This window comes from Periplaneta americana, chromosome 14 (assembly GCF_040183065.1).
Source record: "Periplaneta americana isolate PAMFEO1 chromosome 14, P.americana_PAMFEO1_priV1, whole genome shotgun sequence".
Classification (NCBI taxonomy): Eukaryota; Metazoa; Arthropoda; class Insecta; order Blattodea; family Blattidae; genus Periplaneta; species Periplaneta americana.
This window is the reverse complement of record NC_091130.1, coordinates 144,132,852-144,204,940: the sequence shown is the minus strand read 5'-3', so window position 1 is coordinate 144,204,940 and position 72,089 is coordinate 144,132,852. Positions and strand designations below refer to the sequence as shown.

Sequence of the window (72,089 nt, the reverse complement as noted above, 5' to 3'; positions counted from 1 at the left end):
CCAAATTTAGTAAGTAGACTATTTAAAAGTTTCGATTAGTTTGTGATTAACAGTAAAGTCAGATAGTTCGTTAGTTAAATAGTAATTAGTCCATTAGTTACATAATTAATTATGCTAGTACGAAGTAGTTAAGGTAATTAGTTACTAAACACTGTTACTAAAAAAAAATTCGTTTACAGCGGCGTGAAGATATTGAACCTTCAATAAAACATTTTAGGGAAAAAAAACTTTCCATATAATAATTATAATAATAATAATAATAATAATAATAATAATAATAATAATAATAATAAAAATAATAAATGTTACCTTTTTTGCCAATGCCATGTTTAATTGAAATAAAGAAAATGTTTGTAAGAAACTATCACCAGTCTATTAGTGCTTCAATACACACTGAAGAATCACATCACAGACAACTTCGATTGTGGGTATACACAGTAAAGAAATTAAACAATTAATATACAATATTTATATACACTTCAATTAAAAAAATAGTAAACCTAGAATAACGCTTCAAATCTTTTCACAATGGCGTAAAATTTAGATTAAAAATCGGCATTTCAACAGGGATACCAACTCACTTCATAATAAGATACTACAAAATAGTCGAGAAGTCGCCAAATGTTTATATTATCAATGTAAATGGGATTATTTTGCTACTGAGTGTGTTAAAAACTACTAAATCCCTAACTCCGAAGTAAAAGTAAATAAATAAATATATTAGCAACACAAATGCCATAAATTATAGCCTTAGTAACACAGAATAAAAACTAGACCAAGCGGGAAAACAGCTGATGTAGTCACACACTATCTTACCAGTTAAGGTACGATCACACGTCGCTACTTTTGCTGCGCAACTTTTGTACTGCAGCTGCAAAAGTTGCGTGTCGTCTCCACACGTCGCGCTGCACGCTACTTTTCGTGCTGCGCAACCCGAGTGCTGCAAAAGTTGCAACTGGAGGTTGCGAGTCTGTTCACACACAAGGCGCTACTTTTGCAGCCGCAGTCATGCTGCAGGTTTCCATCTCCGTGTTGACTTCTCAATATACATTTTGTGGTTATGTTCGCATTATTAAGAAACTCATGCGAAAGCTTACTTATCTATTATTTGCTTTTCTGTCGTATCTAGTATTCAGAAATTGACATTATTTTGACTATAAAGCTTTTAAAACCGCCTATATACTTAAATGATAACCAACAGCATATTCACGTAATCAATGTTGGCAACCCTCCTGTTTGAAACTACGCTACGGAAAATTTAAAAAATGAATTATGTCGTCAGCAATTATGCTCAGACTGTGTTGTGTATTTAATAACTGTTACAAATAATTTATTTTCATCACATTTAACATTAAAATATATCCAAACAATAAAAGTATCATTGGCACATTTGGGTGGCAACACTGGTTGCAACCGCAGCAAGGTTTCAACAAAACCGATATCAAAAATGCTGCGGCTGCAACCCTGAGAACCCTGTTCACACTTCGCTACTTCTAAGCTGCGCGCAGCATGGAAAAGTAGCGGGCAGCAGGTTCGGCAGCCGCTATTTTTCGGGTTGCACCGTTGTTCACACGTCGCAGTACGAGAGTTGCGCAGTTTTTTGTACTGCAGCGCTCCAAAAGAAGCGACGTGTGACCGTACCTTTATTGTTGAAGAACTGTGTATGAATGACAATGTATAAATCCGCGATTACAAAATAATCCGCTTATATATTTAATAATTACAAGCATGTAATTAGTTTTGATTGATGTTTGGTTTGCGAAAACTCATATTTGGTATCGTAATGACACAAAAACTGTATTAAGTAAACTGGTAAGAAATATTTATACATTTTTTTATGGTTCCCATGCTCTGCCTCTCTCATTTCGTCGTTGAGTTTGTGACATTGTGGTTGTGATTTATAGCATCGGAAGCCTGCCTGTCTTAGATAGTTGAGATAAAGGTAAATATTTAAGAACTGTTGAGTGTTTTCGTTATTAAACAGCTATAAATTCTTTGTGGTATAATTGTATATAATAATCACACTGCGACAATAATTATTTTTTGAGTTTACGTGTGTTGAATTTGATCGCACCAAACTGCGAAGTTCATCCATTGCCGTGACAGAACTTAGATAGGCTACGATTGTCCAAAATCCTGTTAAAGTTTTACAATTTGTCCATAATACTATTTATTCTAATTGTTTAGTAATTGTAATTTGTAATGTATTAATATGAAAATATCATTGACTGGAAATTAACTATCGATGTTTAGAAATTAGCTTCCGATCCTCCGCGTCACTTTGTGAACCCCGTCGCACTGCTAGCTAATTCCGGTTAGTTACAACAGGTTTTCGTTGGCGTCCTTTTCGTCGTTGAGTTCGTTACATTGTGGTACAGCACCTAAATCCTGCCTGTCTTCTGATAATTTAGATAAGGTAAACATTTAGGGATTGTCGTTATCAATTAGTTATACATTTCTGTGTCAATTAGAAATAATAATTACATTGCGGGAATAGTAATTATTTTCTGAATTTATTGTAGATTTCGATCATATCAAACTGCATAGTTCATCCATTGCCGTGTTATCAGGTGGCACGTCTAAATTTCCGTTAATGTTTTAAAATTTATACGTAACACTAATTCTTGTTGTGTAATAATTGTATTTTGTAAAGTTGTATATTTAATATGAAGATATCATTAGTTGGAAATTAATTGCAGATATTTAGAAATTAGCTTCCTGTCCTCCACGTCACTTTGTGAACCCCGTCGCACTGTTAGCTAATTCCGGTTATTTACAACAGGTTTTCGTTGGCGTCCATTTCGTTGTTGAGTTCGTTACATTGTGGTACAGCACCGAAATCCCGCCTGTCTTCTAATAATTTTGATAAGGTAAACATTTAGGAATTATTGTACATTTTCGTTATCAATTAGCTAGTCATTTCTGTGCAAATTATAAATAATAATCACATTGCGAGAATATTATGTTCTGAATTTATTGTAGATTTCGATCACATCAAACTTCGTAGTTCATCCATTATTGTAATATCAGGAAGCGTGTCTAAATTGCTGTTAAAGTTCTAAAATTTGTACGTAACACTAATTATTATTGTGTAATAATTGTATTTTGTAAAGTTGTATTTTTAATATGAAGATATTAGTTGGAAATTAACTACCGATATTTAGAAATTAGCTTCCTGTCCTCCGCGTTACTTTGTGAACCCCGTCGCACTGCTAGCTAATTCCGGTTAGTTACAACCGGTTTTCGTTGGCGTCCATTTCGTTGTTGAGTTCGTTACATTGTGGTACAGCACCAAAATCCTGCCTGTCTTCTGATAATTTAGATAAGGTAAACATTTAGGAATTATTGTACATTGTCGTAATCAATTAGCTATAAATTTCTGTGCAAATTAAAAAATAATAATATAAGTTATTACATTGCGGGAATATATTTTTTTTCTGAATTTATTGTACGATGAATTCGGTCACACCAAACTGCGAAGTTCATTATCGTAATATCAGGTATCGTGTCTAAATTCCTGTTAGTTCTAAAATTTGTACGCAATACTAATTATTATTGTGTAATAATTGCATTTTGTAAAGTTGTATTTTTAATATGAAGATATCATTAGTTGGAAATTAACTACATATATGTATTTAGAAATTAGCTTCCGGTCCTCCGCGTTATTTTGTGAACCCGTCGCACTGCTAGCTAATTCCGGTTAGTTACAACAGGTTTTTCGTTGGCGTCCATTTCGTCGTTGAGTTCGTTACATTGTGGTATAGCAGCCGAATCCTGCCTGTCTTCTGATAATTTAGATAAGGTAAACATTTAGGAATTATTGTACATTGTCGTAATCAATTAGCTATAAATTTCTGTGCAAATTAAAAAATAATAATATAAGTTATTACATTGCGGGAATATATTTTTTTTCTGAATTTATTGTACGATGAATTCGGTCACACCAAACTGCGAAGTTCATTATCGTAATATCAGGTATCGTGTCTAAATTCCTGTTAGTTCTAAAATTTGTACGCAATACTAATTATTATTGTGTAATAATTGCATTTTGTAAAGTTGTATTTTTAATATGAAGATATCATTAGTTGGAAATTAACTACATATATGTATTTAGAAATTAGCTTCCGGTCCTCCGCGTTATTTTGTGAACCCGTCGCACTGCTAGCTAATTCCGGTTAGTTACAACAGGTTTTTCGTTGGCGTCCATTTCGTCGTTGAGTTCGTTACATTGTGGTATGGCAGCCGAATCCTGCCTGTCTTCTGATAATTTAGATAAGGTAAACATTTAGGAATTATTGTACATTGTCGTTATCAATTAGCTATACATTTATTTGTCAATTATAAATAATAATTACATTGTGAGAATAATTATTTTCTGAATTTATTGTATGTTGAATTCAATCACACCAAACTGCGAAGTTCATCCATTATCGGAATATCAGGTATTGTGTCTAAATTCCTGTTAAAGTTAAAAAATTCATACATAACACTAATTCCTGTTGTGTAATTGGTTAATTGTATATTGTAAAATTGTATTTTTAGTATGAAAATATCATTAGTTCGGAATAAACTATTTAAAAATTCATTTCCGGTCCTTGTGAGTTACTATGAGAACCCCGTTGCGCAACTAGTTAATTCTAATTCGATGTTTGTTGGGAACTTAGTTACATATCCAGGATTATTTTAGCGAATTATTCTTGTTAAATCAAGTTTATTTTCCGTAACTCGCACAACCTATTCTAAGAACATGTAGGCCAGATAAAATCATATGTAGTTCTGACTTTCATAAAAATTGCGTAATATACGATACGCCATCTTCCACATTCGATTTTATCAAGGTAGTGTCATTTCGTCTCGTTTCTCTTATCTATACTCTAACCACGACGTAAATACCAGATCACTTATCTGTGGCACGCTAAGTATACCTCTTCATAGAACATCTTGTTATTCATCATCTTTTACAATATCCACCTCGCGTCAATGGAATTCCTTGTCACAAAGTATTAGGGGCTGCAAGACAATAAACACCTTTAAGAACAGCTTAAAAGAGAACCTTCTTAGCATTTCACTCCAATCATACTGATTTAAACTATCACTGACTACATTGTTACTTTTTTCTTTAGACATCATCCTGATTGTGCTGTATTTTAATTGTCTCGTAATAATCTCTTTCTATTACCTAATATTATTTGAAATATATTAACATTCTATGTATTTTAGTTTAATTCTGCTACACAGTTTATTTCAGTGTTTAATTAATAGTTCATAGTATTTTGTTGTTTAATTTGTAAATAACTTTTGTATACATGTAACTCTCATCTAAATCAAATTGTTGGATTCTTTGTAAGTTCATGCATATGTATATACACTTTTTGCTGGTTGAGTGGAAGAGAAGGCCTTACGGCCTTAACTCTGCCAGCTAAAATAAATCATTATTATTATTATTATTATTATTATTATTATTATTATTATTATTATTATTATTATAGCAGCCCAACACATATGGTAATTACTAATTACTCATTTTGTGTAATAATTACTATCTGCAAGCAATTTTGCATAATACGTTGTTTATATATAGTTTAAATAGTATCTCATTATACTGATAATGTTACAGTTGTAGGAAGTAGTCCCAAACTCTTACAACATAATTTGTGGCGTCAAGAATACGAGGATTTTTCGTCGGCCATTTCTTCTTAATTTCAAAGCATATAAACAAGTCGTAATGTCTGCCTGTCTTAAAACTTATTTAAGCCTGTGGATATACTGCATTTATTTAATTTGTTTTGAATTCTAAAAAAATCATGAATGCTCCAAAACGCGTATTTTAATGTTTTGTAGCAATATTCTGTAAGTTAATGGTATATTCGCGCCTGTGGGAAGCATAGAAATTAATTCACCGCAAATATTAACTTCAATTTAGCTTTTTTACCTTATTAGTCGTAATAATAGCTCATTCTACAGGTATTTTTTTGCTCCAAAGTTGAGTTTTAATAATATTGAATTTTCGTAACTGGTCAGTTTCTACAGGATCAGGGAATAATATCTTGGTATCAGTCAGTTCCTGAACAGTTTCATATTTCTAACGCAGTCACGAAAGGAAATCATCAGCTGTTCACCGTGGAATGTATTTGGGGTCTACCAGAATCCAGTTATACTACTGGGTTCAAAAAGTTCCCGGAATTTTACTACCATTTTTCGTATTAATATATAACAAGGGGTATTATACATTTGTTTTGTTGGTAACATTCATGATGTCGTTTCCTTAAAGTTTGTTGATAATGGCGATTGTTGGTTTTGAGTTGTAGGCAATTGTTTATCATAGTGTTTTGTTTGTTCGTCGCATTTTGTGATTATGTCCACAGAGCAACGTACAAACATCAAGTTCTGTGTTTTGTTACACAAAACTCCTGCAGAGACATTAAGATTGTTGGAAGAAGCATATGGCGAAGCAGCAATGAAAAAAACTCAAGTGTATGCCTGGCATAAACGCTTTTCTGGTGGCCGCGATACGTACGCAGCGGCCGACCAACAACTGCAACAAATGAAGCAATCGCTCAGCGTGTGCGTAATGTTGTGAGGGACGACCGACGTAAAACCATAAAAGAGATAGCAGCAGAGGTCGGAATATAGTCGGAAGTGTACACAATGTTCTTCACAAGCATCTCAACATGCATTACGTGTCTCAGAAGTTAGTTCCGAAAATGTTGTCGGCAGAACAGAAAGAAACAAGAATGACTCTTGCTGGGGACATGATCAGTATGGCTGATGAAGATGGTGATTTCTTAAACAAAATTATTGCTGGTGATGAAATTTGGTGCTACTTGTACGACCCAGTCCCTAAACGACAGTCATCTGAGTGGAAATCGAAAACATCTCCTCGGAAGCAAAATTTCCTAGGGACAATTCCAAAGGCAAAGTTATGTTGGAAGTTTTCTTCGACTCTCAGGGTCTCATCCACCATGAGTTCATTCCAGAAGGTCGTACTGTAACGAAAGAATTGCACGTAGAAATCCTCCGTCGCCTCCGGGACGCAGTGAGAAGGAAACGTCCAGAAAAGTGGGTAGAAAACAGCTGGTTCCTTATGCATGACAATGCACCTGCTCATCGCGCAATTATTGTAAAGAATTTTCTTGCCAGGTACAACATAACTGCTATGGATCACCCACCATACTCTCCTGATCTCTCACCACCTGATTACTTTCTGTTTCCCCGTCTGAAAAGTCATCTGAAAGGACGGAGATTCAATGCTGAAGAGGTTATCGCAAACGCTACGAGAGCACTAAGACGGGTTTCACAAAATGGCTTCCAGGCCTGCTTCCAGGAACTCTACACGCGTTGGCAAAAGTGTGTTGTTGCGGAAGGCAACTATTTTGAAGGGAATGCTGTACAATAGTGTTTAAGGTACGTTGTTTCTATGATACTAGCAAATTCCGGGAACTTTTTGAACCTAGTATGTATAATATCGCACATTATTCATATAATATTCTTTCTAAAGTGAATTTTAACATTAGTGTACTTGTATAATTATCTCGAAAAATGTATAATTTATTTTGATGATAGTAGAGCTGAATTTTTCATATGTATTCGAAGCAATTTAGCCTAGCTATTTTATCCGCAATATCATTACCAGAAACATTACAGTGTCTTGGTATCTTCTGCACCGAGACCCCAAGTTTTACATTTCGGTTAAATGAACGCTGAGATAGGCTAGTTCCCTTCTCACTTCGTTTGCACACCTTCAGCTCTTTCCTATTTAATATCAACGTAACTATGACGACATTACGAAAGTTTCATGCTAGTGTAAACTCAGGTTATGTCTTGCATTTACGAATCTGTGACAGGTTAGGTTAGGCTATTATACCCTGCATTTACGAATGTCTGCAGGATTTTTATCTAGTGATACTGTCAGCGTACTAGTAATGGCCGACATGGAAACGAAGTTACAATATAGGAATTTTGTGTCTATTTTTTATTATTATTTGTTGTGCTTCACTGTATTCCAGTGATATTTGCATTAATACAAATTTTACGTTCATCACATTACATCATATCGAGTGTTTTATGTCTCTACGTACGTTTTCTTCACTAGAAATCACAAAGAAGTTATTCATTCATTCGTTCATTCATTCATTCATTCATTTATTTTATTCCATAGATCTTACATAAGCAATGAAGCTTTTAAGATGTGGAACAAGTCAAAATTTTACAATATTACAATTACAATTTTTACAAATTTTTATAGCTTTACAATTTAGTAATTTTCTACAATTTTTACAATTTTGTGCAATTTTTTTACAATATTTTGGCGAGATATAGTGAGATGAGGTGAGGTCCGAGGATTCGCCAAAATATTACCCGACATTTGCCTTTTGGTTGGAGAAAACCTCGGAAAAACCCAACCAGGTAATCAAATCAAAGGGGGAGGGTAATCAAATCAGAGCGTTTAATACCGAGGACTCGCCATAGACCATCCGGCTTCAGTCCCTGAATTACTAAATAAATAATACTGTAAGCATGAAATACGAATTTTGAGTCTATGAGGATCAAAATCTTCTTTTTCACTACATTACTCAAGACGAATAGTGTCTGTTGCCAAAGTTCTGGAACAACTTTATGTTTAACTTGCTGTGACATGTTATTTTTCTTTAAATTATCAAATTTGATAGTCTGAGGCTGATTTTTCATCTTTTGTTGTTACAAATCTATCTTTATATATCAGTGGTGTACAGTCTTTATGTAGCTCATTTATAATTTCTGTGTTCGTTGCCCTGAATAACTTAAACATAAATTTCTTTGTTAATTTTTCACGGAATGTTTAACATTTAATCTTTGCACAATCCGATAATATGGAGGGCGCCTTTAAACAATCATTTCTCAATATCAATTTGATCATTAATATCTCATGATATTTCCCAGACTTCCCAGTCGTATCGACAGTAAAACATGACATGCTTGTCAATATCAAAGCTCGTTATTAGAGCTAATTGAAAAAAAAAGAAAAACGAATATAAATTTATTATGTCAAATGAATAACCAATTAAATTTTGTATCTAAGCTACTTGTCAATATCAAAGCTCGTTATTAGAGCTAATAAAAAAAAAGAAAAACGAATATAAATTTATTATGTCAAACAAATGAATAACCAATTAAATTTTGTATCTAAGCTACGGAGTACGTCCTTATATAACGTAAAAAATTGTCATCTTTATGTTTGTGAATTAGGCGAGACACTTTCCTAGAACAGTTCAATTTAATTAGAGCTATAATAAATAATACGTTATGAGTCCCATCAGGATTACTCGATTAAAATATCAATTATTGGACCTGTGTTCCAATGCATTAATTCTCTGGCCTTTTTTCTAAGATCACTACATTTTGCTCTTACGTTACATCCATTTGGTAACATTAATTTTTAGCATATCTGAAAGTTTTCTTGGTAATACGAACTTGTATTGAACAGATCATCTACCTATTAGTTACTAACAACTAACATTTTCTTCTTCCTTCCTGGTGTGGGTTTATTGTAGTTTCTCTCACCTTTCGTAGCTTTCTTTGCATGGCCGGCACATACTAACATAATGATCTGTTTAACTCACGTTGCTATGTTACCGAACTTTCAGACTAATATTTTCTAAAGAATTTCTTATGTCAATTATTATACTATTTAGCAATACATTCACTTTATAAAAACGATTTTAAGCGTGATATAATGCATACATGGATTCTTTGCTTCTAAATGCATTGGACACAATGTTTCTCTAAAAATTTTGAACGTAACATATGTAGAACAACTACACCATCAAAATCTTATAACTGCTTCCAAATTACTCCATTTCATTTTTTTATTTCATTTATTTAATACAATACACTTGAGCTACATTAGGCATTGCAGCCCGAAAGAGCAGAAGCTCGTGCTCGGGCGCAGTTCAGATCAGTTATACAAAATATATCACAAAATTAAGAGAGTTCATTGAGCACAATAACATTAATAAATGGTAAAATGCATACAGCATGTAATAATATGGTCTATATACAAATAGAAAATACAAAAGTACATGAATATTAGAGCATCAATTTTTAACTCAATTAGCTTAAACAATTAAATAATTAATCTGATTTGTTTCTTAAATCTATGTGTATTCATTGCACTTAGCTCAGGGTAAGCCCTAATTAATGTATTATAAATTTTGGGACCAAAATTTATGCTGTGTTTTAATCCAGCAGTTGTGTGGCATTTGGGAGTATTTAGAAAGAAACTGTAGTTTTGTCTCGTATGGTATTCATGAGGATCAAATTTAAATTTATTGTGGTTTTTATGGAAGTAAATCAGCAATGTTTGTTTATAAATTTATTCTAGATTTGATACACCAAATTCCTGAAAAATTAATTTTGTTGGGTAATCAAAGGTTTATAGCAGACAAATTTTGATAATTCTTTTTTGGAGCAAATTTAAAGGATGGAGAGTCGATTTTGCCATTCCTCCCCAACCTAATATACCATACTGAATTATTGATTGAAACAGAGCTAAGTACACAGTACGCAGAACATAAACAGGTAAATAAGAGCGTAGAATGGAAAATTTGTGGATTGTTTTACGCAATGTTACACAGGAAGGAGATATGCTTGTCCCATTTTAAATGTTGGTCAATAATAGTGCCTAAATATTTAACTTGTGGGGATATATTCAAAGCGTTACATAAGCAAGTAGGAGGTTACAATCATGTATTCCGTATTTTAAATATAAGAGCACGAACTATTCATTCTGAAATTGTTATCATTGTTTCAAGAACCACCAGCAAAACCACTACTATACCAAAATCTTTTCCTCCTCTTCTTCATTACCCTCTTTCCCAATCTCTTTTGTTATTCTTGATAGTATGCTTTGTTGTCCATTTTGTAATTTTATTTAGTAATTTTGTCTTCATTTTTATCTCTCTAATCTTATGGTTTTGTTATGGCGTTCTCTCAGCGGCATGGCATGAAAACTCATGAACACGATGAAGAAAAGTTATGTAAAATTTGTATTTCTACAAATGTTTAATTAGAAGTAATGTTTCTCATCATTGTTTACGAATTACTTCAAAACCTACTCCAGTCACACATGGATTCCCAGTTACACATAAAGGGAAGAAACTCTTCAAGCATTTCCAGCAGAATCATCAATACAACAAAGTCACCTGTTCTCTTTCTTCATTGTTCATTGATATTAATCTTCTTTTGACGTATATTTCGTAATTTTATTCTTCTTCTTTACATTCTTCTTCGTATTTTCCTTAGTTTATGTTTTTATAATCCTGTAGTCATTATTTTGTAAGATCTCCTTTGCGACTTCCTTGGTTGTTAAGCAGTGTTCAACGGCTTGGTATGAAAACTCAACACGAAGAAAAATTATTTAAAAATATATTTTATTAATCTGTTCATAGAAATAATATAGGCCTATCTGCTCTGTGATCATTTGCGACTAACTCCATTGCTATTTTGCGGTATTCTTGTTACAATATGATAAAAATACTCGTAAATACAACATATCAGAAATTTATAGATAACTTTGTAGTTATAACATTTTCAAATTAAAAGTAACATTCTGATCATCTTTTACGAACTCTTTAAAATTTATTCACTTGATTTTTCATTTTATGTTTCTTCACAGTACATGGTAATAGCTATCTATGAAAGTATTAAATTTTCAGTCATTTATTTACATGTAATTAGGTGAATTTGTGGCGAAGTTAAATATGATATCAAATAAGAAAGATATCGTTCAATGAATTTGACTTTTACAAAATACGCACATACACAGTCATATATTTCGTACTGTATTTTGCTATTTCACGTAATACCGTAATTCAAGGCTCAGAGTCAACCAAATTATTATTATTATTATCATTACTGTTAATGTATTAACAATAAACAGCTATGGTTTACAAGAGAAGTTATTCAGCGATCTAACAGTATCTTTCAGAAGGAGAGGTCAGTCTTCCTATACGAGATAGAAGTCTTGATAACAGGATGAACATATCAGATTCATTATGTAACAACACACTAACTGATATCTCTCTTTATTGAAATAAATCTCTGTTAAACACATTCCCCAAAGAAGGGTCAATGCCGAACATTCAAACAACCGGAATGAACCACTCTCATTTAAACAAAGGATTGACGCCAATCCTTCGAGCAACTGGCTAATACCAGAACTGGTTGACGCCAACCGTTAGAAAACCTGGCTAACGTTCCTCTTGCTTAAATAGAGCGGGTGAGACCGAACGTTTAGAAACCTGGCTGAATCCACTTCTTGTAAGAGGATCGACAGCAGACATTTGAACAATAAAATGTCTTCACACTTCATTCGCAACTCGCACACGACGCTAACTGATATTAATACACTATATGTGAGGGGAAAATTATTATTATTATTATTATTATTATTATTATTATTATTATTATTATTACAACCTAAAAGCAAAAGAGATGTAGGACGTCTTAGAAAGAGGTGGAATTACTCAATGTGAAGACGGAACCGGCTTTAAAGCCTAAATCATGAAATGAATATGTGATATTATTATTATTATTATTATAATATTATTATTATTATTATTATTATATTAGAACATCCTAAAAAATAATATTGAACTGAGAAGCCTGTATAATAATTCAGATGATATAATAGTGGCACTTGTGAAAAGTCGAAAACTGCGATGACTAGGTCATATTTAACGTTGAGATCAAATAAATCTCCTCTGAAGAGTAATAGAGAAGAATACAAGATGGAAAAAGTCATTCTCTAGGGAAAGAGGTAGCCCTGATATTAGTCATTTTACTTCTGTCGTCATAAGTATTCTTTAACAGTAATTGAAAATTAAACAACTTCTTGATTATGGATTAACAACAATATTGAAGATCAACAGATTGCTAGAAGAGACAGATAATTTATACAATTCAGGCAGCGAGGCATGTTACTTCAAACTCAGACAGATTGGCTAACCAAGAGAATTAATTAGAATAATTGTTAGGCAGCTCAGACAGCAGACACATCAGTTGAAGAAGTCGTAGTTCACTCGTATAGACAGGCGTATTAGGAAATTCCGGACAGACACGCGTGTGAATTAGGGCAGGAAGGAAAGATAGACAGGCATGTTGGTTAGATCAGATAAGCAAACGTGTTAATTAAAACTAGCATTGTTAGACAACTCTAACAGGCAGATGAATTAATTAAAGTCGTATTGGTTAAATCGGAGTATTAGGAAATTCGGTCAGACAAGCGTGTGAATTGGAGGAGGTAGGAAAGACAGGCAGGCGTATTGGTTAGTTGAGATAGACAAACGTGTTTAATTAAAACTAGCATTGCTGGGTAGCTCGGACAGGCAGATGTATTAATTTAAATAGTCGTTTTGGTGAAATCTGCGTAGGCCTATTAGGAAATTCGATCAGACAAGCGTGTGAATTGAAGGAGGTAGAAAAGACAGGCAGGCGTATTTGTTAGATGAGAGAGATAAACGTGTTAATTAAAACTAGCATTGTTACGTAGGTCGGACAGGCAGATGTATTAATTTAAAAAGTCTTATTACGAAATTCGGTCAGACAAGCGTGTGAATTGGAGAAGGTAGGAAGGACAGGCAGGCATATTGGTTAGATGAGATAGACAAACGTGTTTAATTAAAACTAGCATTGTTAGGTAGCTCGGACAGACAGATGTATCAGTTGAAAAAGTCGTATTAGTTACCTGGTACAGACAAATGTATTAAGAAAATCCGGAAAGACACACGTGTGAATTGGAGCTGGCAGAAAATACAGGCAGGCGTGTTGGACGAAATAATCTGGCGTGTTAGGTAAGAAAGAGTATACAAATTTGCTTAATTTCGGCGTTATTTCGTACAAAACACATAAATTTGACGTTATTTCACATTTAAAAACTGAACTTTTACTCTCATCGCGCAAAATACATTAGGCCTACTCGTTATTCCTAAAGAGACTTCAGCTCTACGTATATCATGAAGGGTATCTTAAAGTTTTTTTGTATATTCTAACAAAACTTACAGTTTTCTATCGGCACTAACGTGTTATGCAGAGAAATTTGTATAGTCTCCCGTCCTGTATGTGAATAATATAAAACCTATAGGTACCATTAAATATTCAAGGCTATTTTACTTTATATTTAAAAATAAAGTCACCCACAATCCAGCTTCAATATTAAAGTCAAAATTTTGTATTGATGTAAGGTTTTAATATTAAATTAAAAATTTTGTATATGCGTATCAATCTTTGAGCACTTAGAATTAAAATTACTTGAAAGTTAAAATTTCTCTCAAAAAACATTAATTTTGGATAAATACGTGCTAAAAATAACATTTTGCGAGTATAAACTTATGATATTTTGACCTGGAAGGACTTGAAACGTAACACTTCAGCTTTTATCAGCTGAAAACCCATATTTCGCGGTTAGCGAACACTATATACCTCTATAGGTGAAGCAAAATCCGTGTTGAATGCGAAAAAAAAAAGTGTGGTAGTAAATGAAGCAAAGTGTTAGATGAATTGAAACACTAAAACGGTGAGCGATAAATGTACGAAAAAAAATATAAATTGATTAAGTGAAAATGTATGTTTGTAAGTATGTTAAAGGAAGCGAATAGGTGAAACGAAAAGTGAATTTTATAAAGAAGAAAGTAAGTATACTATTTAAATCTAATAAATAAAATCAAGTGTTTGAAAAATGTATCTATGTTAGGTAAGTGAAACAAGCGTGTGTGTTAGGTGAAAGAAGAAGATGCGTTATATAGCTAGATAACAGGCAGGCGTATTGTGATTTTCATCCGCGTCGCGTGTGCAAATATTGTGTTAATGTGCCTACCATTTGGATTAATGGATTTATACCCGAGGATTACCATTTGGATTAATGGATTACTGGAGCCGAATGAAGAGAAGATTTCAAGCCATCGGACTGGAATAAGGCCAGTGGTGAAGTTTTTGTTCCATGATAGCACTTTTAATCTCTATTTCATTTTTTCACAGGTACAGTTTATATAACAAGTGTTAGGTGTATGTGTCTATTGTTTTGCATATGTCTGTGTTTTTCTCCACAGGAACAGGTTAAGTACATTAGTGTTAAGCACTTGTCTGTAGTGTTGTGTCTATTTGTGTCTTTTCTCCACAGGAACAGGTTAAGTACATTATTGTTAAGTGTTTGTGTCTATATTGTTGTGTATATTTGTGTCTTTTCTCCACAGGATAACACTAATTTCTCAGTATAACCAATGCGTGATGAAGAGAGCATAGAGTTTCTAAATTCTTTTTGGCAAGCTCTCTCAGGGACAGTTAGGGTTAGGTAAACAGACAATACAAATGTCACATCTAAACAGGATAGTTATAATATCACGCTAACTAAATTATACATGTTGGGAATTTATTTTAGAGAATGATAGGCTTTATAGAGATTTGATGCATTTCTAATGCTGACTTTCTATGCTTTTTAAATAATCGAAATGTAGCTTTTACATCCTTTGAAATTTCAACGAAGTTTTCTTTTTTAAATATCGATGAATTATACGTAAAAGAAAATGATTTCAGTTCCAGAAGAAGAGAGGAAAGTTCAAAGTAAGTATCGCAGACAGTTGAATGTTTACTTCTTAATTTGTTTTCATGTTTTGCAGTGTTATAATTATGTGTTTTTGTTTGTTTTCTTTTCTTTTCAGGTCCCGCTCTGCAGAGTTTAACTTATAAACTATAAGCTGCCAAACTTATGTAGGTTGTACACTGTAACCCACCGAAAAATGTTTTTATACTTTTTTATTATGTCTCATCTTAATTTTAATAATATGAAATAGTACATTGTGTTTAGGGTGGATAATACTAGACCATATTATTGAATGCATCTTAATCTTAAGCTCTTGGGAACAGCAGCTAACGTGCAGGAAATCGACTCCCGGAAAGGATTCTTCTTGCTAGCTCTGCCCTTGTGACATACTTTCTTTTTCCATAATTAACAAGGAGAGGACACGCTCTGTATATCACCGAATTAAATCAGATTTTGTGACATGAAAGTACAAGACACACTGTTTAAAGTCATACCTGGTATGGGTGGCGAATGACCTCTCGTTTTGAAAATATTGGCAATTGTTTATGACATACTTCCGTTAGGTGCCTAATAGGGAAGCATTAGATTGTGTAACGGCGTAGCTCATGTGGTTGGATGTTGAGTTGTCATCCACGCAACTCGAGTTCGAAACCTAATGCCTTCTCACATTTTAAAGCTTGATATTATTATTATTATTATTATTATTATTATTATTATTATTATTATTATTATTATTATTATCATTATCATTATTATTATCATCACTACTACCACTATTATTATTATTATTATTATCATTATTTTAATTCACTTTCAGTTGTCAGCTCCTATATTCAAAGCCATGTTGAAATATGCGTGGTATGCATCAAAATTGATGAACGAGAAGTGTTTGTGTATGTGAAGGATATCTGTTTCGCAGCAGAAGTGCTTAAAAATGTGTGTGACTGTGGCCAACCTTCTTTCATTTGCTGTGCATAGTGCAGGAAATATGTATGTTTTGTGTGTTTTTATGACATCATAATGAATCGGGTACAAATGAAATGGAATAGCTGCTACACAAATAGAACAAACACCAATGACACATCTTACCTTCCTACGCGAGCAGTATTTCATTGTTTATCCTTTACAATAATTTGTTTAAAACATGATGAAGCATTCAATACATTGAGAAATATGATATATGTAAATAGATAACTGTGATCACAATATTAATCATTATTAAAAGAAAAAAAAATATAGGACCAGTTAAGATTCGAACTCAGGTTGTCTGGATAACAACTCAGCATCCAACCATATGGGCTATGCTGTTACACAGTCTAATGCTTCCCTATTGAGCACCTAACGGAAGTATGTCATAAACAATAGCCAATATTTCCAAAACGAGGGGTCATTGGCCACCCATACCAGGTATGACTTTAAACAGTACTTCTTGTACTTTCATGTCACACAATCTTATTCCATTCGGTGATATACAGAGTGTGTCCTCTCCTTGTAAGTGCATATCACAAAGCTCTTTAAAAGAAAATCCACCAAATCCCGTCTGTCATCTAATTTCAAGTGAATTACTCTCACTTGTTATGAGCGATCCTATGGGCTATTGGTTGATATCCCGTTACTGTTCAGATAAGTTTCTCAATCTTCCACTTACATCCACTCTTAAAAAATACAGGGGTTTCCAAACTTTTTTGGAGGGGAGAACTATTACAACTATAAGAAAATACTAATGAATCTTTGTGTCTAGTCGAAGAGTTTTACTGTACTATCTACATGTTGGGCAGCTTATTTTTTATGCTCTGTGTCCTGTGCCTCATCGTGGCGAGCGGGTGAAACAAAGAATGATGCATGCCCCAAAATGATTAGTAATATCAAAACAGTCCTTACAAATGTTGGTTATTTAATTTGCTCTTTAAGCGAAACATATAGAAATCATGCTGTGATGCATATAATTTCTTAAACTATAAAAACAAATGAGGATGGATCTGTTAGACATTTGGATTTCCTATGCATTAAACTTCAAGTCTTTTATGCAGTATGTCATTCACTGAGGAACGAGAAATATTTATCAGTTATCACTCTGGGTAAAGACTTTCTAGGTCTCGGAACAAATGAGTACGATAATTCGACATCAGTATATAGACAGTTATTAAAGCTTTTCCTTTTCTTCACGCTACAAATTCCTTTAACTGATGTGCCCAATGTAGAATTCTGTAAAAGAATAAGGATTATCAACAGTAATCTCACTAGAGGTTTTGATTTATCTAGAGAAAATTAAAACTCGAGTGGGATTTAATTGACTATTACACGATTAGAAGAAAGTATATAAAGATTAGAAGTAACGAATTACTCCAATACAATAAAATATTAATTGACTTACGAAAATACAAAACTGTCTTCAATTTTTACCATCTCAACATTGTAAATATTGCGCAAATAGATGACAGTAGTGTGTTATGAATAGCTGTTTTCTTATCAGTTGTGCCAACTATGGAATCTTCATTGAACTCTGTGGACGGTTACAGGTCAAGAAGGCTTTGTTGATTGTTTCATTTTTATTAAAACAGTTGCATTCCACTTCAATCATCCCGATCCCAGTAATCAACGTCACTTGACAGATGATTTTCAATAAATCTTAGTATTAAACAATCTCTGATACGTGACTATTCATGATATCATATAGCAGAAGCTCTAACATAACCTAAATAATATAAACAAGTGTTAGAAAAGTTTTAATTAGGGATGACGAAATAAACAAGAAACATTTTAATTAACGATGATGTAATAAAAATAAACATGAATAATTTTAAAAGAAACAATTATTGAAAGTAGGTACAATTTTCAAATTTGAATGTTTCAGTGGTTGGTGATTCAGTTGATGTTATACTGGACGTGTGCGTAAAAGAAGTGGACTCGTTGATGTACATGGTGTATCCCTCACTTATTCAGGATTTCCGAATGGTGCTCTTTATTTATTTGTAAATAGGGTTTCAGGGAAGATGCATAGGGATGGCCAGTGATCTTTATTAATTCTTATTCTTGAATGCCAATGTGAATCATATTTGAAAGTGCTGTGCATCGACTGGAGTGGTTTGTAATTTTCTGCTTTTTGACGTCCAGACCAGTGCAGTTTGAAATGTTGGCAAACAAAGAAACAAATGCTAGGGTAGTGATAAAAATAAACAAATGCTAGGGACGCGATAAGATTAAACAAATGCTAGGGACGCGATAAAATTGTGCGATAAGCAGCCATGATTGGTTGAAAGACGCCCTTTCGTACCGTTTTATTGGTCAAAAGTAGTGTGACGTAGTAAAAGTGTAATAGTCAATATAAATCTCTGAGAATCTTCATTGTAAGCTGGTGGTAATATTGGCCACACGTATTTCAATAGTTTAAATCTGTTTCCAATAAATACACAAACAAATCAACATTTAATATCTCTTAGTGCAAGCATCCTTCTTTGGCTAAAACAGGATAAAATGATCTATTACTAATACTACATTCAGCTATGTATTCATCTATCCATTTCCCAGTTATCTTCTTTTCTTTCCTTCCTTCCTACACACAAATATACCTACTTGCTCTCTTACCTACTTTTCCACCTAAGGAGTTTGTACAAGCCAGTGGTTATTCATAGTAAGTAATTTAGTAAATTTAACTTTTGTTTCCTAAGGTGTTAATTTTCTTTCCTGTATTTTTTCTAGAAATATTCTCCTTACAATATTCTGTGCAAGAGTCAACAAGAGAAACCGGTACGAGGAACAATGATTCATTAAAAAATAGGCACGTATGAAGTACGTATAATTACTTAAACCTTCTCTAGTTTTATTATTATAATAAATGATCGAAAGAATTTTAGTTTTGTTTAGTGCAGAAATTTAGTACGAACAAATGTTAGATTGTAAAATTATTTTGCAGAACGAAAAGTTACATTTTTTCGGATCAAATTTCAGCATATTTTAAGAAGAAACTAAAATTCTTTCAATCATTTATTACTATAATACACTGTTCTCTTAAATTGACTGAGCATATTGGGAATTAAATCAATGAAATAGCTTTCCCAAAACACCCTATGAATCAAGCACTGCAGATACAAGATGACAAGCGAGCTAAATATGTACCTTGTCTTCCATACCTCAGTGAAAAATATAGCATCTCGCTTTACAACTGGGATGTTACAGGCTTACTATTTGGAGCGAGGGGTTGTTTACCAAAATTTACATCTAATATCCTCAAATCCTTTAAAATTCCCTTTTATGAGGTTCAGAAGATTGTAATGGAAATTCTGAAGGCCTCTCTTCAAATTCTACACTATCATCTATATGTTGACACTTAAATTTTTGTTTTAATGTACAAATCGAATCATTATTTTGCTCGTTTCATTTCCCTTTATCTTTTATGTTTGTCAATTCCGGATCCCAGTGGTCAACCTCACTTGAGGACGGATGATTTGAAATAAATCTTAGTAGTTCACATAAACATATTTAATCTCGAAAAAGGAAACAAAACGAGCAAAATTTTATTAAACTCTTTTTGTTTGAAATATCTCAAAGAATAAACCCCTGAAATTAATGGCATTACATACGGTTCGCCCTGTAAAGTAGGCCTTTCCTAAAGAACACACTAATGACTGACTCATTTCCATTAATTCATTTAACGACGCTGTATCAACTACTTTTCTTATGCAGATGACACAGTTTTACTTTTTGGTGGAAAAACCTAGTATGATTCATATAATAATTAAAATAATGGACTTGAATTAATAAAAAAATGGTTTGACATAAAATATCTTTCTTTCAACGAAAATAAAACCATAATTATTCCATTCTCATTATCTGAAAAATGTAACGAACCTCCTACATCTATATTAAGTATTAAATTACATAATTCTGATTGCTGTCTTATACAGTGTAAATGTCCGATTATTAAAGAGTTCTCTGAAGTTAAGTATTTAGGCATAATTTTCGATAATAATTTAAAATGGAACCAACACATTAATTGCCTTTGTAATAAATTACGTAAAATAGTATATTATTTTGTTTTATTGAGGAATTACTTGTCAATAAGTTTATTACGCACAATATATTTAACTTTATTTCAACCTGTAATTATGTACAGAATTATAGGATGGGGTAGCTCATTTAAATCCAATTTTAATCAACTTTATTTATTACAGAAGAAAATAATTAAAATATGTCTTCATAAACCTATTGATTTTCCATCTCAAAATTTGTTTATAGACTTTAATGTACTTAACGTAAGACAAATTTATTATATTGTATTAATAAAATTCATGCATAAAAATCTAAATAATTTTGAATTGTATTCTCATAGTTATGAAACAAAAGGTATGAATTCTTTAAGATTGTTTGAACCAAAATACAACACTGTTACAGTATTTAATCATAGTAGTAATTTAGGCCCAAGAATATATAACAAATGTATATTTAAATATCCTAATCTTGTCAATTCTAATAGTTCTAGTATTAAATTTAAAAAGTTATGTATGGATTTTATAAAAATTGAAAAATTGTAAATTTAAATTTATATACTATAATTGCATAGTAGACATAAGACAAATTGTATTGTATAATTATTAATTTCAATTCAGGAATCCGCCCCTGAGCACGAGTTCTATTCTTTCAGGGGCGAGCTGAAGTTTTTCTTTATATATTATATTTTATGTTAAAATTATTAGCAAAATAATAAATAAATAAATTTGGTGTCGATTAAATTGGTGAAAGCGACATGATCCAGAAGATTCACCAGGAATTACCTGTCATTTGCTTTACAGTTGGAGAAATTTCTGAAAAAACCAATGTAGGTAATCAGGTCAACTGCAAATCGAACCCACGCTCGAACACAGCATCTGATCAACAGGAAAGCGCTCTATCGCCTGAGCTATGCCGATATTACCAAAGTACAAATTCAAATATTATTTTAAAAGGATTTTTTTAACTAAGAAGTAGGTCAGTGACACATTGAAATGGATGAATGCCTTTATTAATACAAGTTTCACTACATATTATACTGATTAAACACAGGAAGAAACGTTGCCATGGTAATGCTTAAGATGAACGGCTAGGCTTGATAGCACTGCCATGTGGTGTCGATGATGTCCACACACTCGCTGATGGCTTTGTCTTGAACGTTGTTGGTGCACCCAGTGAAGTTACCAACCCGTGATGGAACCTGCCTCCTGTAGTCTGCCATCACGCTCAGAATGGCGGCCATCAGCTTGTCCCTTCCGTCGAAGACCTGCACACCCACTGTGTTCAGACAGTCTGCCATGCCGTCGCTGTTGTTCTGGTTGGTGTTGACACAGTCTGTGACGTTGCCATCAGCAACACCCAATCGCTCTTGAGCCAAGGCGACCAAATTGTCGAGAGTCTGGTAGTACGGCTGCAGATCTGCAGACGCGTTCTGCAGGCATACCTGGATTCCTGGTCCTAACAACCAACAATTGAGGTTTTAGTTCGTCGGGAGAAACAAAGTTTGTACAAAATGACCAGGGAATAATTTCTTAAATGTCCATCAATCTGGCCCATTAACACACAAACCACAAGTTTTTAAGGCGATGAGCTACTGAAATTTCTAAAATCCACAATTTTTTTTAGCTAGAATGTAGACATTTTTACTGAATGTGCATATCGATATACTCACATGGGGGCAGATAAAATTTCTTCCATCATCTTAATAATGTCAAAACTAGTGCTTGTACAGATAGTGGGAACTCGAGCTCAATTACGAGGGCCATAAAAGTTTCCCTGGGGCCGTTTACAGAAAGAAACCTAGTTCAAGCCGTTTCCAAGTTATAATTTTTTTTTTGTTTTATATAAAAGTCGTTTTTAAGGGAGCCTTAAATTATAAATAATATCAAAGTTTGACTGGATAACGCTGAAGATTCTTGGTTTTTATTAAAAAGTAGTTTTTCTACTGTACTTTCAGGTCAAACAGTAAAATGTGTACGTTCGGATAAAACTTAAGACCTGTAGCTCATTAACTGTTTTGAATGGGTGACACCTCTGGAGTAACGGTTAGCGCGTCTAGCCGCGAAACCAGGTGGCCCGGGTTCGATTCCCGTTCGGGGCAAGTTACCTGGTTGAGGTTTTTTCCGAGGTTTACCCTCAACCGAATATAAGCAAATGCTGGGTAACTTTCGGTGTTGGACCCCGGACTCATTTCACCGGCATTATCACCTTAATCTCATTCAGACGCTAAATAGCCTAAGATGTTGATAAAGCGTCGTAAAATAATCTACTAAAATAAAAATAAAAAATTGAATGGGTGTCCTTAAACTTTTTGCCGACCCTGTACCTCACAAGACGAAATTTTGTCCCGCAGAAGTTCTTTTTATACCACTAAATCTACTGACATGAGCCTGTTCCATTTAAACACACTTAAATGTCATCTATCTGGGCCGTGAACGAACCCGCACCCTACCGACTGCGCCATCCAGGCAGACAAAAATAATGACAATAATGTTAAACACAGAGGAAATTACCGGCTTCCTGGAGGATGGTTTGGTATTTGGGGTCGTTCTTGTTTGTGCAGGACGATCCATCCACGCCTGCTGCAGGAGTCTTGAAAGCGATGGCCATTTTAGTTTCGGTAATAAGAGCCAGTAGTCCCTCAGGGTCTGAACTCTGAATCTTCATACTCTGGAGCAAGTTGTTTGCATCTTGTTTTGCATTGCCAGCCATTCGTTTGAAGTTGTTGGCCAGTTTGGAAATCTTGCCATATGCGTGTTGCACCATGTCGTCAATGGAGGCGATAGGCTCGCCCGGGGCATATCCGAACTGAGTGGCAGAAGACAGGCCCTGTGGGCGTGCATATGAGTACAAGAACGAGTGAGTCCCACGAATATAGGCACATTTTTAGCACAGGTTAACGATTTACTTAAATAGAATAGGCTATTTAACTTGCTATACAACATTTTCCGAATTGCATGAAATAAAAAGTATCTGTAAATGACACAAAGTTTCCCTATTTACATATGCGACAGAAATAAAACTAAATTATAATAGTACATTATGCAACGAGCCTATAATGATAGTAATTAAGAAGCGAGTTAAGATTTTTATAAAACGAGCGCAAGCGAGTTTCATAATTTTCATACGAGCTTCTTAATTACCATTATAGGCGAGTTTCATACTACTTTTTATGCTCGACCATATTTCTAACTTGAAATTATTCAGATGTATATATTTTATTTGTATCTGACAAGATCGGAAGTGACCTTGTTCTATGTCGTGAATTATGAGATGTGCGCAAACGCGAAAATATTGATTTTTTCCGAGGAACAATAATGTCATTGACCTTGTGTAATCCCGTTAAACTTGGTATAACCTTGATTATTGAATTCGACATTGAAAAACGCGATGACAGATTTATTTGAATATTATTTACAATTAACGCTAATTATTATAGTAACAGAACATAGCCTTCTGCGACAGTATTGGATTTCCAGCATCAGTGACTTTTCGCTAATTCTGTTTCGATTGCATATCCGAGAATAATCGATACTTGCGGTTTTATAACGGTACAAAGCTGACTCGTTATTAGCTGAACACCTGTAAGCTGAGTTGATATTGGCTGAAAACACCTGAACTTTAATGAGTAGGTATGCTTTAATGACATGCATTAAAGGACTGCTACCAGGTGTATAATTACTACATTTCGGCATGACCGAGCATAAATTAATTAAAAGTCTTCCAAGTTATCCACGCTCTTATAAAATAACATCACTTTTCAAGTGACAAACATTGTCACTAGCGGTTACTGTTCAACGCGCAATAATAGAGAGTTTTCCCAATCTCTTGGTTCGCTAAACGGTTAACGCTATGTTGACGTCAGTAGTTACGTATTTGGTGACGTACGTTCACGTTCGTGAAACTTCGGAAAGAATCGTAAGGGATCTGTACAAGTTTTCCTTCTACGTAAGGTTATATTATACGATATTTCTAGCTCCGTTAAACTTTTATCATATCTTAGTTCCTATGACAATCAATCGCGCTGTGAGTTTTTTTTTAATTGATAGCACAATGTCTAAGGAAAGCATAGAGAAAAAATAGAAATGATTTTTTTTTGAAAAGTAAGAAAAAATCCTAACTTTGATGAGATCTATTCAGAACAGTCCTTTACACCTTCGAAAGTTGGTAAGCGGCAAACTTTTTTTACCTTTCACCTTAAATGCGTGATTAAAGCGATAGAAATGTTGAGAAACAACGGAAATTACTTTTAAAAGTGGTCGCTACTCAAAATATTTATTGGTTTCCGAGTTATGGATGTAGCACATACCCTATGAACAAGCTCGTGTTCCTATAAGTTACTATTTTGTACTAAAAGAACCTTAACAGATATTCAATAAAATTACAAAACTAATACAATTATTACAAAACAGAGATAAATACGAAGACCGTTTCTTTTATATGACGTCATCCCATTTTCGGCCAATGAAGTGTAATGAAATTTTGAACTTCAACCAATCACAATCCTAAATCGCGATAATTTCTGCAGCTGGAATTTACCTATCAATTTATGCATGATCGTTCTTTTGTTTAGTCAGTACCGCCAACTGTTTCCACGTAAATCAATGAGCATGAATCCATTGTATCAAATAAAGAGCGAAATCTTACTTCCCTATCTACATCTTCATCTCCTAATTCCATTGCCATTGTATCTAAAGAAAATGACACTCCTTCATAACAATATTGTTCATTTAATTAATGTATTAATCAGGTTATTTTTAATTAGACTATAAAAATGTTTAAATTAAATTATGATTTCAGCAGACAATGAAGACGTATTTCTGTTATAATAACAAAAGAAAAGCGCAGTACATGTAATTAACATTTTAAAAACCTGTATTTCGCTTTTTTCAATTGGCATTACTGAATAACATTAATTTTTCTTATTGCAGTAATCGTTATTCATCTATTTCGACTTCACAATGTGTGACTAGGTTAAGTATTCATAAATATACAATTATTTACATTTTGTAAGCGAAATTTAGGGATATATTATTTACATTTTTATTTTATTCATGAAATAGTACTATAGATAAAATTAGAGAATCAAGTTAAGAACAGAATTTAAGTTGGAATGAATAAGTATATTGAAATTAAGAAAAAGGGATGTGGATACTAAAAATATTTGCTTAATTTCGTACTTAAATTTATTAAAATCAAAATTACCTAGGTAAGGATTTTTTATCAAAATGGAGTTGAATAACTCTGGCTATGATTTAGACTAGTGGTTGAATAACATTTAGGTCCAGCTGAAGGACATACGAAATCTATTCTGCTAGAATAAAGATGTTCTTCTATATATTTTCGACGATTTTTTGTAATTATACTTCAATAAGGTATATACTGTATTTATATAGTTGTTCAATTTGGAAAACATTAAACTCGGAATGAATGAATGAATTTTTTTTTAAATCAATTTACTTGTTTAAGCAAATTTTAACCCATTTGTTCCCAAGACACTTTCAATGATTGGAATATAAACATTTCAGAATTGATATTAACCCATTTATGCCCAAATTATTTTTTATTAAAAATGTTGGTGTTTCTTATATATTCCTACTTATTGACACATAGAAACAAAATAAGACGATTATTGGTCCTCTCAAATCATTTACGCCGTAAATAATGCATGTTCCCATTTGGGAACAGTGGGAGTAAAGGGCTTAATTATCCGTTTTTGAAGCAACATCAGCGGAGAAAGTGTAAATTTTGTTTCTCCTCCGCATCCGATTATACCATACTGGATGACAGATTAAACCAAACCTAAATAAACTAATAGCAGAATATTTTTAGTAATATAAGAGCGAAGAATTGCAAACTTATAAATTGTTTTACGAAATAGGCCTAATTCTAATAATAAAAATTTTACAAAGCAGTAAACACGTGTTTAATTAGAAAAGTTTACAGTACTGGCAATCATAAACGTTTAATAAATCGTAACCTTACATCATATTTATTCCATATTCTAGATACGATCCTTTCCATCAAGACTGATTTCCTCCAAATCTCATACTTACGAATTGCAATAGGGCAATAGAAATGATGAATTTGGTTGCCATGGTTTCAATGTTTCTTCCTGCGTTCTCTGGAAGGTGATGTGTGTCTGAATGTGTGACTGTCGGTGTTTTTATATTTCTGCTTTTGCAGAAAACTATGAAATGCAAATAACTGAAACCACTGCAACCTGAGTCAATAAACCTACACGCAGCCAGTGGGCTGGAGTTATTACTCGATAAGTTGCATGATTTATTGGTTGTACAGGTGTTGCTTACCAGTTCAATCAAGGATTGTTCCGCATCTGTCGCGTGGGATTCCATCGCAGAGATATTTTACTAGTATTTGCACAAGAACAAGAAAATTCTGAATTCACCTAATTAAATTTTAATAAAATTTTATCAATATAATTTTTAATTAAAAAGAATATACATAGTGTTAAAAAGTATGGAATATTACTAATGACTTAAAATTTAATTTTACAAAAATAAGTTTTATGAAAAAAAAACTGTTGAAGATAAACCATACAATATTATACCAGTGTCCGAAAAACATTAGTTATATAGTCATACAGGGTGTGACAGTAAATTCTAATTTTTTTAAATAACATTCTATTTTAAGATGTACAGTAGCGGCAAAAAAACCGGACCGACCCTTGTAGCTGATTTCAGAGCCTTGTTCACAGTGACAGCACGATAGACTGGTAACTAATACATTCGTGGTTCGAATCCTGCCTGGGAAGGAAACTTTTTTTGTTCTTTATTCTAATTTATTCCCAATACTTTTCGATTGCAGCGATATTTTACTACTTAATTAACTTATTATTCCCAGAACATGAATTTTACCAGCTTATTTTCTAATGGCTTTCGAAATGGGCTACGTCAGCAGTCGAAACTACAACAATTTCAATAGATTACTCGCTATCTTGTGAATGCGGGCGTGGCATGCGCAGTGGCTCATTTCGGGGACTTTGATTATTCCGTCGGTCCGGTTTTTTTTTTGCCACTACTCTACATATTCCGAATTTCCATTAAATTTTACGTATGAATGCGTAGAAATTTTAGTCATTCACCCGTTTCATGTCTTTTAATTATTTATTAAACTTATTTCATGGACTTCAAGCTTGAGACAAATAAGTACGTGAAATCATGTTAAGTAGGCCATAAAACTAAATAAAACACTATCACTAACCAAACTTTACAACAGATGCTCAAAACGAGAATCATTCACAGTCTACCACGAAAACAGTCGCCTAAAAGCAGTGGCATATGCAGAATTTAGTGAAGAGAAGGATTCATTATTAAAATTGTTTACAATTTACATTATCGGGTTTCTAAATTTTGTGTAGACCTATTTTTATTACTATTATCATCATCATCATCATCATCATCATCGTCCTTGCAGGTATTAGGCCTAATGGCCTGTTAGGGTCTCCGTCCATCTTTTCAGGGGGCGTCCCAAAGATCGTCTTCCATGTGGTATATAGCGGAGAATTTGTCTTGGGACTCTGGAACGGTCCATTCTATTGACATGGTTAAGCCATTTTTGTCTATAGTGGTTGAGATATTCATAAATAGGTGTAATTTTCAATTCTTTTGTAACTGTTCATTCCTTTTGTGGTCAAGCAAGCTGTAGCTGACAGTCCTCCTTAGAAATCTCATTTCCGCAGTTGTTAGGCGTTGAACATCTGAGTTTCGGACAGTCCAGGCCTCACTACCATACATGAATGAGGACAGGTCTTGCTAGACCTTTATATGCTTTTAACCTGATATGTTTTTGGGTTTTCGTGGTTGTGAAAACCTGGTTGATGGTTCTTAAGGCTCCATTAAAGTGTTGAATATTTTCAGATATATCAGTAACAGATAAATATGTCAAATTATAACTATTATTATTATTATTATTATTATTATATTACGGTATATTTGTTAATATTATACTACGTTCTAATATAATATATTCATGAACATCCTTATAAAATCTTTGCAACGTAATTTTTTCATAGCCATCCAATTTTTAACAAACAAGTTAAATTTCATATTGTGTCGGCTTCATTTTATTAAAATGTCTGTACTAGGTGGTAGATCTCTCTATACTAAAGATAGCATTGTTATAATTCGAACATGTCGCAGCATCAAGCACAGGGATTATATTGAAGGAGGATGTCGATGTAGATTTTGTTAATCTGACAGCGAGAAATTATAAAGGGAAAAAATTATGTGTAAAAAAACTCTTCTCACAGCCCTTTTGCCATGCGATGTGTACAAGACTATTAACGCGATTTATTCGAAATCTGTGTTATTTTCCATGCAAATACCACTGTAACATGGCCATACATAGCTTACTCTATCATCCTACAAGAGATAAAAATCCAATTTTGAGCTTAATCATAATTTCAAATTACAAAAGACCAATTTTTTTTTTCGAAAACCGCTCTTCAGGGAACAAAAAACCGCTCTTCAGGGAACAAAATATCATTCGACTTTGTCATAATTCGAGATATATCCCAGAAGGATTGTAAAAGGATACCTTCCACCCTGTACATACATATACAAGAGTGGGTAATTTTAAAGTTACAAGTAATTTCATTTTACAATTCATATGTTACAAAATAAACTGTAATTTTAATTGAATCGGTCATTTCAGAAAGGTCATGAGTCAAGAAACTGAAATTTTATAGGAGAAAGAAAAAACTACCTACAGCATAAACTACCTAATTTTTAATTCTCATACGACTGTCAATGATTAAAGCGTTATCGAGGAAAATATTGCATTATAAATTTTTCATTAAAAATGTTTTGTTTGGCATAAAACAGATTTTCAAAATCAGTGATTCATGACTTTTTTGCAATGAACGTTCACATTTTACCAATTAATAAGATATATTTTTAGTAAATGTTCTAAATACATAAATTATTTAATGCACCAATATACCATGAATGAGAACATTTTTATGCGTACTATTTTCATATTATACAGAGTGATTCACAAGGATTTACTGTCCTTTACGGAGGTTATTTCTGAAGACATTTCGAACAAAAAAAAATTTAATATAATAATAGTTTCTATTCTCAATATTTTCAGAGTTACACTAATTTAAAGTTGTTTGTAAAATACGTTTTTTCTTAACTCTGTAAATATTGAGAATAGGACCCATGCTTATGATATTTTTTATACATCTTGATTACACAACGTTTAACACTGTATCACTTCGGAATATGTATGATAAGAACTTTGTGTTAAATACACTCAGGGACAAAAAAAAAACCGGACACTTTAATATTTGCTGGTATTTTGCAAAACGTTATCTTCTCATACAATATTATGGTAGCCATCTGTTGTTATGGAGACGTGTATACATTGTTTTTTGTTTTATAAGCAACCCATTACAACCAAATATTCCAATTTTGCTTTCGGAGTCTCAGCTATAACAATTTTGTCTCAACCATTTTATGCTTCATTATCGTTATCATTCGTTATTTCTTTATTTTTACATTTTCTGAGTTTAAGTGGGGTTGTAACATTTGTCTTAAAACAGGATGCGACCTGAAGATGTGGCTCGAGCTGTAGCCCTTTACGATGATGGACGCAGTGTACGTTACATTGCAAATGTTATGAATATGGCTAGAAGCACAACCCATGATGCCATAAAACGGTATAGAGAGACCCTAGAATATACCAGAAGACCAGGTTCGGATCGTCCAAGAGCTACAAATCCAAATGAAGACAGGTATATGGTATTGAGAGTTCTTAGGGAGCGCAACCTGCCAGCTACTAGTGTAGCCCAGCAATTTGTTAACATGCATGGACGCCCAATTTCGGCCAAAACAGTTAGAAGGAGGTTGAAAGCAAGTGGACTGATATCATGTAGACCTGCAACTGGTCCCAGACTTCTCAGGATGCATCGAGTTGAACGACTGCGTTTTGCAAATGATCACAGTGATTGGAGAAATGGACAGTGGAGCTGTGTTCTGTTCACCGATGAGTCCCGTTTCAATCTGTGCTCACCTGATGGACGTGAAAGAGTTTGGAGGAGGGGAGAACGATTTTCACAGTGTTGCATTTCCGAAAATGTGCCGTATGGAGGTGGTGGAGTGATGGTTTGGGCAGGAGTATGTACGAATGCTCGTACAGAGTTGGTTTTTGTTGAAAATGGAAGACTAACAGCTGATAGGTATATAAATGAATGTTTGGCTGATCATGTTGTGCCATTTGGCCAATTTGTAGGCGATAATTTTGTTTTAATGCATGATAATGCACGGCTGCATATTGCCCATGCGGTCGGAGATTATCTCCAAGAAGTGGGAATCCATGTTCTTCCATGGTCAGCAAGGAGTCCAGACATGAACCCAATTGAACACGTGTGGCACATGCTGGGACGGCGTGTTAAGAATAGACGACCGAGACCAGAATCGTTACAAGAGTTGAGGCGAGCACTTGGCGAAGAATGGGAACTTATTCCTCAAGAAGACATTGCTAACCAAATTGAGAGCATGCCAAGACGTATGGATGCAGTTATTCAAGCCAGAGGGGGTAATACCCGTTACTGAAAAGAGTTTTTAATGTTTAAGGCACGATAAAATGAAAAAAAAAACAGTTAGACCAAACGATGCCATAGTTATACGCCCTTTGTAATTTTTTGTAAATTTTCTCATCAGAGATTTTTATTTATTTTTTCAAATGTTGTCGTATAAGGTGCTAAATGGAACATTATTTTGTTTAAATGGGTTTTGTTTCATTTTTAAATAATTGGCAACATAATACAAGCAAATATAGAAGTGTCCGGTTTTTTTTTTGTCCCTGAGTGTATTATTGACGTATCTTGTTAAAGTGTTTCGACCTATTTTCGGTCATCTTCGGAACTGGTCGTTGTTGGTCTTGGCGCCTCTTGTTTCCTATGTGGGTGCGTTCGTAGTGTAGAGTCAAAGAGTGTATGTGTTTCGAAATTGAGTTGTGTGTTGAGAATATCGTTGGGGTGTGTTTTCGTGTGTCTGTATATTTTATATTGTTCTAGTGTGTTGAGTTTCTGGAAATGACATGGAAATACTGCACATCCAACCAAAAAGCCAGACCCGTGACCTCTCTGCAAGAAGTGGAAATTTCAAGCTTCGATTTCAGCACTGTTTGAAAGTTTATTCATGATCTTCTTACATAGACTGGTCGGGCTACCCCTACATCACAATGTTCATTGCATAACTCATTTTCGTAAAAAAGTTGACTCATGACCTTTTTGCAATGACCGATTCAATTATAAATAACAATACAATCTAAGCTTATAATTTGATAGCCATTCATATTTTTATAGGTCAAGTTATTTTTATGAAGAACAAATACGTGTTTAAACAATTTATATTCACTTTTGGAAGTGCTAAAGGTTTTTGAAGTTATTTGAATCCACATGTTCACGTATTTTTCTATATTTTTTCATGAGACACTACATCGTTCATAAATTCTGCCATTTTTTCAGACTTAACTTTAAACTGAACACAAATCAACTAATACTCAGAACTGAGCCTGCTACAAACTATACTCAGAATAACATGAGAAAGAACTTATAAATATGAGAATATACTAGCTTTTATTCTTACCAAATATGAGTATATACTGTATATTTTGTATAAAATGAACACTTGAGTATAATCTACTATGCTTGCATGACATAACTAGAGGCCGGATGTTTGACAAAATGCCTTTTTTTTACTGGGTGGAAGTAAATCATTATTTGCATAGATATAAATGTGATTTGGAGTAAATCAAAGTGATAGGGCCAATTTTTATTTTGCCTTTTTAAGACGTTTCTTACTAATAAATGCCTCGTTTGTCATTTTAAAGCAATATTTCTTGTTTATTTGCAATTTTCTAATTAATTGTAATGTGTATGAAATTTAAAAATTTGAAATTAAAATATTTACTAACAATAGTAAATAAAAGTAATTTATTTCGGTTCTTAATCTGCTAATAATCGTGCTTTAATACTATTGGTGTAATATGAATAATGTACGAAATGGAACTATAAAAATTGGAGATTTATCCTTCGAAGAGGTGGAAAAATTCAAATATCTTGGAGCAACAGTAACAAATCTAAATGACACTCGGGAGGAAATTAAACTCAGAATAAATATGGGAAATGCCTGTTATTATTCGGTTGAGAAGCTTTTGTCATCTAGTCTTCTGTCAAAAAGTCTGAAAGTTAGAATTTATAAAACAGTTATATTACCGGTTCTTCTGTATGGTTGTGAAACTTGGACTCTCACTTTGAGAGAGGAACAGAGATTAAGGGTGTTTGAGAATAAGGTTCTTAGGAAAATATTTGGGCCTAAGAGGGATGAAGTTACAGGAGAATGGAGAAAGTTACACAACGCAGAGCTGCACGCATTGTATACTTCACCTGACATAATAAGGAACATAAATTCCAGACGTTTGAGATGGGCAGGACATGTAGCACGTATGGGCGAATCCAGAAATGCATATAGAGTGTTAGTTGGGAGGCCGGAGGGAAAAAGACCTTTGGGGAGGCCGAGACGTAGATGGGAAGATAATATTAAAATGGATTTGAGGGAGGTGGGATATGATGGTAGAGACTGGATTAATGTTGCTCAGGATAGGGACCAATGGCGGGCTTATGTGAGGGCGGCAATGAACCTACGGGTTCCTTAAAAGCCAGTAAGTAAGTAAGTAATATGAATAATGATCGACAATCCACAGTTACAAATATAAGATTGCCATGTCTTCACGATACCAACAATCAGCTTTATATAATTTCAAATATTAAGCTCGTTCTCATAGAAGTTGTCACGTAGCATTTCCAATTATTTGCTTTCATATTTTCAAATCTTACTGTTACAATTTTGTGCTACACGTGTTTATTATTGTAGGAGGAAGAAATTTGAGTGAGGAACAGTCAGTTATTGTCGGGTTATAGAAGGTATAAGATCGGTTAGGTAGAATACCTGAATTCAGTAAACCATTGAAAAGTAAACTTCATGCTTACGTTAATGAATTTGGTGTCCATGTGTTTTAAACCGTTGGAACAGTTTTGTTATGTAAGGTTTGTGGAAAGACAGTTAAGGGGAGGCAGAGGTGAATATTTCAAAATCCACAAAATTTATCCGATTTGTTTGAAATTGATGATGGATACTACGTATGTTATTAGTAATGGACATACCAAGTTTCAACTTTCTAAGTACAATAGCTCTGTAAATATTAATAATTTTATAAAATTTTATATCGTTTGATATAAAATGCTCCATGCACCATATTGTAAGAAATTTTCAATATTTATTTTTATTTATATGTTCAGAGAAGGTATATAAATTTATTTATTTATTTATTTAATAATAACATATACATAAAAACGTTACATTAAAATACCCCGAAAGAGCAAAGCTCGTGTTCGGGGACAGTTCCGTTACATAGATATACATACTTTGTAGACAAAATACTTGAGAAAAAAGCTCACATAAAGATGATAATAAAATTAGTAAATAATAATACTAGTAATAACTGAGTGAAAAAAGAGACGATGTTTAGATTGATGGATTAATATTAAATTATTATTAGTAGTATAATTAGTGCAGGTCATGTTGATACAGTAACCGAGATAAAATAGAAAAATACACTTAGGATAGAAATAAACTTGTTTTACAATACATGGTACATAATATATATATACAGGGAAGTCTGTCATATAAATTTTTTAATTCTGGATCTGAAAATTTCATTGCTTAAAGTAGTCAATTCTGGATGAAATTTTATTATCGAATTATATAGACGTGGACCATAATTTGTACTGCGTAGTAAAGCAGCAGATGTGAAACATTTAGGTTCAACTAATTTAAGAATTTCATTTCGTCTCGTATTTTGAGCATGTGGCTGAGCTACAAATTTCATTCTATTTTTATGATAGAATTTCATTAGAGTAAATAATGATAAGTATTACTTTATTATGGGAAAAATATAGTAATACAGTTATCTTCGTTTTAATTTCATACTTTTAAGGGCACAAAATCAAAAACTAACATCGGAATATCAAAATAAAGATAATAAAAATGGAAGAAACCAAATTTTCATTTTTTCTTCAGTTTTGTTCGAAAATTTCACCTCTGCCTCCCCTTAATCACGAAAAAAAAGTATTTTATAAGTCAACATGTGTCACCTACGAAGTAAATATGTGAGGTATGTTGATATAATTTAAATTTATTGCTGAAATATATTATGCCTTTTTAAAATTTGTGCCTTTTTTAAAGATTATTGTGCCTTTTTTTTACGTTTTTACTTCCTACGTATTTTAACTGTTATAAATATCTAAACATCCAGGCTCTAGTTATGTGTATGTAGTCAAAAATGAGTAGGTACTCAAAAGTTGTTATTCTTACCAACAAGAGCATTTACTAAAATAAAATCTAGTATATACTATGTACTCATTTTTATTCTTATCACCCACTGTTATTGTCCAGTTTTGAAAATCAAATATATGTTTCAAATAGGTCTAGATGATCCTGAAGCTATACTCAACTTCCTGTATTCAACTCTCTAATTGAGAGTAATCGTATGCAGAGACATGTGCTGGTAAATATTTTTGACGTGCTCCTCGTATGAGTTATTGCGACCCTGTAATGTAGTAGCGACATTTAAGCGCTGTTTACTCAGATCGCTGGTGGGTGCGTGTCTCCGCTGTGGTATATAAATCCGTGATGCTACGACTGAGATACATCACAGACACAGAGCAACGGATATCCCGCTTCCACCATGTCCTCCACGGCTGCTATCATCGCCTTCCTGGCTATTTGCCTCTTCCAGGTAAGCTTAACATCAGTGGTTCGAGACCTACTTCAGATTCCGACGAGTTCAAGTATACTTTGTGGCGAACTAAAAAAAAAATTGGCGATCACCATAAGTAAAGATGAAAATTAATATACAGTGTGTTCATTTCTAAACTTTCAAGTCCAATTTGAATAATTTTAGATGTACACAATTTTGAAAATACCAATCTTCAAACACGTCATTTTAAAGGGAATGATAAACACAATTATGTCCATCAAAATAGTAATAATAATCGTTTCTGAGATAGTCAGAAAAGTATTTAATGAATAACAATAATAAGATTACAGAAGTTAAAAATGAATACAAGCTCCTTATAAAACTGACAATGAAAACAGAATTACACCAGTAGTTTATGGTTTACTGATAGATATCAAAAGATTCTACACACGCGATATGGTCTACGGGGCAGGACCTATGAAAACACTGTTTTCTTTTGTTTTTGTACCTGTAAATATTTTAAATATCTAGGAAAGTTCAGGATAATAGACAGGGTTTGGAATTGAGCGGGTTACATCAGCTTCTTGTCTATGCGGATGACGTGAATATGTTAGGAGAAAATCCACAAATGATTAGGGAAAACACGGCCACGGCCAATAGGCCACAATGACATCAACTTCGTCGACTTAACAGGGAAATTCAATTAATTAATTTATTTATTTATTTATTCATTCATTCTGGTGTAGTTAAGGCCATCTCTTTCACACCACCAGAAATACAAATACAATAACAGAAATAAAAAGGAATAAAAACACTATAAACAAAGTAAAGTCACACAAAAATATACACAGGTTGCAGTCAAAAACTTTAAATGAGTGATTAAGTATAATTAATTGTATCCTAACTAATTAACATAAACAAGAAACTTGCGATTTTAATCTAGAGTAAGAAACAAATCAATACTTCTAGCATTACCTAAAAAGCATTAAACAAGACAAAATTTTCCAATTTAATTTTGAATTGTGATAAAGTCCGGCAGTCCCTGACGTCATTAGGTAACGAATTCCAGAGGCGAGGTATTTCTACAGTATAGGAAGATGAGTATAAAGACGTTCTATGATGAGGGATAGAAAGAAGTGCTTGATGCCGGTTTCGAAAAGTTGTAAGAAATTGAAAGCCCGATAACAGATAATTCGGAGTAGAAGTATGCATGATTCTAAATAGAAGAGAGAGTGAATGTATTGTTCTTCGTTCCTTCAGACGCACCCATGAAAGTAACTGGAGTATTGCAGATGAATCGTATGCACACATTATGAACACGTTGTAGTCTCTCAGCTAAGAGTGAACTTACATTAGTTAGCAAGGAATCGCAATAATCAAAATGGGGCATTACAAGCGTCTGAATAAGATTATTTTTTAGACTAAGTGGTAGAAATTCTTTCATATGAAACAAGGAGTGAAGTTGAGAAAATATTTTTTTGCAATTGTGTGTTACTTGATTGTTCCAATTTAGATCGCCATCCATAAAAATGCCAAGATTTTTAACTGTTTCACTGTATTTAACAATAATCCCATTCAATGTCTTCTTGTTCAAGAGACAAACTAATACAAGTTTTTAAAAACGGGCATAATTAAAACAATTTAAATACTAAGTATTACAGATTATTAAATCAGTAAAATCATATCTGGTTAGGTTCGGCAAACAAACCTATGACGTTATGAACGTAAAAATAAATGCCAGAATTCAAAATTGATTAAGAGATAGCTATATTAATTTGTAATTATTTATTTGATTTTGGTATAATGTCATTACCGTATATATTTTGTTACATTAACTCTGTTCAGTTAGCTGTCATTGAAACTGATAACTGGGTACGTGGTTCATTGCAGAATATCGCAGGCACTCAGTTTGGGTACGCTCCCGGAGAAGCTATCACCTCTGATCAAGATATGGTCGATCACGCAAATGGTAAGATACAGAAGCTGGGAAACAATTTCAAGCGAATGGCAGGCAACGCAGTAAAGGACGGACAGAATCTCATCCAGTCTCTGCAGAACGAGTTGAAAAACCAGAGCATAGATGGAGACGTGCAGGCAATGGTGGACCAAGCTAAACCCGTGGACGTCTCCTCATGTGTCTCCAACGCTAGAAGTAAATATCGTTCATTTTTACTGTCCTTCCTATGAGAGAAAGAAAACGCATTACTTCTTCCTCTTCGTCTCATTTTAATGTCACCCATCATCGTCTTCTACAACATTGATTTAATATTTATCATTATATTAGTCATCAAAATTATTTTCTTTAGACTATCTCATCATACAAATCTATCTGCATACTCGACCTAACTACATAAATGACGCCATAACTAAAGTTAATGATGACTTGAATTCTATATCCATATGGTCGAAAACGCACGGACTTAATTTAAATGCAAGTAAATCGCAGGCAATCTTAATAGAACATCAAAGATCGAAGTGTGACAAACAAAATTTGCCACCGATAATTGTAAATAATACTACTATTCCATACAGTACGACTGTGAAGAACCTTGGTATTTATATGGATTGTCACCTGGAATGGAATGAACAAGTGAATCACACTTCCAAAAAAATATTTTCCATTATTCACTCATTAAAGCGACTGAAGCACTTTCTTCCTGATAAATTAAAATTAATCCTTGTACAAACACTCGTGAAGCCACACTTTGACTACTGCGATATTATATTAAGTAACCTAAATGCAAATTTGAGCAGCAGGCTACAACGTGTGCATAATGCGTGCGTCCGTTATATTTGTAATATTCGTAAGTATGATCATGTTTCCCCGTCTTTCCAAACTCTGTCTTGGCTAAGGCTAAGCGATCGACGAGCCCTGCATTCTCTTGTTCTCTTATTTCAAATTCTGCGCACCGCTACCCCAATATATTTGGCTTCTCGTTTTCAAAATTTATCCGCATATCATCAGCTAAGTACAAGATCTCAGCATAACAATTTACTCATTATACCCTACCACAAGACATCTTTATATTCTTCATCCTATACAGTTTTAGTTGCTAGAAATTGGAACTCGCTTCCGAGTGATATAAGGGGTTGTTGGACAATAGCTTCATTTAGGTCAAAATTACATAAATTCTTACTTAACAGATGAATTGCTGATTAATATTTGTTACTTATAATGAAACTAACATCTGTCCATTCTTATTATTATTATCTTTAATTTCTCTAAATACATTTACAAAACCTCTAATGGCAATTACATTAATATTCTCATTATAGAAATAGAAATATATATATTCTCCCTGTAACATAGTCCTAGTAAGCTTATATTAAATTAATTTTCATCATTTTACTAGCTATCTCAAATATTAAATTAATTATAATTCATTGAATTAAATTAGCTCATAAATTAAGTTACTACTTTACCTTATAGATTTATCTAAATTTAAATAAATGTGTAGTGAAGATTATTGCTGGAGAACCTTTTAAGTGTAGTGAAAATATTTGTAATTTAAATTTATGTATTGTATTGATTAAGGCTGGTTGAGTGGAAGAGAAGGCCTTATGGCCTTAACTCTGCCAGCGAAAATAAAACATTATTATTATCTATTTCGTAATAACCTTCACTATCAAAGCCTATCTACCTTCTTTTCTATATAAATCATTTTATATTTTCATTTATTACTCGGCCCCGCGTTTCGGAATGCGCGCTGGTTCGAGTCCTCATGGGGGAAGAAATTTTCTCATGAAATTTCGACCAGTTTATGGGACCGGTGCCCACCCAGCATCGTGATGCACTTGGGGAGCTACGATAGGTAGCGAAATCCGGTTGCGAAAGCCAGCTATAACGGCTGGGGAGGAACATCGTGCTAACCACACGATACCTCTATTCTGGTTGGATGATCGTCCACCTCTGATTCGGAATGTGGATGTGAGGCCAGCAGCCGGCTGGTCGGTCTGGGCCCTTCATGGGCTGTAGCGCCACGGATTAAGTTTTTTCATTATTATTTATTACTGGAATTCTTAAAAAAAAAACAAACAAAAAAACTGCAAGCATTTATAGCGGATAGTCTATAGAGTTGAATAATTTCAAGGAAAACATTTTTCCCTTGCAATTTTTCAAGCCTACTTCACAGGAAGCTTTACTTGAAAAACTAGTCTACGTTACTGTAGTTACGTTAACAGAAAACCACAATTCGAAGTCACACAGAGTTTGTGTGCACTCGATGTGGGTCTCTGGCGTCATGTCAGCTCATTCGAGTTGTGCGGATATAAAAAGAAAAATTGACACTGTGTCGGGTGGAGTTCCTGGGTAGCTCAGTTGGTAGAGCACTGGTACGTTCAACCAGAGGTCCCGGGATTGATACCCGGCCTCGGAACAATTTTTCTCTTGAAATTATTCAAGTCTGCTTCAAAGGGAGCTTTACCTCAAATAGTAGACTTGCAGTCTATAGAGTTATTTTTCATGAAATTAGTCTTTTTTTACTTTCACTTATAAATTATAGTTAAAATAAATGCATGAAGACATTTTTCTCATTAGTTTCGAAAAATGTTTTTAGAGTTACACCATGAGGTACGCAAAGGGTAATAAAAAATAGTCCACACCTGTGGAGTGACGATTAGCACGTCTGGCTGGGAAACCAGGTGGCCCGGGTTCGAATCCCGGTCGGGGCAAGTTACCTGGTTGAGGCTCTCTCCGCGGTTTCCCCCTCAATCCAATATGAGCAAATGCTGGGTAATTATCGATTCTGAACCCCAGATTCATTTCACCGACATTATCACCATTTCATTCAGACGCTAAATAACCTGAGATGTTGATACAGCGTCGTAAAATAACCTACTAATTAAAAAATAAACATAGGGAAACAAAAGACACATAGTACGTAAAGACTTATTTATTTATTCAATTATTCATTTATTTACTAGTTTAGTATTTGTTACCCATTTACTCGTCACCTCATTTATTTATTTATTTATTTATTTATTCAACTTATTCACTTATTATTTATTCACTTATTTATTCAACTTATTCACTTATTTATTATTTATTTATTTATTCAACTTATTCACTTATTATTTATTCACTTATTTATTTATTCAATTTATTCATTTATTTATTATTTATTCATTTATTTATTATTTATTCATCTATTTATTATTTATTCATTTATTTACTATTTCTTCATGTATTTATTATTTCTTCATGTATTTATTATTTCTTCATGTATTTATTATTTCTTCATGTATTTATTATTTCTTCATTTATTTATTATTTCTTCATTTATTTATTATTTCTTCATTTATTTATTATTTCTTCATTTATTTATTATTTATTCACTTATTTATTTATTCAACTTATTCACTTATTTATTATGTATTCACTTATTTATTCAATTTATTCACTTATTCATTTATTTATTCAATTTATTCGTATATTGAATTTAATTACTTATGTATTTACTCAATATATTTATATATTTATGTACTCACTAATGTATTTATTTATTTTATGTTTACTAATTAATTGATTCATTTATTTAAATATAAGGGAGACATGAATTTCGAGGTTTTTATAGTCTAATACCAGCTTAATGATATCTTGGAGCAACAGTAACAAATATAAATGATACTCGGGAGGAAATTAAACGCAGGAGAAATATGGGAAATGCCTGTTATTATTCGGTTGAGAAGCTTTTGTCGTCTAGTCTGCTGTCAAAAAATCTGAAAGTTAGAATTTATAGAACAGTTATATTACCGGTTGTTCTGTATGGCTGTGAAACTTGGACTCTCACTTTGAGAGAGGAACAGAGATTAAGGGTGTTTGAGAATAAGGTTCTTAGGAAAATATTTGGGGCTAAGAGGGATGAAGTTACAGGAGAATGGAGAAAGTTACACAACGCAGAGCTGCACGCATTGTATTCTTCACCTGACATAATTAGGAACATTAAATCCAGACGTTTGAGATGGGCTGGACATGTAGCACGTATGGGCGATTCCAGAAATGCATATAGAGTGTTAGTTGGGAGGCCGGAGGGAAAAAGACCTTTGGGGAGGCCGAGACGTAGGTGGGAAGATAATATTAAAATGGATTTGAGGGAGGTGGGATATGATGGTAGAGACTGGATTAATCTTGCTCAGGATAGGGACCAATGGCGGGCTTATGTGAGGGCGGCAATGAACCTCCGGGTTCCTTAAAAGCCAGTAAGTAAGTAATACCAGCTTAATGAAGTACATAAAGGTTTACGTTCTTAGGTGGAGTAATTTAATGTTAGTGAATTATTTATTTTTCTTGTAACTTTTGGAAATCATTCTCAATATGCCAGCCGCAATAGTAGGAATATTGTGCTTTTAATTAAGCAATTTCCGAGAGAGAAATATTGTCGATATTTTTAGTATCAATTTGTATTAACAAAATAATAATATCAACTACAATCGATTAATTTTAATCGATTAGTTTATTCGATTAAATATTTTTGATCGATTAATCTTGAAACAGAAATTGATCGATTAAGTCCCACAACACTAATATTAACTGAATTGACATTTACAGCTGACGCATTCAACGCCTGCGTCTCTAATGCTAATACAACCTTGGCGCCGTACTACCAACACCTCCAGCAAATGGTAGCCGCTTCGCAGAGTCTTCTGCCTGTTGCCTTCGGAAATGTCAGCGACTGTCAGAAGAACAGCGCAGGCTCTGACGCCCTGGCGACTTGCTTGCAGGCAGTTGGGGCCCAGGTCTTCGATGGAAGGGACAAGCTCATGGCTGCCATTTTAGCGGAGATGGCTCAGTTCAGGTCTAATGCTCCAGGAATCACGAATGACTTCAGATCATGCGTAAAGACAGCAAAGAAAAACATACTAGGTCAAGTACAGCAGTGCATTGACCAGAAAGAGAAGGACGCTGTGTCGCAAGTGTTTAACTTTGGAAAACCCTGTCTGCTGTCATGTATCATTCAGAAAATATTTTTCAAATGAAGTAACGCAATAAACTTTTCTGCAGCATGAAACTCTCTTGTTTTTATCTTACAAGTATAAGAGACTTCACCTGTTTTCCTTAAGCCAGGTTCAGACGAGGATAGTTTACAGGAGTCAAGTGCTTGAAGCAAGTCTACTTTCCTTCAACTTTCCCCGTCTCAAATGGTTGAGACAGTCAAGTTGTGACTTGGCGATCAAGTAGAATCCGAGTTGCCGACTCGTCAACTTTTGCAGGTATTTCTCCAGAAAAACTAATTAGACAAGGAATACTTTCCCTTGGTTCACTGGCTTCTGTGAGAAGTGTAGGTATAGGAGAATAAACGGAAAACGAAAAGGGACATACACAGAGAACAAGGAAAATACAACGAGAACGAGGGGAATTCGAAGATAACAAGGAATGCACTAGAAGAATAAGGGGAAAACAAGGAGAACAAGGGAAAATAAGATCAAGTGCAATATAATGAGAACAGGGGAAATACAAGGAGAAAAATGGGAATACATGGAAAACAATGAGAATACATGGAAAACAATGGGAATACATGAGAACAATGTGAATACATGGAAAACAATGGGAATACATGGAAAACAATGGGAATACATGGAAAACAATGGAAAACAATGGGAATACATGGAGATCAAGGCGAATACAAGGAGAACAAGAGAAACACAGAGAGAACAATGGGAATACATGGAAAACAATGGGAATACATGGAAAACAATGGGAATACATGGAAAACAATGGGAATACATGGAAAACAATGGGAATACATGGAAAACAATGCGAATACATGGAAGACAATGGGAATACATGGAAAACAATGGGAATACATGGAGATCAAGGCGAATACAAGGAGAACAAGAGAAACACAGAGAGAACAATGGGAATACATGGAAAACAATGGAAATACATGGAAAACAATGGGAATACATGGAAAACAATGGGAATACATGGAAAACAATGCGAATACATGGAAAACAATGGGAATACATGGAAAACAATGGGAATACATGGAGATCAAGGCGAATACAAGGAGAACAAGAGAAACACAGAGAGAACAATGGGAATACATGGAAAACAATGCGAATACATGGAAAACAATGGGAATACATGGAAAACAATGGGAATACATGGAAAACAATGGGAATACATGGAAAACAATGGGAATACATGGAAAACAAAGGGAATACATGGAAAACAATGGAAATACATGGAAAACAATGGGAATACATGGAAAACAATGGGAATACATGGAAAACAATGGGAATACATGAAAACAATGTGAATACATGGAAAACAATGGGAATACATGGAAAACAATGGGAATACATGGAGATCAAGGCGAATACAAGGAGAACAAGAGAAACACAGAGAGAACAATGGGAATACATGGAAAACAATGGGAATACATGGAAAACAATGGGAATACATGGAAAACAATGGGAATATATGGAAAACAATGGGAATACATGGAAAACAATGGGAATACATGGAAAACAATGGGAATACATGGAAAACAATGGGAATACATGGAAAACAATGGGAATACATGGAAAACAATGGGAATACATGGAAAACAATGCGAATACATGGAAAACAATGCGAATACATGGAAGACAATGGGAATACATGGAGATCAAGGCGAATACAAGGAGAACAAGAGAAACACAGAGAGAATAATGGGAATACATGGAAAACAATGGGAATACATGAAAACAATGTGAATACATGGAAAACAATGGGAATACATGGAAAACAATGGGAATACATGGAAAACAATGGGAATGCATGGAAAACAATGGGAATACATGGAGATCAAGGCGAATACAAGGAGAACAAGAGAAACACAGAGAGAACAATGGGAATACATAGAAAACAATGCGAATACATGGAAAACAATGGAAATACATGGAGATCAAGGCGAATACATGGAGGACAAGAGAAACACAGAGAGAATAATGGGAATACATGGAAAACAATGGGAATATATGAAAACAATGTGAATACATGGAAAACAATGGGAATACATGGAAAACAATGGGAATACATGGAAAACAATGGGAATACATGGAAAACAATGGGAATGCATGGAAAACATGGAAAACAATGGGAATACATGGAAAACAATGGGAATACATGCAGATCAAGGCGAATACAAGGAGAACAAGAGAAACACAGAGAGAACAATGGGAATACATGGAAAACAATGGAAATACATGGAAAACAATGGGAATACATGGAAAACAATGGGAATACATGGAAAACAATGCGAATACATGGAAAACAATGCGAATACATGGAAAACAATGCGAATACATGGAAAACAATGGGAATACATGGAAAACAATGGGAATACATGGAAAACAATGGGAATACATGGAGATCAAGGCGAATACAAGGAGAACAAGAGAAACACAGAGAGAACAATGGGAATACATGGAAAACAATGCGAATACATGGAAAACAATGGGAATACATGGAAAACAATGGGAATACATGGAAAAAAAAAGAGAATACATGGAGATCAAGGCGAATACAAGGAGAACAAGAGAAACAGAGAGAACAATGGGAATACATGGAAAACAATGGGAATACATGGAAAACAATGGGAATACATGGAAAACAATGGGAATGTATGGAAAACAATGAGAATACATGGAGATCAAGGCGAATACAAGGAGAACAAGAGAAACACAGAGAGAACAATGGTAATACATGGAAACAATGGGAATACATGGAAAACAATGGGAATATATGGAAAACAATGGGAATACAAGGAGAACAAGACAAACACAGAGAGAGAAATGAGAATACATGGAAAACAATGGGAATACATGGAAAACAATGAGAATACATGGTGATCAAGGGAAATACATAGAGATAAAGGGAAATACATAGAGATCAAGGGAAATACATGGAGATCAAGGGAATACATGGAGATAAAGGGGAATACATGGAGATCAAGGGAATACATGGAGATAAAGGGGAATACATGGAGATCAAGGGAAATACATAGAGATCAAGGAGAATACATGGAAATCAAGGGGAATACATATAGATCAAAGGGGAATATATAGAGATCAAGGGGAATACATAGAGATCAAGGGGAATACATGGAGATCAAGGGGAATACATAGCGATCAAGGGGAATACATAGCGATCAAGGGGAATACATAGCGATCAAGGGGAATACATAGAGATCAAAGGGGAATATATAGAGATCAAGGGGAATCCAAGGAGAACACGGAAATTACAAGGTAAAAAACGGGCAAATTAGTATAAGAAGGGGAATATAAAAAGAACAAGGGGAATATAAGGATGAGGAAGAAATACAAAAATAACAAAGGAAAAACACGGAGAATAAGGGAAATACAGCAAGAATAAGGGAAACGCAGGAAGAATAAGGATAATACAAAGAGAATAAAGGTAATACAAAGAGAACAAGCGGAATACATGGATACTATGAGAAATACAAGGCTGTCATTGGAAATAAAAGGAGAACAAGGGGAATACAAGTATTATTTCAGGCATTCGTGCTAGAGGGCGGTCCGATATTGAATATCGTTATGACGTGTGTCATGGTGCGTAGGTATATTGAAACTTACCAATTTTTCTCAGAATCTTTTTGAGTTATCTACTGAATTAATAACACTTATTTGATGTCGTACAGATTTTCTTCACCTTCACAAATGACCAGAGAGTGTAACATATATTAAATAATGTACTAATAGAACACTGCAACGCGAAATAAGACATCCACGCCCCCTAGCGTTGACGGCGACAGAATGGTTAGAGTGCAGATGTGTTTAACAATGGGGTTGGTCTACTTTCACAAATGTATCTGCAACACATCAAACACGAATTCATTGGGCCCAAGTGAGGCAATATTGACTCTTTTTTTAAGAAAATATCAGCCGACCTGGAAAATATCTCTCTATTGTTCCACTAGTATGTTAAAGTAGGTCATGCTTTGTATTTTTAAAGGGAGAATAAAGTAAATTGGCTGGTTCATTAGTACGCAATTCAGTAACAAGTGGTGGTAGGTCTGGTACCAATTCAGAAAACAGTCATGTTGATTCAGCTTAGCCTAATTAATTTCCGGTGCCAATCGTATATAAAATGTTGGAAAATGATAGCTCAGTACAGAATCATCAAGAAACTCTGAAATGGCTGCAAGAATTATCTTCATCCTTGCTACTGTACTGTGCAGTGTGCAGGTAAGAAATTACACTGGTCGACAAAATTTAACTTTTTTTAATCGCCAGAGATCAAATTATACTTTTCTAGACCAATTTTTCATGCAGATTACGGATACACCTTCCGTTTCTTCGTGTCACGTATAGATTTATAATTACACACAATACTTTAAATTTATGGAAATATACAAACATTTAAATGTTATCAATACAACAATACACTTATGTAATGATAAAATGATCAGATTTCTATATTATTAACTATTATGACACTTATAGTGATAATTAAAAACAGGATTATAGATTTCTAGAGAACTGGAAGCTAGAAGTGCTTAGTAGATGATTGTCTTTTATGTTGTTTTTCTGTGTCATCGCGATAGAGCATCCAACAATAATCTGACATCATGGATTCATTCCAGAAACCCTGGTAACGTTTCTCCATAGATTTAATGTCTTGGTGAAACCTTTCACCCATCTCGTCACTGACATCACCAAGGTTGGTTGGAAAAAAATCCAAATGAGAATGAAGTAAATGAAGTTTTAGGGACATACGGCAACCCATTTCTTTATATGCATCCAGTAATTCCTGAACTCCTTTTTTGTAGTCTGGAGACTTTGTCTTCCCTAAGAAGTTTATACACAGCCACTTGAAGCTTTTCCAAGCTTTTACTTCAATCTCATCCAAATTTTCTTCGAATTTTTGATCCCGCAGTAGCTCTCTAGTCTGTGGGCCCGCTAAGACCCCTTCTCGTAGTTTAGCAGCTGACACACGACAAAATTTTTCACTCAGATACTGGAGTCCTTTTGAAGTTCTCCTTCCAAGCGTCTTCACAAAGGTTTTCGTTAAGCCAAGCTTTATATGGAGAGGGGGAAGCAGTATTTTTTTTTTTTTTTTGTCAACTAGAGGGATATGCTGGACATTTTCTTCACCTGGGTTGTAAGTGCTTCTAGATTTCCAGTCTCGTTTGGTGTAATGTTCACTTGTATTTCGGCTCTCCCATAGACAAAGGAAGCAGCAGAATTTTGTAAACCCCCCTTGCATACCCATTAACATGCCAATGACTTTCAGATCTCCACATATATGCCACTGGTGTACATCGTACTGAATTGATTTGAGTACCATGTTTATATTATCATAGGTTTCTTTTAAATGCACAGAGTGGGCAATGGGTACAGAAGGTTTTAAATTGCCGTTCTGCAGAAGAACGGCCTTCAAACTTTGCTGGGAAGAGTCAATAAATAACCTCCAGTCTGATGCAACATATTGTTGTTTTAGTCCCTCAAAGAGTCCAGGCACATCGTTGCAGAAGACCATTGGACCATCTAAAGAAAAAAACTTTTCTAAATATTTTGTCCGTTTTCTATAGTCGCATATCCCAACGTCTTCAACAAGATGTTTCTCTCTAAGCCTAGAAGCTAGAAGTTCCGCCTTATCTTTTGGTAGTGAAAGATCTCTAATGAGATCGTTTAGTTCATGTTGGGTAAATCGCTGTGGTTCGGAACTAATAAACTCAGGAATGCATTCACGATCAGAAGCACATTCTAAATTTTCACTATCACTGCCTAAGTCACAGTCCACTTCCTGGAACAGTTCCATTTCATTTTATGCAGGTTTCGGAATGGGTAAGTTGTCGTCATGCGGGACCGGCCTCATTGCAGATTCAATATTTGGGTATAAAATTTTGTGTTTGTTTCTGGAAGAAAAACCCTTAATGTTAACACAACAAAAATAACAATAGTCAGTGTGATTTTTCGGTTCTCGCCATATCTTTGGGATAGCAAATGGCATCGATCTTTTCTTCTTTTGTACCCAGTCCCCTAAGCCTGTCGAACAGCGTTTACATACATGTGGTGCCCACTCTTTATCCTGATCACCAAGAAGACTACCAAAGTACAATTGATACAATTTCTGAAGCCGTGGAGTGATTGTATGCCATTGAGATTTCGGGGTGAAGGAACCGCATATGTAGCAGAAGCTGTTGGGATGATTTAGACATTTTCGGGGCATGATAGGTGATTTAATCTGCAACAGAATAAAACGTATTAGTACCTTTACCTATTTGCGTACAATTTCTCCAAATAAATTATATTTTTTAGAATGCGTAAATATACCGAGGTCCTAATGAGTTCCCAAAATTAAGGGAGGGGGCGTTTGGAATGTTCCCCAGTAATAATTGCGAGATTATGTATTATATGTTTAGTTAAACAAGGTACCTATGAAAAACTACAGGCACTGGTAAAAGATACAGGCCTACTCACCTTATTAATTGATGTAAAATACACAGCACCTCAAAATATATCACTATCACACAAGATTCACTATAACTCTGTAATACGATTGTGTATCGTTCAATCTACAAACTGTGACTTAGGAAGATGATTCCATGGGGATGAAAAAAGACAAGATAAATTTTATCTAGGACAGGAAGTTTACGCGTGGGGTACGCAGCAAAAGATAAGGCACTAAAGAGTGCCGCCCTATTAGCCGCACGGAAATAAACGGAGCGACTTAAGAGATTATTATGAATAGATTGAAAACTATTTGTGATATGACGAAAGTAAAACCAGATCTGAAATCAGCGCAACAATATCTAACATACTGTACATATAATACTTTTGGCGAAAATTCATTGTCGACCAGTGTTATTATTATTATTATCATCATTATTATTATTATTATTATTATTATTATTATTATTATTATTATTATTATTATTATTATTATTATTATTATTATGCATTTAGCACGTATGGACGAATCCAGAAATGCATATATATACATATAGTGTTAGGAGTCAGAGGGAAAAATACCTTTTGAGAGGCCGAGACATAGGATGGGAGGATAATATTAAAAAGGATTTGTGGGAGGTGGGATATGATTGTAGAGACTGGATTAAGGAGTTAGGTACAATTTACAGCAATAAAATTTTGAAAATATTCAACTTTTTATTTCTCCAATACTGTATGTTGTACAATAATGAAAATTTGTATGTGTAAAACACTGTCCTACTGAATGATAAAAATATTTTTACGATTTAAAAACAAATATATATATATATATATATATATATTTTTTTTTTTCAAAATTCAAAACTGTGGCAGTTCACTGTGCAGTGATGAAGCGTTTCCCTCATAATTCAAAAACTATCCAACATTCTGTGAAGAAAATTTTTGTGCCTGTCACATCTACAATATGAAGCAAAATTACTTCTCTACATTTGATACGTTGTCCGATAAAAAATAAATTCATTTAAAAACTGGTCAAATATCAGTATTTTCTTCTTACACAAAATAAAAAAAATACTGTTTATTAAGGAATGTCGTTGAAAAAGCATGATATTGTAAACACGAGTTTCAGCAATAAAATAAAGAGCGAGAACATGAAAAAGTTAACAAGTTTATGAGATATGAGGGAAACGCTTCAACACTGCACAGTGAACTGCCACAGTTTTGAATTTTGAAAAAAAAAAAAAATGTATATATATATATATATATATGTATATATATATATATATATATATGTATATATATATGATTTTTTTTATCTTAAAATTTTTTTTTTTCATATAGCAGAAGGACACATACTAATTTTCGTTATTGTACAAGATACAGTAATGGAGGAAAAAAATGTTGAATATATCTAAAAATTTTACTGCTGTAAGCTGTACCTGACCCCTTAATCTTGCTCAGGATAGGGACTGATGACGGGCTTATGCGAGGACGGCAATGAACCTCCGGGTTTCTTAAGGGAAGAGGATGGTATTTTTTGGTGAAAAATGAGTAAATTTTCAAAAAACAATTTTTTTCCTTAAAATACTCTGTGATATGTGTAGAATACATTGTATAATATTTTGTGGTTATTTGTGCCCTTATCAGTTGTTGAGACGTCATTTTTAAACTTCCTGCGCTCTGGATTTTTAAATCACACCGCCCTTTTGTTTGTTGTTTCCGGAACTTCATTTTTTTTTCAAAACCAAATTTTTCTTTAAAATACTCTGTGATGTGTGTGGAATACATTGTATAATATTGTGTGGGTATCTGTGCCCTTATTGGATGTTGAGACGCCATTTTTCAAGTTCCTGCGCTCTGGATTATTAAATCACACCCCCTTTGATTGCTGTTTCTGGAACTTTACTTTTTTCGCTACATAGCCAGACAAAAATCGATATAATTTTTGAACTATTAAAGATGTATGAATGAAATTTATAATACACATTCTCTTAGGAAACTTTTCTCTGTAACGGAATTTCCCTAATTGATTTCATTTTAAAAATAAGTCTCTCTGTTTGCAAGAAAGAAAACAAAAAAAATGTTATTAAATTTTAATTGTTTATTTTACAAATGTAGGAACTAATATCAAATTTCTGTTACATACAGTTTGTAAAGCGTGCTTTTACAAATAAATTGTAACATAGTGTTTGAATTTATCTTTAAAAATGGCTTAGATATATCGAGTTTAGTAAAATCCTGCATTGGGTACATTTTTTTTTCAAATCTGCCTCCCAAATAATTTATTCAAAATATTTATATTTTGTTGAGTTGCTATAGCCATGAGCTCTCTACATACAAAAAATTAATATTTTACACCAAATAAGAAAAAAGTTTTAAAAATTACTATCCTCTCCCCTTAAAAGCCATAAGCATTATTATTATTATTATTATTATTATTATTATTATTATTATTATTATTATTATTATTATTAATTTAGTGTTCTGCCCAAGGGCAGGTATTTCACTGCAAACCCAGCTTTCTCCAATCTTTCCTATTTTCTGCCTTCCTCTTTGTCTCCTAATATGATCCATATATCTTAATGTCATCTATCATCTGATAACTTCTTCTGCCTCGAAGTCTTCTCCAGTTACAATTCCTTCTTTCTTCGCCCACTCTTTCCAACACAGCTTCATTTCTTATTATGTCTGTCCACACGTTCCATTCTTCTCCATATCCACATTTCAAATTCTTCTATTCGCTTCTTTTTATTGGGTTATTTTATGACGCTGTATCAACATCTTGGTTATTTAGCATTTTAATGAAATGAAGGTGATAATGCCGGTGAAATGAGTCCGGGGTCCAGCACCGAAAGTTACTCAGGATTTGCTCGTATTGGGTTGAGGGAAAATCCCGGAAAAAAACCTCAACCAGGTAAGCTGCCCCGACCGGGACGCTTCTTTTCACTTCGTCGTAATGTCCATGTTTCTGCCTCATACAATGCCACACTCCACACAAAGCGCTTCACTAGTCTCTTCCGTAGTTCTTTTTTCAGAGGTTCGAAGTTGATGCTCCTTTTTCCATTAAAAGCTTCCTTGGCCCTTGCTATTCTCCTTTTGACTTCCTGGCAGCAGCTCATGTTACTGCTTACAGTACATCCCAAGTATTTGAAGCTGTCCAATTATTATTATTATTATTATTATTATTATTATTATTATTATTATTATTATTATTATTATTATTATTATTATTACTAATTTAGTGTTCTGCCCAAGGGCGCGTCTTTCACTGCAAACCCAGCTTTCTCCAATCTCTCCTATGTTCTGCCTTCCTATTTGTCTCCACATATGATCCATATATCTTAATGTCATCTATCATATATCTTCTTCTGCCCCGAACTCTTCTCCCGTTCACCATTCCTTTTTTCTTCGCCCACATTTTACAACACAGCTTCATTTCTTATTCTGTCTTTCCACTTCACACGTTCATTCTTCTCCATATCCACATTTCAAATTCTTCTATTCGCTTCTTTTCACTTCGTCGTAATGTCCATGTTTCTGCCTCATACAATGCCACACTCCATACAAAGCGCTTCAATAGTCTTTTCCGTAGTTCTTTTTTCCAGAGGTTCGCAGATTATGCTCCTTTTTCTATTATGAGCTTTCTTTGCCATTGATATTCTCCTTTTGACTTCCTGGATACAAGCTCATGTTACTGCTTATAGTAGCCCTACACTCCAAGTATTTTAAACTGTCCAAATTATTATTGTTGATAATATTATTACAAATAAAATATAAATTTAACTCCAAATCCTTCATACAATTATGTCTAAAGTAACACATATCTTACTTTTTTCAAATCTGTATAATGCTTTGATAAAAAAAATACAGCAAAAGATTGATTTTCTGTAACATAATACCCATACTTCACCCTAATAGCTTTCGGCTTTTTTCCTAATAGGAAATCTCTTTCACTTCGGTAGCTATAGTAACAGTGACATTAATTTCAGTTGCTGGCTGCAACTGACGTGGAATGTAGGCAAGGTCCGGATGACGATGAAGACATTGGAGAAAACAACGTGGAGGTGTTCAACTCTCTATTTGCACAACTCGCTGCACTCAATTCGACTACCGGTAACTTCAATCTGAAGACACAGAAGTTTATCCTTAATATCTCTTCCATATTTCAAAATCTGAAAGATAGGATTCAGTCCATAATAGCGAATATTACACAAACCGGATCTCAACTTGCAAACTGCATGACGTCAGAGAAAGAAAATGTAACGGAACTCATACATGAAGGAGGTAAGATTATTATTATTATTATTATTATTATTATTATTATTATTATTATTATTATTATTATTATTAGCTGTAACATCATCTACAATATGAAGATCTTTGCTGTTGAATTCATAATTTGTAGTTGGTATAAAGTCTGTTTTTACACACTATCTCCACTAGGTTCCTCCCTCTAGATAGAGAGACTATTCATGATAATATTTTCGTAGGACCGATATTTTCAACGCAGTTCAGTCGTTTTGCTTCAATTTCTGTAAGCAATGTTAGACTGAGTGTAAATGTTGAGTTTTTATGAAAACTTAATATGCCTATACCGTGTGGCCAAAAAGCACTTGCCAAATGAAGAAGACAATATAATTTGAAATGACAAATGAAGACGTACAAATTTAAGAGATTAGGTACAGCTTACACGAGTAAAATTTTGTAAATATTCAACATTTTTTCCCTCCATTACTGTATCTTGTACAATAATGAAAATTAGTATGTGTAAAACACTGTCCTTCTGCTATATGGGAAAAATATTTTTACGATTTAAAAAAAATATATATATATATATATTTTTTTTTCAAAATTCAAAATGGTGGAAGTTCACTGTGCAATGATTAAGAGTTTCCCACGTAACTCCAAAAGTATCCAACATTCTTTGATTAAATTTTTTGTATATATTTATGCATATCTTATCTACAATATGATGCAAAAATACTTCTCTACCTTTGATAGATTGTCTGATAAAAAATAAATTCATTTTAAAAAATGGTCGAACATCAGTATTTTCTTCTAATACAATATATATTAAGGAATGTAGTTGAAAGAGCATGATATTGTAAACATGATTTTCAGCAATAAAATAAAAGAGAGAGAACATGAAAAAGTTAACAAGTTTGAGGTATAAGGAAACGCTTCATCACTGCACTATGAACTGTCACCATTTTCAATTTTGAAAAAAAAAATATAAATATTTTATTTTCAATTTTGAAAAAAAATATAAATATATTTTTTTAATCTTAAAAATATTTTTTAAATAGCATAAGGACAGCGTTTTACACATATCAATTTTCATTATTGTACAAGATAAAGTTAACAAGATAGAGTTAATTTTGTATGTTAAAGATAATCTTCAGACTTTAACATTAAGAAATGATATATGATGACACAAGGCAAGGAAATTATTTTAATATCATACCATGTAGACTTGCTAAATCCCAAAAAAACTTTTGTTACATGTCATTGAAGGTTGCAAATAAATTTCCATCACATATTTTTAATTCAAGCAGAGCTACTTTCAAATTTTACACCTCTAGTTGGTTAATTTTAAATCCGGTTTATAATCTTGACGAATTTTTTTATTGTGTAATCTTTTTGTAATTTAACTGACCATGTCTATACATTTTGTTTTAGACACGTATTTTAAACTATTAAACTACAGTAAAGGAGGAAAAAACTGTTGAATATTTAAAAAAAAATTACTCCTTAAGCTGTACCTACACCTTAATGTCTCAGTAGTCTCATTCTACCATGAAATATCTGACAACACAATATTATTACACTGCATTACCCTCAAGCAGATATGAATAGGTTTGAAGGCAAATATTACTGTTCTCAGTGCAATTGCACAGTTCACTGTCGCAAATGTTCAAATTGTGTTCCTTTACTTAAAAAAGTCTTTCACTTGATCCTGATATGCTGTCACTCTTAAGAGTGTTGTTTGTGAAATTTGTTGCATATCAACTATTCTTTGTTTCAATTCATCTTTATATGTAAGCTTTGTCTTAAAAATAAGTTATTTCACATGTCCCCAAAGAAAGGATATAAAAGTGTGAGGTCTGGTGATCGTGGAGGCCACGACTGAAGTCCACCTCGTCCAATCCATTCACACAGAACAGGTTTCATTTCTCTCAAACTGTCAAAGCGTAATATTCTGTGGTAATATCTAGCTGAAATCACATTCTCATACGTTCAATCATTAGTAAATTATACAGGGAGTCCATTACAACGCTATCCAATAATTCGCCAAATGTGTACTGGTTCATATTTCCATCAGAGATGTGGTTCTACAATAATATCGTCTAGTAGACTATCTTTTTGAGCAGTATGGTTATTTGATTCATGCATCCATCTTGGGTGTTATTTGGACTTACGTAGCACATGATATAATTCTGATACTACAGTATATAACGTCAAACTATTTGTATTCTGGACACATCGTTGCTGTCTGGTTAGAAACTTAACTTTAATCTTAAGAGTTAAAGTGCAGTCTGTTATTCTTTCTCCACTAGAAGATTAAGCTCAGAAAGAATTGGTTGCTATGGTCACATAAATGACATTGTCAGAACATTCCATTAGAAATGCGTTGTTTGTGCAGGCATAAAAAGAGGCAGTTTTCAGGCAGGATCATTTTAAATAGGTATGTCATGGCACAATAATATTCAGGAGCCTGAACTAGGTGCTGACAGAACTTTGAGGGCACTCCTTTGTACTTTCTCTTATTATTCTTTGGCCACAAATATTGTCAAATTTTCACTGCGATTGTTGAAGTAACCCTTATTCAGGTTACATAGGTTTCGTGGGCAGTTTTCTTTCCAAAGTTGAATCATGATCTTGGTCCTCCATGTCAAAAGTTCCAGGTAGCCTATCACGGAAACTCGTTCACAAAAAGCGTGTAAGAAAGAACAGAAATTACTCCTGTAGTTCTGAATGGTACAAAAACTTGAACCTAATGTCACTAACGTTCACCTAAAGTCCTACCATTTGTCACATATATTAGAAATTATTTGGTAAAAGTACCTGAATAAAATAAACCTAGCCGACATGGAACGGGTCAGAACACATTCCCAAGAACGGAATATAAACTCCGGTATCGTCTGCTGCTACCATCTGCCGGGGCTTATCAGGAACTACTAGAAGATCTACAAGCAATGATCGAAGAAATGTGACCTTGATTCTTCTGTACAGACGCAATGTTGAGAATGGACTCGATGACATCAAATTGTACTCTCAGACACATAGTAAATAGTTTTGCTGTTCACAGTTTTCGGAACTGACTCTGTAGAGCGGATAAATAAATTGTAGACCTACAGTCCAGATGATCGTTGGATTTGCGTCTTTTCGTGCAGTAAAATTTTTCGAAATTTTCAACCTATGTGATAGATTAAACTCCGGAATGCCCACGTGCGGCCCAGAATCGGATTTCTAATCCAGATGCGGCCCCGGATGTTTTAGGTAAATCGTCCAGGCGCTGTCCGGAAAAACCTCAGTTATGGTATGAATATAACCGATATTTTCCTTCCTATTTTGCAAACTTAGGACTGTCAGTAGCAATGTGCAACAATGCATTAGGTACTAAATATGAGTGTAACTGTCGATGCTATAGTGGGATACTACAATATTGGCTGTGTTACTGATATAGCTAAGATTATTGTTTGTATAGCTATAGGTTTCATCTCTTAATGCTATGAATCTGTGAAATTTCTAACCTCTACCTTTTTACACCAATTAATCTCAAACTTTTACCACATATTTCTTATAAAATGAACATGCAAAACACAAATTTGCACTTTGATATTCCAAATAGTTTACTTGTAATTAATTTCTGTTTATTTTTAATACTGAATTATAATTGTTCCAATTTTCAAAGTTTACATAAATGTTCTTTGAATTTTCATTTAATTTACTCCTCATGTATATAAAATATAACATGCTTTTCATATTCTTCCAATTTATTTCTGAGAAAAAAATTTATCCTTTTAGGCCTAGTTGCTAATATTTATTATTTATTTTTTATTTTTTTAACTTATCACATCCTCAACACATGGTGATTTAAATACTTTCAATAGCAGAAGAAAACATGTGTTAGTTTACTTCGCTTTTTTTTTTTTTTTTTTTTTTTTTTTTTTGGAACTTCTGTGCAAAATTTCACTGAGATTGAAGAAAAACTGCATTCATTAGAGCATTTTGAATGTTACAAAATGTTGAAAATTGGAAAATCGAGGAAACTAGTATCAAAATTAGCAGGTATATGATAACTTGCATACTATCGATATCCTTCCTTCCTATACAGTCTACCATACACATTTTTCTCCTACATAACAACGCTAAATATGAACTGAATATGAAGTAAAATTAGTTAGAATGAAGAACGAAGTCTGTCAGAATGACAGCTGAGTGTCAGTTTAAAGGGCTGCAGCTCCATGCATGCGCTGGTCCCTTTAAATTAATCATAGGGTCAAAATAAGTACAGATTTACAAAACCGAAGGATGTTATTTTTTTTAGAGTTGAAAATAAAATTTCTATTTTTTAATTTTTTTTTTTTTTTTTTTCATAATTTTAACCGATATGCATCGCCTTAATGTTGAATCTTTCATCTGACGTGGTGAAAGTCATGTCCTTGATCTTCACATTAGTAGAAACTTATATAAAACTAATTTTACGCAGGTCTACTGTAGCGTAGTGATGGAGATCTTCTGCAGTCCATCATTTGCATCGTTATGGATCCCTTTTCCTTTGGTTATCTTCTTTTTACTTGCTTGTTGATTTGTGAGGATTACATATTTTTCGGTTTGGATGTTCTTTAGAAGAATCTATAAAAATAAAAATATTAGACGTCTCATATAAAATGGTTCGCAGGAACATTTTGTTCTTCGGCATGGTGAAACGTTGAACTCTGTCCACATGTTGGGGGGTGGAAACCCTCGTCACTTGCGACAATTTTCCAGTATACAGTCAGTAAACTTAAGGACTATCGTCTTCGGGTTGTAATGCCATAATGTCATTTGTGAATATGTCCACTTCCGCTGGATTCAAAAATGGCATAGGCCTACCGAAGAACTTTAAGAACTTAGCTCTAGATATTTTCCTAAGCACCTTATTCTCAAACATCCTTAACCTCTGTTCCTCTCTGAAAGTGAGAGTTCAAGTTTCACAACCATACAGAACAACCGGTAATAACTGTTTTATGAATTCCAACTTTCAGGTTGATTTGTATATTAATTTGGAAAGAAACCCATAAACCTCAGAATTATGCTTTATTTATACCCAATGCTTGAGAGAGTCTATATGACCAGGCTTCGAAACTTCGGACCCGATAGGGCAGTTCAGTTGGAAATCCGCATAACGGCGTACCGAGAATAGTAGTATAGAGTAAAGTGGGTGGGGGTACTGTAGAATGAATGCCAACAAATACGCAAAGGAAAACGCTCTGGATTTTAAGGTTCTCACGAATAATTTGGTTTTCATACAAACCTATTTTAAAACTGTGTTTGAAACTATTACACGGTTAGAAAATTCAGAGCAAGAGATGCCGGAAGCCCTCAAATTAATAGAGGAAATGACGCAGAGAATTAATGTGACACCAAGTACACCGGTTACTGAACGTGTAAAACAGAAGTGGAAATCAATTTTATGTAAAAATAACGGGTATGGAACATTGTGTAACATAAACAGCAAATTAGTGGACACAGAGTCACCCGAGAATGAAGGACTGTCTCTTAGAGACTGCAATGGTGTTAGGTTTCTTCGTTTTGCTCCTATCACGTCATGCGATGTAGAGCGCAGCTTTTTACAATACAAACTGTGTTTGGCAGATAACCGAAAAAGATTTACGTTTGAGAAACTGAAAATGTATCTTGTAGTATGTACATTGCAATTCGGTACTGTAACTGCACTTCCTAAAGACGACCAATAGGATAAATGAAGAAATTAAAGTTGCTACATGTTTATTTCCACCATTAACACTGTGTAGAATTAAACAAAAATGCTTATAAAAGACAGGAGAATAAAATATGCTTTTCACATTATTTTGACATTGTCATTGTGTAATGTACAGGGACATAATTTTATTTTTATTTCAATTTTTATTGTACCTGAGTTTTTTAATGTACTTCACTCCCACCCCTTCTACTAATGAAGTTCCAACTCCACACAGAACCAAGACCGCAGATAGTAAGCAATACTGAGTTACTGAGTATAGTAGGTTCCAGAAATATGTTCGCGTTTTCCAGTGACGAAAGAGCTTTCAATATTGAATCATATTTTCGTACAGGTATTGTCCGTTTGCCTACGTCGCATCCCGATTTCCCCCACCTGCTTCTGCTCGCCCCTCTGTAAAAGCTGGGCTGTCTTAGCTCTTTTCTGAAAACATTAATTTCTGTTAGGAATTGGACGTTTACGTAATATTATACAGCTGTTTAATTTAACTTAAATAAAAGGGCCTCGTTAAGTAATTAACTGTCACGTGATTTCCTCCCTTTCTACAATCCTGCGGCATAACCACTTGGACGGACAGTAGATAGCATGTCTGAGTAATTTTATATTTTCGGGTCGGGCAGAAGTGAAGATTGAATTTACAGTACGTAGAGTAGGTACAGAATTATTTCAACATGAGTTACTAGTACGAAGGACGAAACTGGCAATTGGAATTAGATGCAATAGTCTATAGTGTGATAATATGCACAAAAGAACTGAAGCCTGTACCGAAATGAACGGCCACAAATTGTGTTTAAATATTCATATTATGATTATTTTTCAATTTAACTTCTTTTTCTATATTGTACGCTAATGTGCTGTAGACAATATAATATACACCGCATAATGAATACGTTCGCATGGATAACTCACTTCGTGAGTAAAAACACTTATTCTTAATACAGTACTGTACTTTGATTAAAGAAAAACCTAATGAAAATTATCAAACTCAAAATCGCGATATTTTTCTAGTTTACGTAACTGGATGAACTACTTTTCTTCCTTCCTATACCTAGTAGAGTGATTTGTGTTTTACGCCAGTATCATCGAACTCCAGTCTTGGAGGGGGGAGCAAGCGGTGTTTCCGGTTCTCTAAAGGTATAGACAGGTTAATATTAAAAATGTTAGTAAAAGTAAAATGATGTCCCTGTATATTTACTTTCAGAATGTACATATGTGTGTGTTTCCCCATACTACCGTACTCTACTCTAAATAGCAACATTGTTACCTCAACACAGCTCTATCTACCTGCAGCGAGTCAACCTACAATACATGCACAGTAAACTTATGGTATCGGGTCCCATGTCTCGAACCCTATATATGACAATGATATGGGAAGCACTACTCGAATCTCCGCCTATGATCCCGTGTTCATTTTTACGAATATATGCACTGACAAGAAATTTGTTTTGTTTTTTTTCCCCCAGAGCAAGAAGCACTGGCTTGCGGGCAGTCTATCATCGTGGAGGTGCGGCCTGTTTTAGACCAGGCTGGCAACGTAACCAGTGAGGCGTTCGGCTTGATCCTGCAGGTGACGCCGCTCGTCTTGGACTGCATCAGCAAGCACGCTACACAACCCATCAGACTCATAGCCTGCCTTATCTCCAAAACATTCCCTCTAAGCACCCAGATCTTTCAAGTGATCTCTGACGTCACTCAAGAAGTGAAGCTGATCCAGAAGGCCATCGGCGCCCTGGAGCCGAAACTGAAGGTGTGTGAGAAACAACTAGTGAGCGCGGTGTCACGTATCGGGAAGATCGTAGTGGAGATTGAGCAGTGCGTGGAGAACACGCTGAAGGGCTCTAGTGCCAACTGATGCATCACAGGCATGGGAGCAAGTGTATTTGATAAGAATAGTGTTAGTCTTATATTAGTGTGAGAAAATGAAAGTTAAAAACTTCATGCAGGGAATTCCGTTGGCTAAGAGAAAAAATATTGGTGTAATCTATACAGAACACAATTATTCACTTGTATGACTATATCGGGTGTCCCAGAAATTCATATATTAAATTTATGCTCGACCATGCCGAAATATATTAGGATTATACACCTGGTAGCAGCCCTTTAATGGACCTCATTAAAGTACACCTATTCATTAAAGTTCAGGTGTTCCACCAATCAGAAAACACCATTGTAGCAATATGAAAGAGCAAGTATCGATTATTCTCGAATATGCAATCCAAAGGCAACTAGCGAAACGTCACGGAGGCTGGAAATCCAATACTGTCGCAGAAGGTTATGTTATGTTACTATAATAATTAGCGTTAATTGTGAATAATATTCAAATAAATTCAATTTGTCATCTCGTTTTTCAATATCTAAATCAATTTCAAGGTTATATCAAGATTAATGTTCATGTTACTCTCTAGAATATATCAAGGTCAATGAGATTTGTTCTCGGAAAAAATTAAAAATACTTTCGCGTCTGCGCACATCTCACAATTTACGAGATATTGCACAAGGTTATTTCCGCTCCCCAGTCAGATAAGAATAACATGAATACTTATGAATAATTTCAAGTTAGAAATATGGTCGAGCATAAAAAGTCGTATGAAACTTGCCTATAATGGTAATTAAGACGCTCGTATGAAAATTATGAAACTCGCTTCCGTTCGTTTCATAAACATACTCGCGTCTTAATTACTACCATTATAGGCTCGTTGCATAATGTAAGTACTATTAATGGAGGGTAGAAGATGTAGAGAAAACATCCTTTTCTGTCAAAGAATTTAAGATAGACGTTGCGCCTTTAGCCCACTAGACAGCGTTAGAATCGAGAGTGCTGTTTCTTGAGCTGGTATTCTGGTTGGTACCATTTTACTTCGACCCTGCCTCAACAGCGGAACCTACCTACAACTTTTCTAAGAAACCCTCTTCTCTTTATTGGAGGAGATTCCCTTGGCGGTAAGGTAATCCTTATCGATGATATTTAGATAAAAGAACTTATCCCACAAAATAAAGATTTTTCAGGAAAACAAAATTTAAATGTTAACACATTATTATTGTTTAGTCAACTGTCCGAAGACAGGTCTGAACCTCATGAATGGTACCAAGACGGCACCACTTATGAGGCTACTAGGCCAGGAGATAATGGGTTAGGATGTCCAGTTCCTTTCCCCCTCCAATGCATACATCGCCGTCTAGCTACATGTTACACTAATCAGACTTCAGATGCATACAAATAGTTGCTCTTCCTTAGACATATATCGAAAAGTGAGATGTACTGTCTGATAATAGATGTACACATCAGCCAGAACCTCAATCAGAGGATGACATCATTATTAGTTACCTTATATTAGCCTAAGGAATTTAAACATAATTGTCAAAAACATATCTTCATATTTTGTAATTAAATTTTAACTACACTAATTACAACGAAAAGTCCACACCTGTAGAGTAACGGTCAGCGCGTCTGGCCGCGAAACCAGATTGCCCGGGTTCGATTCCCGATCGGGGGTAGTTACCTGGTTGAGGTTTTTTCCGGGGTTTTCCCTCAACACAAGATGAGCAAATTCTGGGAAACTTTCGGTGCTGGACCCCGGACTCATTTCACCGGCATTATCACCTTCATCTCATTCAGACGCTAAATAACCTAAGCTATTGATAAAGCGTCGTAAAATAATCTACTAAAATAAAAAAATACAACGAAAAGTCGATTTAAAAAATGGAGTAGGGTTACACTATCGATATGATTGCAGCATGATTGCCATCCAGCACATTTCACACATTCGTGTGTTTCTGAACAATGCCTTTCCAGGTAGGTGGATTGGCCGTAGGGGACCTATTGATTGGCCACCAAGATCTCCTGACATGAAGCTTTTCTTATGTCACATGTGTATGTTAGTATACGCCACTCCTGTAAATAAAACTCTATATCTTGGAATCTTTGAGAGAGTCTGACAGGCAATGGTTCGTCTCTCTATTCAGAGTTCGCGGGTGCTCACTTTGAGCTCCACCTCTAAATATGCACAGAGTGGATAGGCAAAACTTCTATCCAGTAGGGTGACATATGATTTTGTATGACGCATCCACTTCCAACTCTAACGCTGTCTAAGGTCCCTAGTTGTCCAACAAGAAACGTTTTCACTTCTACCATTCCTTATACTTAATGCACGGACTTTTGGGACAGCTGGTATACGTAATTCGGGCATGTATTACATTTGTGTTCCCTCTAAACTGTGCGAATGCTTTGGTGCGCTGTGACTAAATGCTTCTAAGCATACTAAACAAAATGTTTCCAACAATCTGCGTTTTATGCTGAAAACGTTATATGATCACACTAGCGACATATTCGTGCGGATTAAAAAATTAATTAGAAGAAACTTTTTTTTTAACTTCTTAGCTTTGCATTTTGTATTGTAATGTGTGTGCTTGTACTTTAATCTTAAATATTGGCGAAGTCTATAAGATAAATGTTTAACTACTAATTTTTTTATACTACATACTGACTGATTTGTAATTTAATACAAAAAAATCCAATGACATACAATGTTTAGTTTTAATTATTTACTCCAATTTTCCTTTCACCTATATAACTGTAGTTCAGGAACAATTAAACGATGTGATGATAATGGAGGAATAAACTCTCACTTTGAGAGAGGAACAGAGGTTGTGTGTTCGAGAATAAGGTACTTAGGAAAATATTTGACTAAGGGGGAAGAAGTTACAGGAGAATGGAGAAGTTGCACAACGCAGAACTGCACGCACTGAATTCTTCCGGCAACATTAATGTATCACATGTAAAAGTTTGGTTGAAATCATTAAAATTAACTAATATTTAGCAGCTTTTGTAATAATTTCTCCCCATATAAATTTACCGGTAAACAGTTTACTGAACTTTAACACCTCATGCCAATTCTAGAAAATTGCTGTATGTCGAAATATTTTTTATGCTCGACCATGCCGAAATGTAGTAATTATACACCTGGTAGTAGCCCTTTAATACACCCTATTAAAGTACACCTATTCATTAAAGTTCAGTTGTTCAGCCAATGAGAAATCACCATTGTACCATTATAAAACCGCAAGTATCGATTATTCTCGGATATGCAATCAAAAGACAACTAGCGAAACGTCACGGAGGCTGGAAATCCAATACTGTCGCAGAAGGTTATGTTCTGTTACTATAATAATTAGCGTTAATTGTAAATAATATTCAAATAAATTCAATTTGTCATCTCGTTTTTCAATTCTAAATCAATTTCCAGGTTATATCAAGATTAATGTTCATGTTATTCTCTAGATTATATCAAGGTCAGTGGCATTCGTTCCTCGGAAAAAATCAATACTTTTGCGTCTGCGCACATCTCACAATTTAGAAGGTCAGTTCCGCTCTTCACTTAGATAACCATACTATGAATACTTATGAATGATTTCAAGTTAGAAATATGGTCGAGCGTAAAAAGTCGTATGGAACTTGCCTATAATGGTAATTAAGACGCTCGTATGAAAATTATGAAATTCACTTGCGCTCGTTTCATAAACAAACATACTCGCGTCTTAATTGCTACAATTATAGACTCGTTGCATAATGTACTATTTTATGTGTAAGGTAATAGATAAATAGATTGAGAAAATTATCATGCAGTTTGTAAAGTAAAATAAATTAAAATACGTTTTCAAATAATGATCGATATATTTTCCAAATTTTAAATTATAGCAGTAAGAACAAAGGCTATTAACCTAAAATTGTTAGCTAAATAGGACTAAGTAAAAATAAGTTTATATGCCAATTTCTTTTAACTTGTACTGTATTGTAGGTTCCAATATGTCCATTCAAACATCTCCAAAGGGTGAAAAGTTATGAAATACTTCAATTACTTTAACTTAGAAAATCAAAACTCGAGTGGGATTTAATCGACTATTACACGATTAGAAGAAAGTATATAATGATTAGAAGAAATTAAGTACTCTAATACAATAAAATATTGACTTACTGAAATTCCATTTCACTAATGTTAGCTTCACGAAAAAGTTTGAACCGAGCCGCCATTTTCAATTGACTCTCTATGCTGTAAACACATGACGATCGCAAAGCATGTTTCATAGTATCGTAAAGAATTTGCAATTTGAAATGTTGGAAAACAAAGAAACAAATGCTAGGGAGATGATAAAAACAGAAGAAAGTATATAAAGATTAGAAGAAATAAAGTACTCTAATACAATAAAATAGATATTAATTGACTTACTAAAATTCTATTTCACTAATGTTACCTTCACGAAAATGTTTGAATGGAGCCACCATTTTCAGTAAATTATCTATCCGGGAAACAAATTGCGATCGCAAAGCATGTTTATAGTACAATAAAGAATTTACAGTTTGAAATTTTGGGAAACATGCTAGGATAGTGATAAAAAGAAACAAATGTTAGCGAAGCGATAAAATTAAACAAATTCTAGGGAAGCAATAAAATTGTGCGATAAGCAGCCATTGGTTGAAAGACGTCCTTTCGTACAGTTTTATTGGTCAAAAGTAGTATGACGTAGTGAAAGTGTAATAGTCATTGTAAACATGATATAATAATATTCATACACTAATTACTGCTAAACTGATCTACATTTAAAGCTTTTGTTTAAAAGAAAATGAAGCTGACACTATATTGAGTAAAAGGAAAACTTGAAAATTATTCTAGCCTATATTTATTCATTCATTCACTCATGAAAAATAACAAAAGCAATTTAGTATCACATCAAAATTTTTTCAACAAACAAAATTGCCTTTTCTTTTAATGCATTTACGAGGCTGATAATGATTTTTTTTAAACTTTGTTCAATATTGCTCATTAAAGAGCATAACATGTACTTCCATAATCACAGTTTAAAACATTTTCAAACTGAGCCTTTAGTACATTTTAAAGTCTGTATCAAATTAGCTCGACTTGTTTTACCGTGTCATATTAGGCCTAATTAACCCTAGGTTTTGTGATTAAATGCACGGTTAATCAGAAAATTAAATTATAAGTTTCAGCAGTCTGGCATCATCGCCGCTAACACACTGCTCTTCTCGTAATACAGATGTAAGAGGTCAACGAACTCAGCTCTGTCTGCCGTAGTGAACTATCCATCTTCCTTTTCATCTGATCGCATCGGTCAGTGGTCTCAAATTAGTAGTTTTCAAACTAAATTTACACGAAAACCGCCCACGTTATTGAAAAAAACGCAGAAGGATAAATTATTATTTATTAGATTTTCTTTCGATATGAACAAAAATCAAGATCATAGTTGCAATCGTTACCGAATAAGATGACGTTAAACATTTTGGAAAAAAAAATTTCTGAGAAAACTGTGAACTTTTCACCAATATGGTATTACACTTTTTTGTTACACACAACATGAGCTATTCGCTTCGAAAATCTGCAGGGTTATTTCACTTCCACCCTGTATAGGGAAAACAAAGGGCTAAATCGTGCCTAGTGTAGAGACAGGTTCCTAGACGAGCCCTTGAAAAGCCGAGCCAAGCCTTTACAATATCATGTGCCACTATTCTCCACCTCCTTATACCTAACGCTCACAATCTGAGATTTTAAACGTGAAAAATTTATGCTTGAATATCAAATGAATCTAATGTTAAAGAACATTTCAACATCTCACGTCTGTTGCTTAGCAAACGGCGCACTTTCTCACTTCAGTCGCTTAGCAACTGCAATGACCGAGACCTAAACGAGACAGTGAGTTACATCGCATTAATCTGACGTCAAGTTACGTAAACACGGTAATTTCATTCTGAACACTTGTACAGATGTACATTGACGAAATAAAAGAAAAATAATCACCATACAGTAATCATTTCCTTCTCATCATGTTCATAACCCTTATAAATAGCAACCGATTCCTTAAAAATCTAGTGCCATAGTGACACCCAACCGAGAACGAGCGTTTCACGTAAGAACATGCATCCTTTGAATCAACATTCATTTTTCATACCACTCCTTGCTATCGTAGTTTTCTCCATCCTACAACAGCAAGAGCAACAGCAGCAACAACAACAGCATGCTATCGTAGTTTCCTCCTTCCTACAACAACAGCAGCATCAACAACAGCAGCAGCTACTGAGGCAACAGCAGCAACTGAGACAAGAACAGCAACAGCAGCAGCAACAACAGCAGCAGCAGTGGCAGCAGCAGCAACAACAGCAGCAGTGGCAGCAGCAACAACAACAGTGGCAGCAGCAGTAACAGCAGCAGTGGCAGCAGCAGCAGCAACAGCAGCAGCAGCAACAGCAACAACAGCAGCAGCAGTGGCAGCAGCAGCAACAACAGCAGCAGCAGTGGCAGCAGCAGCAACAACAGTGGCAGCAGCAGTAACAGCAGCAGTGGCAGCAGCAGCAGCAACAGCAGCAACAGCAACAACAGCAGCAGCAGTGGCAGCAGCAGCAACAACAGCAGCAGCAGTGGCAGCAGCAGCAACAACAGTGGCAGCAGCAGTAACAGCAGCAGTGGCAGCAGCAGCAGCAACAGCAGCAGCAGCAACAGCAGCAGTAGCAACAATAGTTTTCCGCAACCAAAAGGCAAATGCCGGGTAATCTTTTGGCGAATCCTCGGACCACACCTCATCTCACTGCATCTCGTCAAAATATTGTAAAAAATTGCAGAAAATTGTAAAAAAAAATTTTGAAAATTACTGAATTGTAAAACAAAATTGTAAAATATTGTAAAAATTGTAATAGTAATATTGTAAAATTTTGACTTGTTTCACATCTTAAAGCTTCATTGCTCATGTAAGATCTGTGGAATATAATAAATAAATGAATGAATAAATGGATAAATGGATAAATGGATAAATGAATGAATGAACGAACAGCAGTAGCAACTGACGCAGCAGCAGCAGCAGCAACTGTATCTCCGCCTATGATACCCTGTCCTTTTTACATGCACTGACATGACATATCTTCGCTTTCCAGAGCAAGAAGCAATGGCTTGCGGGCAGTCTATCATCGTGGAGGTGCAGCCTGTTTTCGACCAGGCTGGCAACGTAACCAGTGAGGCGTTTGGCTTGATCATACAGGTAACGCCACTCGTCTTGGACTGCGTCAGCAAGCACGCTACACAACCCATCAGGTTCATAGCCTGCATTATCTCTAAAACATTCCCTCTAAGCACCCAGATCTTTCACGTGATATCTGACGTCACTCAAGAAGTGAAGATGATTCAGAAGGCCATGGGCGCCCTGGAGCCGAAACTGAAGGTGTGTGAGAAGCAACTAGTGCAGAGACAGCAGCAGCAACAAGAGCAGCAGCAACTGAGGCAACAGCAGGAGCAATAGCAGCGACAACAACAGCAACAACAGCAGTAGCAACAACAGCAGTAGCATCGACAACAGCAGTAGTAACAATAGCAGCAGCAGTAGCAACAATAACAGTAGTAACAACAATAGTAGTAGAATCAACAACAGCAGCAGTAGTAACAACAGTAGCAGTAGCAACAACAGTAGCAGTAGCAACAACAGTAGCAGTAGCAACAACAGTAGCAGTAGCAACAACAGTAGCAGTAGTAACAACAGTAGCAGTAGCAACAACAGAGCAGCAACAACTGCGGCAATAACAGCAGTAGTAACAACAGCAGAAGCAGCAATAGCAACAATAACAGTAGTAACAACAATAGTAGTAGAATCAACAGCAGCAGCATCAACAGCAGCAGTAGCAACAACAGTAGCAGTAGCAACAACAGTAGCAGTAGCAACAACAGTAGCAGTAGCAACAACAGTAGCAGTAGCAACAACAGTAGCAGTAGTAACAACAGTAGCAGTAGCAACAACAGAGCAGCAACAACTGCGGCAATAACAGCAGTAGTAACAACAGCAGAAGCAGCAATAGCAACAATAACAGTAGTAACAACAATAGTAGTAGAATCAACAGCTGCAGCATTAACAGCAGCAGTAGTAACAACAGTAGCAGTAGCAACAACAGAGCAGCAACAACTGCGGCAATAACAGCAGTAGTAACAACAGCAGAAGCAGCAATAGCAACAATAACAGTAGTAACAACAATAGTAGTAGAATCAACAACAGCAGCAGCATCAACAGCAGCAGTAGCAACAACAGTAGCAGTAGCAACAACAGTAGCAGTAGTAACAACAGTAGCAGTAGCAACAACAGAGCAGCAACAACTGCGGCAATAACAGCAGTAGTAACAACAGCAGAAGCAGCAATAGCAACAATAACAGTAGTAACAACAATAGTAGTAGAATCAACAGCAGCAGCATCAACAGCAGTAGTAGCAACAACAGTAGCAGTAGCAACAACAGTAGCAGTAGCAACAACAGTAGCAGTAGCAACAACAGTAGCAGTAGTAACAACAGTAGCAGTAGCAACAACAGAGCAGCAACAACTGCGGCAATAACAGCAGTAGTAACAACAGCAGAAGCAGCAATAGCAACAATAACAGTAGTAACAACAATAGTAGTAGAATCAACAGCAGCAGCATCAACAGCAGTAGTAGCAACAACAGTAGCAGCAGCATCAACAGCAGCAGTAGCAACAACAGTAGCAGTAGCAACAACAGTAGCAGTAGCAACAACAGTAGCAGTAGCAACAACAGTAGCAGTAGTAACAACAGTAGCAGTAGCAACAACAGAGCAGCAACAACTGCGGCAATAACAGCAGTAGTAACAACAGCAGAAGCAGCAATAGCAACAATAACAGTAGTAACAACAATAGTAGTAGAATCAACAGCTGCAGCATTAACAGCAGCAGTAGTAACAACAGTAGCAGTAGCAACAACAGAGCAGCAACAACTGCGGCAATAACAGCAGTAGTAACAACAGCAGAAGCAGCAATAGCAACAATAACAGTAGTAACAACAATAGTAGTAGAATCAACAACAGCAGCAGCATCAACAGCAGCAGCAACTATGGCAACAACAGCTGCAGTCGCAACAACGACAGCAGTAATAGAAGCAGCTGCAACATCAGCAGTATTATCAGCAGCAGCAACAACTGCAGCAGAATCAACAGCTGCAACAGTAGCAGTAACAGGAACATTTCTTTATTCCTGTTGAATTAAAACCATCGGGCCTTCTATTCTACTCAGCCAGAAACAAAATAAACTTACAATAGTGCAAGTACCATGCGTCTTCTTTCTGGTTTGTCTTCGAGAAATGTTTAAGTCGCCTTTTCTTTTCCATTCTATGAGTATATCACAGCCATTATTTCCTTTTATGTGTGATAGTTGATAAGGCTGTGCTAAACAGTTTATAAACAGTTCGAATATGCTATTCTCTACTTATAAACTTTGATGCAAGTATTTTGCGCAAAACTTCCCTTCACTATATTGCTGAAATATTTTCGTCTTTTATTAAATAAAAAGAATTAGAACCTTAAACACGGATAAAGAGCAATTTAATTTATTTCGACCTTTAATACCCAACATATTTTCACTTTTACAACAGTGACAACATCATTATTTATTACTGCAAAAGGTATAGGAATTCAGAATGAAACTGATTTCGATATTTCTTATTCATTTCTCATTTCCTTTGGTGTTAGATTTCCTTCAAATTATGAGGTAAAATAAGTTGCATTTTACGTTTATTGTGCTAGTACCGAACAGTTTATTAACAGTAATCTTACTAGAGGTTTTTGATTTATCTAGAGAAAATCAAAACTCGAGTGGGATTTAATTGACTATTACACGATTAGAAGAAAGTGTATAAAGATTAGAAGAAATAAAGTATTCTAATATAATAAAATAGATATTAATTGATTTACTAAAATTCTATTTCACTAATGTCACCTTCACCAAAATGTTTGAGTGGAGCCGCCATTTTCAGTCGACTATCTATGAGGGAAACAAATTACGATCGCAAAGCATGTTTTATAGTACCGTAAAGAATTTGCAGTTTCAAAGGTTGCCAAACAAAGAAACAAATGCTAGGGTAGTGGTAAAAAGCAAATGCTAGGGAAGCGATAAAATTAAACAAATGATAAGGAAATAATAAAATTGTGCTATAAGCAGCCATGTTTCGTTGAAAGACTCCTATCGTACCGTTTTATTGGTCAAAAGTAGTATGACGTAGTAAAAGTGTAATAGTCATATTAACACAAACCTGTATTACTTGAAGCCTATTTAAGACCAACGAAACTCGTTATACATATAAGGGAAGAATATCAAATTCTAGAGGTGGAATTTAAGTTCACGGCAAATTCAATGTTGTCCCATTGGAAAACACTTCCGCAGAGGAATAGATGTATTAGAATTAGTTTTTGGGTATTCCACCATGCCCTGGAACTTGACATTTCCAAAGTTGCTGAACTACGTACAGGTTCCATCAAGGAAAATAGGTGAGCCTGGAAAATCCGGACGACTGTTTCCAAACTACGCTGACTTTCAGTAATTTTCTAATTAACCATGCACTTAAAAACCCATTATGCGTTTTGTAATTATTTTTATGCTCGACCATCCCGAAATGTAGTAATTATACATCTGGTAACGGCCCTTTAATGCACCTAATTAAAGTACACCTATTCATTATAGTTCACTTGTTCAGCCAATGAGAAATCACCACTGTACCATTATAAAACCGCAAGTATCGATTATTCTCGGATATGCAATCAAAAGACAATTAGCGAAACGTCACGGAGGCTGGAAATTCAATACTGTCGCAGAAGGTTATGTTCTGTTACTATAATAATTAGCGTTAATTGTAAATAATATTCAAATAAATTCAATTTGTGATCTCGTTTTTCAATTCTAAATCAATTTCCAGGTTATATCAATATTAATGTTCATGTTATTCTCTAGATTATATCAAGATCAATGACATTCGTCCCTCGGAAAAAATCAATACTTTTGCGTCTGCGCACATCTCACAACTTAGAAGGTCAGTTCCGCTCTTCACTTAGATAGCCATAACATGAATACTTATGAATAATTTCAAATTAGAAATATGGTCGTGCATAAAAAGTCGTATGAAACTTGCCTATAATGGTAATTAAGACGCTCGTATGAAAATTATGAAACGAGCGCAAGCGAGTTTCATAAACAAACATACTCGCGTCTTAATTACTACCATTATAGGCTCGTTGCATAATGTACTATAAAGTATTCTATTGCCCCCATCAATATGCACATTTGCATCACTTTCACTCTGTACACACGTTATAGGCCTACATTTACATGAATTGAAACACTAACTTTGGTTTTAATTCAGATAACTTTAGGAATGAAGATTTTAATTCAAATGTTTGCATAATAATACTAATAATAATAATACTAATAATAATAATAATAATAATAATAGTAATAATAATAATCCGTGGCGCTACAGCCCACGAAGGGCCAAGACCGATCAGCCGGCTGCTGGACTCACGGCCACATACCGAAGCA

General features: G+C 34.4%; 3 protein-coding genes across 3 annotated transcripts; 2 read left to right on the top strand and 1 right to left on the bottom strand.

Moving 5' to 3' along the window:
• Positions 1-21,555: 21,555 nt before the first annotated feature.
• On the bottom strand, positions 21,556-26,680 carry LOC138712979 (uncharacterized). The gene is made up of 3 exons (XM_069844660.1): positions 26,617-26,680; positions 23,074-23,389; positions 21,556-22,018 (listed from the first exon to the last, which is right to left on the bottom strand). The coding sequence occupies exons 1-3, from the start codon at positions 26,656-26,658 to the stop codon at positions 21,651-21,653; spliced, it is 726 nt and encodes a 241-aa protein (XP_069700761.1). The 5' UTR covers positions 26,659-26,680; the 3' UTR covers positions 21,556-21,650.
• An 8,598-nt stretch (positions 26,681-35,278) lies between these two features.
• LOC138712978 (uncharacterized) lies at positions 35,279-42,357 on the top strand. The gene is made up of 3 exons (XM_069844659.1): positions 35,279-35,389; positions 37,241-37,502; positions 41,898-42,357. Exons 1-3 carry the CDS (start codon positions 35,339-35,341, stop codon positions 42,323-42,325), a joined length of 741 nt encoding a protein of 246 aa, XP_069700760.1. The 5' UTR covers positions 35,279-35,338; the 3' UTR covers positions 42,326-42,357.
• Positions 42,358-46,372: 4,015 nt separating this feature from the next.
• On the top strand, positions 46,373-63,527 carry LOC138712977 (uncharacterized). The gene is made up of 3 exons (XM_069844658.1): positions 46,373-46,540; positions 52,738-53,032; positions 60,197-63,527. Exons 1-3 carry the CDS (start codon positions 46,490-46,492, stop codon positions 60,583-60,585), a joined length of 735 nt encoding a protein of 244 aa, XP_069700759.1. The 5' UTR covers positions 46,373-46,489; the 3' UTR covers positions 60,586-63,527.
• The last annotated feature ends 8,562 nt before the right edge of the window (positions 63,528-72,089 follow it).

What these genes read in the sequence shown, in the direction of transcription:
- LOC138712978 (XM_069844659.1), top strand. Translation starts at nt 35,339, where the DNA reads ATGTCCTCCACGGCTGCTATCATCGCCTTCCTGGCTATTTGCCTCTTC. An exon ending in TGGCTATTTGCCTCTTCCAG is followed by an intron (nt 35,390 to 37,240) that starts GTAAGCTTAACA and finishes GGTTCATTGCAG; the next exon opens with AATATCGCAGGCACTCAGTT. An exon ending in ATGTGTCTCCAACGCTAGAA is followed by an intron (nt 37,503 to 41,897) that starts GTAAATATCGTT and finishes TGACATTTACAG; the next exon opens with CTGACGCATTCAACGCCTGC.
- LOC138712979 (XM_069844660.1), bottom strand. Translation starts at nt 26,658, where the DNA reads ATGGCAACCAAATTCATCATTTCTATTGCCCTATTGCAATTC. An exon ending in CTATTGCCCTATTGCAATTC is followed by an intron (nt 23,390 to 26,616) that starts GTAAGTATGAGA and finishes GCACGCCCACAG; the next exon opens with GGCCTGTCTTCTGCCACTCA. An exon ending in AACCATCCTCCAGGAAGCCG is followed by an intron (nt 22,019 to 23,073) that starts GTAATTTCCTCT and finishes GTTGGTTGTTAG; the next exon opens with GACCAGGAATCCAGGTATGC.
- LOC138712977 (XM_069844658.1), top strand. Translation starts at nt 46,490, where the DNA reads ATGGCTGCAAGAATTATCTTCATCCTTGCTACTGTACTGTGCAGTGTG. An exon ending in CTGTACTGTGCAGTGTGCAG is followed by an intron (nt 46,541 to 52,737) that starts GTAAGAAATTAC and finishes CATTAATTTCAG; the next exon opens with TTGCTGGCTGCAACTGACGT. An exon ending in GGAACTCATACATGAAGGAG is followed by an intron (nt 53,033 to 60,196) that starts GTAAGATTATTA and finishes TTTTTCCCCCAG; the next exon opens with AGCAAGAAGCACTGGCTTGC.